This window comes from Amblyomma maculatum, chromosome 10 (assembly GCF_055883805.1).
Source record: "Amblyomma maculatum isolate TAMU_Amacu chromosome 10, ASM5588380v1, whole genome shotgun sequence".
Lineage (NCBI taxonomy): Eukaryota > Metazoa > Arthropoda > Arachnida > Ixodida > Ixodidae > Amblyomma > Amblyomma maculatum.
Window position 1 is genome coordinate 14,300,138 of NC_139353.1, and position 72,089 is coordinate 14,372,226.

Genomic DNA, 72,089 nt, shown 5'->3' on the forward strand with positions numbered 1-72,089 from the left:
AGTCCGAATCTCACCGGAGACTTAAAAAAAAAAAAAAAAGAAATGAGAGAGAGAACAAAATGCAGCTTAAATATCCGTAAGTCCAAACAGAATTTCAGGGACTATTTTCGTGAACAGTCCATGACAAGGATCTTTGGAACATTCATTTGTTCTCCTTCAAAACTAAACTAATGAGCCGCAAGCCAGTTTCCTCTAAGTGGTTTAGCCGCATGCACTGCGAGTGCATTCTATGAAGATATTTACGCCATACAGTGCCGTATGATTGCAGCCCATAAATAAGAAAAAGACAGGGGCGGCAGAAAGGAGGCGAACATGCAACCTATAGAGCGATAATTCCCAGCTTCTCAATCCGTCTCTAAGCACCTGCTTTAGCTCATAGGGTGCGCTACCGAGCTCACGCGCGAGATTGAGGCCCGATTTTCTAACCTCACCCAAAGTTTCGAGATATCGCCAACCTAATTTTTGCCTTACCTCTCTGTGAGGTTGAGGCCGACTCATGAGGTGAAACCTCGTGAGGTAGCCCACCTCTGAAATTAAGGTCGAGCAGCATGCACTCAAGGGGGACGCAGACCTTCTTCGATCACGTTGTTGCAATCCGTGTCGCACAACCTTTTTCCATGTTCTCTCTGTGGCAGCCACGCATCTTCTGGTGGCGCCTTACTACGCTCTCGATATAATCCACTAGTCCCCCGATTGCCTCGCACGTTTTCATTTTCCCTTCTCTCCCAAAAAGGCGGATGATATTTTTTCTTTCCACTTTCCCGCCTACCAACTAGGGCAATTGCTCTGCAGATGCCTGCTGCGACGTGAGACAGGAACCAGGTAATACAAAGCGTACTAAAACAACTGCAAAAGATAACAGCTAGCTCACTGGGAAGTATAGTCACATGCGGTGTCATTGGCTCACTGGTGCATTGCAGAACATTTTCGCCTGTGCGAGGTATGTGTAAATCTCCATTTGTCCCAGAGTCATCGATGACGCCGCTGTCCAAGCAAAAAAAAAAAAAAAAAAAAAAAACTAAAAAAAGCGACGTTGATAAAACTACTGAGCACTTAAAAAAAAAAAAAAAAGAACTTTAGACGCTTTTTCTCCCGCTCAAGCGTTTCTTTCTGACGTTAGCGCCACTGAGCAGACAGCGGACGGTGTTTGCCACAGTCCGCAGTATACGCAACAGGTGAGCCACCCATGGCTGGGAACAATTAATTATACCGGGTGTCCCAGCTGACTTGAACCAAGGTTTTAAAGAAATACGGTTAGCCCTAGCACAGTGAAACAAATTCACAGCTGTTCAGAGTTGTCTGTACTAGCTCTAGTAACTGTTTCGTTCGCCAAAGTTAATTAATTAGTAAGAACTGCCTAGCTATTTTTAATTATTGGCTTGAGAGAAAAAAGCGTCAAGCAAAAGTTGTAGATCTTCTCGAAAAACGGCTAGCTACGTTGTTTCCATCAAACTAGCGCTTATTTAAAGTGATGTTTCAACCAGCCGAGAACGGTGCCTAGTACAAAAAAAAAAAAAAAAAGAGAAAGAAAACCTTCCTCGTGACTGCGGCGCACTTCAAAGCCCCGAGACGCGTACGCGATAACAAAATCCGCTTTTCTGGGACGTGCTCTCTACAGTGAAGCTGTCTGTACGCGCTTGGCGAATGATTTAAAGTAGCAGCTGGTCACGTGACGGAAATTTTGAAGGCTCATATAGGGCGGCGTAAGTCGTAGCATGCTGGAAACAACGTAGCTAGCCGTCTTTGAGGATATCTACAGCTTTTGTATTGACAATCTGACACTCAACTGCACAACTCTCAATATGCTGTTATTCATTGTCACAGTTAAAGTTTATTTTATTATGCCCCCGGTGTAGAAAACAGTACATATGTATAAAAGAAGAAAAATTCTACATTAAAAAGCGAGCTATATATAGCACAAAGCGGGTGCACCTTAAAGAAAAAGATCCCTGAATAGGGTGCATGGAGCTAGCCTTAAAATTACAAACCTACTTTTGCCGTTCATTTCGCATTGTAGGAAAAGCTTTTAAAACCTCTGTTAAGCTGGTTATAGTAGTATAGCTCAGTTTTGATTTGATAAGCTCATAGGGACGTGCTATACGAGCAGTCGCTCTCAAGAAATCAGGCATCCTTGTACGTGACAGCCGTTTCGTTGCGCAATCTATCATACTTACAAGAGACGGCGTGACACGAAACGCTTGCAGTTGGAGAATCAGTTACACAATGGCAGGCGCGGTGCTTGAAGCGATAAAATTTTATATTGGGAGCTTCATGGTGAATAAAGATTGAAGCTTGTGGCTGGGATACGTGCCATGTCATTCATCTTTTCATCTTTCATCTTTCATCTTTATTTTCACTGTGAGGTACATGTGCATGGATTATCAGTATTACAGAAGGAGGTCCCGAAGTATAAACTGTCCGGGGGACCTCCTATGACAGAATGGATAAGATTAGCAGGTAACATACTAGGCAGTGAAGAAAAGAATATACAGGCGTACAAAGAAAAACTATAATACAATACTAACGAGAAACAGTGCAAATAAATTCTAAATAAACAGGAACTTCAAACAAAAAATGCACGAATTGCAGAAATTAGCGCATTATTAGTACAAGAATAAATAAAATGTAAACACGGAAACTATGATCCACAATTAAGATGGCAGTGGATCTCGTGTCCATTGAGTATTGAGCAGTTGGAAGTACTCTATAATGAGTATCTGTACATACGTTAACTCAGTGCAGTAGCGAGGGTCTCCAGCCTTTCACTGCAAATATCTTAGTCGTATCCATAATCGACCACAGAAAGGCTTCGTTCGCTCTCTCTCGTCGTCTCTCCGCTGCGATCTTTTCAAGAAACGTGTGCCGATCTTCCCAATATTTTGATAAACGTGACCATTGCATTCGGCTCAGCTTCTTTATGAATTTCTGAATGGCAGAAAACTGGGCGAGCTGGTTTGTGACTAAATTAGACATTGTTGAACAGCGCGAACAACACGGACAGCGGTGTTGTCTTACTTCTTTTATGTTCGTGTTCGCTCTGCTCTTATTTCTTCTTTAACTTCATCCCCTTCCTTATCTGGTGCTTTCCTTCTTCAAAACTGACCGGAGCTTTGCGACAGCGGACACAACGCCGTGTTCATGGAATGTGTCGTCTATTAGCTCTGGTGATCGAAGCAGCGGTTTTCTTATGAAAGTTGCAAGCGCCGCAGTCTTTCACATTGAATGTGCTCTAGTTGGCTTTCAATTCAATTCAATTCAGTTTATTTCCGTCAAAGCGGCAGGGGCTCGAACAGAAGTGAAAAACACTTCACTTGAAAGTTGTTCGTCCATACACTATATTTGGCGGAAGGAAAAAGTAGGGTAAACCGGCACCCGAAACTAAGCTAAACAGCTCAGTTAAGCGAACAGCTTCATCCACGCTATAGGCTTGCCTGCGGAGAAAAAAATACGGATCATCTGCATAAGCTAATACTTTGAGCTCACTATCTATATAGATACAAAAACCTCGAATGGCACTGCTCTGCAGAAAAGCGCTTCGAATTGGAGTGCGAACAGAAGCATGCAATAATGGACACCCCGATTTGACAGACGAAGAGATATAAGCGAACCATTCGGAACCAAGCGTGTGGAGCGGTCATTGTATAAAAAAGACCAATTCCTTCGCAGACACCGAAACAACATTAAGGTGCTCTAAAAGTGGGAACAAAAATTGAACCGGTCACGATCAAGGGCTATCGAAAGGTCAATTTGAAGCACTGGCAGTTGATGCACTGGCAGCTGCCTCAATAGTAAAACTTTTCATGGAATGTGTAGTCTAGTGTGAATGAAAAGGCACGATGTCGGATGAGGTCCAATGGAAGTCACATTGCAAACTGTTCGGCAATACGCCAAGATTTCTGCAAAAACCATATGTCCACCTTAGACTGAGTAATGAGTCCATAGACCCCTAGATATTGCCTTTTTATCAGTTCTCTTTAGTGCAAATAAAATGTTACTGTGTCAACGTATACGGCCGGACTTTGATTTAGAAACTAACCGTGAAAATGTTAAGCAGAACTGGACTCAAGAGGCACTTCACGGAACTGTAAAATTCTCCAGAAAAATCTTCAGGCACAGCATCTTTTGATCGACTGCGTCTTCTTGTTCTCATAATGTTAAATAGCCACTTATTGCCGAATAGCCGTCCTCTGAGAGCGGCTTCACAAGGGAGACGAAGCGCGCCACACCCATCAGCATCAGAGGCTTAGGAGGAAGCGGAAAACAGTAATACAAGATAAGATAAGAAGTTTATTCAGAAATGTAAAATTTTTTTAGGAGAATGGCGAAAATAAAGGCAGTGAAATACCAAACGAAGCGGCATTCTTAATCCCCATCTCCAAAATTTGGGACATGCTTAAAATGGTTGACAGTATACAGAACATTAAAATTGTACACAAAGCCCAGTTCATGAAGTGTTGAAGCACATTATTTCAAAATAAAACAAAATGTAAGCACAATGTAAACATTATGCAAATTCAATGCGATAAAAAGATGCAATGAAATCATTGATATGCACAGCATTACGGTAATCTTTACATGACAGTCCCTCACTGCAGCATTTAGCGGGAATATCAAACAGAAAATGTCTGCAGTGTGACACGAGAAGTGTCACAACAACCTCTTCTACCACCATCGTCATCTCCATCTGTGTTTCCCGAAGGATTCTTTAGAAGGCTTCCGATATATTCCGACGCGAATTTTGTAAAGCTAGTCACCTTGTAACAGCTGCTGCGCTGTCAGTCGCTGCACACTTCTTCGTGGTCGTGCCACAATATCCGCATTTTGTTTTCCCTTTCGTGGCAGCTTGAGCTAAGTAGGCTGAACAAGCGTCGCTCGGCCGCAGTTGTACACGCGCTGCGCGAATCTGAAGGGTGACTGGCGACGTCATGAAGGGACACGGTTGGCTCCTCTCGATCGTCGTGGCCCTGACGGCTTCGTCCGGCGTTGTGTACGGGCAGTGGGGTCCAGGCTGGGTTCGCGTGCCACCAGACCAGTTCTTCAACTACACGGAACTCGCCCAACAGGCAGCGTTTGATGCGTCCGCAGACAACACGCATCTCTACCACATCGTCAAAATCTTATCAATAAGGACTAGGGTGAGTGCTTCGCTTTGCATGTGGCTGGGTCCTTCGGTAAATTTAGCGGTCATAGAATATCCCCCTAAATTTCAAAGAGAAGAAGAAGCCTCTAGTACACATAGCCACCAACGTCGCTTAAGGGGCAAAACGTCGTCGTTTTAACGGTTCGTTGTAAATCGATGTAAGGAGTTTCCGTATTGCAGGGCAGATATCCGGGATGGCGGATATGAAACCGTCCACCTGTAGAAGAAATTCCTTTAAAGCTAGTCATACTGGACTGCAGAATCATACAGATATGGATAGTTTATTGACGTTAAGCTGAGAATGTGGTACACTGAAAAAAAATATAACGCAGATCAGGAGCCATTCAGACTCGGACTCTACGCAATTCGCGTGCGTTTTTTCCTGGCGTATACCTCACAGTAATCAGCTGAAATTGACGAGACTGTGCGACTTGACGTGTGTGGAGAAAAAAGAGCGGCCGGGTTGGGTTGCTTGAGTACAGCAGCCCTGTTCTCACCTTTCCCCGCCTTATTCCGATGCGCAGCCGGGAGCGAACCGATCCCACACCCGGCTGAAGGTGAAACTGGTCGAATCCGTGTGCCTAACCAAGGACGGCAACCGTCCGCCTGAGCTGTGCCCACCGAGGTCCCGAGTGGTAAGATGCACCCCCCCCCTCCCCCTCCCTCTATAGCTGTTTTGCTGTTGCCTGTCAGGCTTGTCCAGGAAATCTAGTCAATTGTTTCTAGTTTGCCCAGCTGCCACAATATGCTGAATGGCGTGCACGTGTTCGCTACATGCGGCTGAACTTCTACGACCGTTGGTGTGAGCGCAGCGGCTATTGCCTTATTAGTCGTACTTTGTAGCCAGCAGGAAGAGATGCAGGTTACGATGATGACCACCTTCGCATAGGATATCTCGTCACCCCCACTTTCCTTTCCCTATGATAACAAGTTTAGGATCTCATCGAGCTATTGGCGCAGTTCGCTACTGACGGACGACAGATGGTGCTAATTGTTAATGTGCACAAATGCACGAGAAAACTAATATGCAGATACTGTCGATGCGCGGACGCAGACATGCAAATAATTCGCAGAGAACAAAATGCCACAGTGACCCCCTTGTCTGCCTGTGCCCGTAAATGCGCATTTGTGGTGTACCCACACATCTGCCGCAGTGGGTCGATGGTTAAGGCGTTCAGCTACCGAACCAGAATGCCGAGGTTCGAACCTGGTTGAGGCGGCTGCGTTTCGATGGAGGTGAAATGCATAAGCCGTCCGTGTGCTGCATGCGATGTGAGCGCACGCTCAAGATCCCCGAGTGGTCGAAATTATTATGGAGCTCTACTACGGCACTTCCTTTTATTCCTCCATTCCCACCTTCCCCCACGGCATGGCTGAGGGCAACTGAGATGTGAGACAATTATTGAGCCTTTCACATCCTCAAAAACTGTTTCCGTTTTCATTTGTACCATCACGAGAACAATTACAGACTAGCCTGGCAATGTAAATAGCGGTGTGTTCCAGCGCTATAAATCAGCAAATACAGCTGATTCAGCTTACTTGGTCATATTCAAAGGACCGTATTTGCTCGATTTTAGGCAACTCCCTTTTTTTTACAATCACGATGGCCAAAATTGCGGGGAGGGGGGGGGGGGGGAGGGGCTGTATAGAATTCAAAAATATAAATTAAAGCCTCATCCGCCCCCTGCTTTTTACCGGAAATTTCTCGACGAGACGGGCACAAGGAATAATTTATTTGGAAAACCAGCTTGCCAAGCATCTTCGGCAGACGTACACGATCACAGCTCAGTTCACTTAAACTTTAATCTGTAGGCAGCCCTCTAAAAACAAGCTCGATAATCTGCTCTCAAACGATACCAGCATAAGCAACGCGAGCCCTTGATACGCGTGAAACTTGCCGAGCGCCACCGACACTGCAGGCCTATCTGACAACACGCTGATAGAGTAATCGGGGTCGCTTTCAGGCGGTTTTTGGCGTTCTGTGCCGTCACCTGTTATGCAGTGCCGGAACACAGTAACGCATGAAGCTGAAGATCACATCTAAAGCCTTTAATCAATATAAATAAACAGTCAAAAACGGAATAATTTTGGGAGACTCTACTCTTGAGCTCACGCCCTGAGACTCAGCTAGGTGTAATCCGGTTGGCCGAACACGCCACCCGGGTCCAAGGACTCAAGGCCATCGTGTAGGCGGATAGGTTGACGCCTATCCTGTATCTGTCGGAGATTATTACCACCACCACCACCACGGCACGGACGCCATGCTAGGTCGGTAATCTGGCAGATCTAGTTCGACGACCGAGTGAGCAAGCGAGCTTGGCGGCCTTGGATACGCGTTATTCTATGCAAAAAAGGGGTGCATAGATCCGCATGCAAATTTTGTTTTCCCAAAAATTTCTTTGCAAAATTAGGGGGGCTTAGACTCGTGAAAGTACGGTATGTCGGCTAGCACTTGTGAAGGCTTGCTCTTTCAAACGCATGGTTTCTTACTCAGGCGTTCCATGTAGATTAGATTGGTTTATAGGAGATAAAAAGCGCGGTATCTGTTAAACTTCTCTATGGACAGCTGAACTGCGTCGGTAGGAGGGAGTAACATGGGGAGGAAAGAAGAGATAAAGAGGTATCGTACTGGAGGTCCCTGGAGCAATTTCGACCACCTGGGGATTTTTGAGGTGCAATGCCATCGCACAGTACACGGACACCCTTGCGTTTCGCCTCTACCCAATCGCGGCCGCCGATGTCGGGTTCGAATCCGGGTATTCCGACTCAGTAGGCGAGCTAGCGCCATAAACTGAGCCACAGCGGTGGGTAACCGCCTTACTTAAATACCTGCATTGTGACCATTGGCTTCATTCAGACAGATAGACAGAGCTTGGCTAAATCCGGGATTTAAAGCCTTAGCGTCAATGCACTAAAATAGACACGAACGAATAGGAAGAGACGAAACAAATCAACCACTTACAGACCGGACCTAAGTAGCCCAACTTTCTTCTTTCAGTATCCTGTCATGCTGTTCTGTTTGATTTGTCGATAAGAAGTGAAACGGCCTCTCGATGAAAGCGCACTAGTGCACCTCCATCGAGCGGCCGTGGCAGAGAGTCTCGAACAATCTGGACGAGAAAGAGCAGCACACTTTTTGTTCCAGGCAGGCTGGCGTTCTGCCCCGCTCAAAGTGTGAAATTTTCAAATTGCCTGATTAAACCGAATCCACTGGTTAATCCAGCCACTTCTTTACTGCATTGTTAAGTCGTGGATGAAGTTGCAGTGAGCATTATCTCGAAAATAGTTCATTGGCCATTGTTTGGTATCATGGGGTTAAAAGTGCCAAAGTGTTGCTGTGCTGGGCTTATTCAGTGGGTTGAGGAAGTTGACGCTTACCGTGTTGGACGTAAAAACAAACAGGGGAAGATTAAAATACAAAAAAATCTTTCTGGGCATGGACCTGAATTACATCTCTGATGATATCGCCTGGTTTCACCCGCAATTCCGGACAAAGTAAAAGACTACACCAAAGGCGCTGTCTACATTTAGTACGAGATTGCTTGGCGCGGTTTTGGCTTGCACGTCTGCAGGCAATTCCCACGTCATGATATACACTTCTATATATGCTCCAATAACCCATATATGATCTGTATACTGTTGAAAGTTTCTATCTTTGCTAAAGCAACACTTTACTTAGCTGCAAGCTTTACTCTCGCTGACAAGAAATAAGCTCCGAAAATGTAACAAAAAATTGGTTGTTTTCGTCCAAGGAAAAGGAAAACCGTTTTCCAGAATGATTATTTTTGTCTTATATTTCCTAAAGCCTATTCGGGAGTGCAAGCTGGACGTCATCCATTCAACGTTTTTCTCAAAGGCCATGTGTGCTTACCTGGAATGCAAGAGACCGTAAGTGCATATGCCCCTTTTATGGCGTTCTTTAAGTCCCCTATCCTGGCTATGTGCTCCATAAAAATGAGAACGTCATAGAAATATGCATCCTCTAGAAAATAAAACGTCCCGGTGACTGCTGACTAGGGGGATATAACATCAAGAGCTCGGGCTATTCTTGCACTGTGCCATGATCATCTGTCATGGCTGTGCATAAAAAAAAAAAAAAATCCCCAGATTTTGTAATTCGATTGGAAAATGTTTACTACCAGTTTTGAGTCCTATGTGGGCGCTATACTAGGCGGCTCTTGGCCACCTTGTGAGTCCTCTCAGTGGCTTGGACTTGTGTGAACAGATCTCAGCTAGCCAGTATATCCTCCCACTGCTCTAGAGAAGGGACTGGTAGTAAGTCCGCCGTTGGTCTCGTCTATCTGCAGCTCCATAGAATGTGATCATAATCGGCTACCTCACCGCCTTCTTTGCAAGTTGCATTGTATTTAGTTAGGTACATGTGCACGCCTTGGGTAGCCCCAGGGCTTCTTTATATGCCTGCCTTAAGATTCCTTCTATTTTGTACTTTTCCTCCAGCCCTAGCTGCAGGTAGAGTGGTTTGGGGATGGCATACACTATTCTGCTTATCACAAAAGCTTGAACCATTCGGCGCAAATCTTTTGTATGGTTTCCATAAAAGGTCCGTCACCTTGTCCACCATTTTCTGAGTGATTTAATTGTGCGTATTCAGAATTTCCATCATCGCATAGTTTTCGTACTTTCGAGTTCGCGTTGAATGACTGACAGGTTTCTATGCGCCAGCGTGGCCGAGAAAAGCTTAGGTTTGTGCCCCCCCCCCCCCCCTTTCCTTTTATTTCTAGAGGGGTATACGCGGCGTAGTCGGTTCATTAGACCTTGTCCCTTGCCTCTTGGAGCATGATTTCGTCCAGTGTGTCCTTGCTTCTTTAAATGTGTGCCTGTAGGTTCCCTCTCTTCGAGTGGAAGACTGTTACACTGCCAGATTCTAATAAGCCAGGCCGAAGCACTGAAATATGCCAGCGTTTTTGTTCATGTGTTCTTGATCACCTCTTTTTCAATATCTGCAATTACACTTTTCTCCGGCAGCCAATAATTAAAGTTTAGCTAATTGATCTTTACAATGAATTAAGTCAGTAGTACTGTAAAAAAGTGCTTCTGGTTAGGTCACGCAGCTCTCAAAAACCATCAGTAGGTTTCACTGTGTTAGCACACGCGACCATTTTAAAACTTGCTTAAATTTAGCTGGGACATCCGGTATACTGTATAGTGACCCGGTCGCACCACGTGAATGCGACATCTAGTCAATGCAAGGCTTTTTAAACTTTCTGTGGTAGAAAAGTATATAATTATGAAGAGTCTACATTCTACAACTGCGTATATATACAGACCTGGCTAACGACCTCCGTTCTGATCGTTCCTTAGCAGAGGTCTGCATAGCAACTTTCCTATAGTTTTGTGGCGTCAAAGTACACTTATTTTGTAGGCGACGATGATGCCTATCCCATGTTTGTCGTTTGCAGGCACCATTAGATGCAAACGGCATATTTCAAGGAAATGCTACCCCACAGAAGGTGAGTGTTATTATTTTTTTTTCCGAGCTCAGCTCTAATGCACCCGTTCGGCGGTTGGGCCGTGTTGCCGTCGATGCAGTTTCCGATGTAATCGAGCTAAAGAGGGTCACGAGCCACGAGAGAGCCACAAGCCAAAGATAATTTCTCAGAAGAAGGGAAAGAAGAGCCATAACCTTTGTAGCGCTAGTTTTAGCTAGGATACCTGAGACGTGGCCCGCTGGGCAAAGTTCGGGTGGTGGTTGGTGATATGCCACGGTCGCGAATTACGTTGGCCAACATATAGTGGCATCACTCTTGGCGAGCAGAGGGCGGGCATCACGGAGGCTGGCATCAACCAGCACTATATATATATATATATATATATATATATATATATTTATTTATTTAGAGGAGGAGGAGGAATCAACATTTATTAAGCCCGAAATAATTCGGTGGTGCATGCTTGCACCAGACGGGGTGGTTCCCTAGTTGCGGGACCCATATGTTTCCAGCAGCTCCTGGCCCCTGTCTGTCAGTGCGAGCTGGATCGATAGGGCGGGGCTGGACAACAAGGTCTCCCATCGCTCAAGGGGTTGGGGATTGGGGGTGTTGGCGGGAAGGGGAGGAGGGGGGGTTTTGAGTTGTTTGCATTCTGCCAAAACGTGCGGCAGGGTGCCCTTTTCTTTTTTACAAAAAGGACAGAGCATGTCGTGTTCCGCAGGGTACATGCGGCTCATCAATACGGGATGCGCAAGCGATCCCGCCTGCGCTCGGCGCAGGATCGTCTGTTGTTGCCTGGTGAGCTTGGGGTGCGGTTCTGGCAGTCTGCACCTTTCCTCTCGGTACATGCTTGTAATTTCCCGAAAGCTGGTAACCGGATGCGGTAGCTCTTCCGGCTCGTTCTCGCCCCGGATTGACATTTCTCGGGCATGGTAGTCTGCGATGATGTTGCCTGCTACCTGCGAGTGAGCCGGGACCCACACGAGCTCTATAGCTCTTCCCGGAGGCTTGCACTTGGATAGAATGGCTCGGGCCGCGGAGGATATTACCCCTCTGCGGAAGCTTCTGTAGGCTGTCTTTGAGTCAGTGACCACGGTGTCCACGCTCGGCTGTGCGAGTGCGAGGGCCATGGCCGCTTCTTCTGCAACTGCGGCGTCTGTTGTCTTTATGGACGCGCTGACGATCAGCCTGTCTTTTGACGTAACCACCACTGCTGCACGGTCACTGTGTTTTCGGAGCGAGGCGTCCGCGTAGAGGACCCTGGGGTTCTCTTCCAGCTTTCGGGCTATGGCTTTGGCCCGCGCGGTGCGCCTCTCGTCGTCCTTGCCCGGCGTCATGTTCCGGGGAAGGGGTTTGGTCTGAATGGCCGTCTTCCAGTCTTCCGGAAGGGCTTCCTTGAGGGGTACTGGCTCAATCTGCCATCCTATCTTGCGTAAGACGGCTCGTCCGTGTTTCGTATGACTGAGCCGGATTCTCTGATTAGAGAGGTGGGCTTCAATGAGCTCCTCCACCGTGTTGAGGAGCTCATTGAAGCCCACCTCTCTAATCGCAGCACTCAAATTTCGCACCAAGTGATGTCTTAATCGTCCTCAGAATTTTTAACATGTGTGAAAGAAAGAATTGTGCAACCTGGCCGACAAGTGGTTACGGTTTTTGAACCAGGTAAATAGAACAATTTTATTGTGGTAAACTTCCGTGTAAAAAAAAAATAGTTATGAAAGAGTTTCCGGTTATTTAATGACAAACAAGTGAATGGTGCAGCTGTATGTCGTCGATACGGCTGCGTGAACTCCACATGACAGCCGGGTGCAGCACAGATGTGGCTATTAGCAATGACCTAGGCGAGAATGGCAGCTAATTATCAGGATGCAGATACTGTGCAACCGACAAAAATAAAACAAAGCACGAAAACGACACTGCCAGTGCAACTAGGCTTGCAAGTTTTTATAATTGGCAAACTGAATGCCAAGCCACGTGTAGAGAAAAAAACACCTAAACATTCAATTTTTTATTATTCCAGCATTATTCTATAATAACACACTGCCCGTGGTACGGTATTCCTGTCTTATTTCACTCTTAGCTGTTTTCAGTGATTTTACTTTTTTGAAAATGACCATTGTAAATTACACTACATGCAAATTTTATGAATGATCAGTGGTTGACAGGGTGGGGTAATAAAATAAAGATTACGGTACATGCCTGTGTCATAGTATATAGTTATGGTACAGATTTCCCCGAGTACCGACTATCCCATAGGGAAACCACCTGCCATCCTTATTTTTCCTAATTGGGAAAAGTATCACGACTTCCTTCGAACGTTGGATCTATAAGACATTAATAGGGTGATCAAGCCTTTCATCAGTGTTTGCGCCAAGCAAACAGCAAGCAATTGCTATTTTTAAGCAGTGAAGCAGTGAAATATACCCTGAAAAGATATTTATGGCCACATTCCAATGCAACAAATCTGTAAAATGGGTATTTGTGAGTATTCTCAAGTCAAATTTAAAACCATCGTATGGAGCGTATAATTAAAAATAATTAAAGAAAACTGCTAATCACGACCGCTTGCTGTCGTTAAGAGCGACTCCTCAACGCGATTTCTTAGCCGCCCATGCCTGCTAACGTAAGGTGGACACTTTGAGAGTGTCCTCTCAATAGTGCTCCCAAGAGACATTGGAAAGACGGGGCGGGATGCCGGGGCGCCGTCGCGAGCTCCCCCCTGTTGACCTTTGTGGATCTGAGGGGGGAGGGGGAAGATAAAGAGCATCATTTTTTGATCACCAACATCTTTGATGATAATGAACACAACTTAGACATTGTTCGTGCGCGTTCGTGCGCGTTTTTTTGTCCCGTTCAACTTGTTGCAGGACATCGTACCATCCGCAGAAATGGAAACACTGATTGGTCGAGTTTAGGTGTCAGCTCGGGCATCTGGAACACGAGAGGTTTAGAGAAGTAAGTCCGCCAGTGGGACAGACAACATTAGTAAGTGGGCGTCACTGAGAGGGGCATTTATGCCGCAGAGGAATCACGTTTAATCTTGACGGTGGTTGTAACGATGAGGAATGCGTAACCAATTTTTTAACTCCTCAGACCGCTTCATCTTTCAGGTCTCAGAAATCTCCTGAAATTTTATATAATAGGCTAAGCGACGCATACAGTTCTCAGTTCGCTCGTCGAATGGGTATCTAGTGCACCACCTGACCAGTAAAATAAAGAGTAAACGAGGATCGCGAAGTATATGTGGCTCGTTATAACATACGTACGAAGGAAGCCAGTGACCATCGAATCCAAAGAAGCATACGGAAGAAGGCTTTTTTTTCTTTTTTTATATGTATATTATGGTACTACTCGTGGTTCAAATCCCATCGCGATGCGTTGTGGTTTTGTTTTCTTGTAGTTCCATATCAGTTATCATATAGTCATAAAATGATTAGAATATAATTTCACGCTGATAAAAAGCAGAAACATAACAAAGACCAAAACTAACGTTTCCCTGTGCTATCCTGGCTTTCGGTGGCTATTGGCTTCCTTTATAGAGTGAGATAGAGAGTTATTTAACCGAAAAAAAAAATTGAAGCACAAATATCATGCCAACAAAACGTCCTTTTTATGAATTCGCCATACTCTCTATTCAAGTGCATTTTTAACAACAAAAACTTTAAAATATATATCGATAGAATCTAAAGCGGCTAGCCATGTATTGTTTGCATATTAGGGTTCAAGTGGAAGTCACCAACTTGATCAAATCACGCTTACGGTGGCGACAAAGGACAGAGGATGGTGGCCTTTGCCACCAGCAGGGAATCTCCCGATGGACCGTCACTAACATCTCTCCTTAAAGAAATAATAAAGCTACTTCAACAACTTGAAAATGAACCTGTATTTTGCATGCATCATATAGGCCACAAAAACTCTTAAAACGCGGGTGGTTTTTGCTTGCATAGCAGCAAGCCTAGGCTATGGGAAATTGAGGAAAGCTTGGTCTAGAATTATCCATGTTGGAAAAATTAGGGCTGGGGTGGCCCTTACCCCATCGGTGACGTGCCGATGGGGCTCTCAAGAAGACGCAGTGTCAAGAACATGCCCTAAGTGTCCGAGCCCGGCCACCGAGATGGATTTTCGCCACCTTTTATGGACATGCCTTGAATGCAGTCATCAATAAAGCTGCAATCAGCAAAAAATGCCTCAAATACGCGTGCATTATTGTACTATTTCTCAAACAATTATTTCAGCAGCTTGGAAAACAATACTTTTTTTTTTCTTTGGAATATATACAGAGAGCATTTATTTATTCTTTTTTCGCGCGCATCGTTCTGGTTGGCTCAGATCGCCGACGGAGGCGCGATTATACAAACTACACACGGGCATTGTATAGGCATGGAGCCTTATCAGCCAAACTGTACTCATCTATAACAATCGGTCGGAATGCGGTCTGCTGGTGCTTGTGGCTGCCCGAGCGGTTAACGCCAGCACCTTTTAGACGCGCAGTAGAACGATTCCAGCGCCATTGTGGGGGAATTGGCGAATTGGACGCTGCCTAGCAGCTTGTCCACAGTGACACGCGTTTCCTTTAACAAGTTTTGCTCGCATTCAACTTGCAATACATCGTTCTTGCAGACATATATCGATTACCTGACCCTTTCTTTAGATAAATTTGCAAAAGATTATTACCACATGAGCCGGAAACCAACGCTTCGTTTGTTAGCGTTAGCAGTATAGTATACTATACTGCTAACGCTCATATGGTAATAATCTGTTGCAAATTTATCTAAAGAAAGGGTCAGGTGATCGATCGATGTCTTCGAGAACGATGTATGGTAAGACGGCAAGAAGACATAATGCAGATAACTTTACAGTTGACAGCGGCTGTAACGAGCAAGCAACATCAAGCAAGTAATGTAGTTTCCCGTGCACAGAACACTTCCACTGTTTACTCCAAACAAACACTCCCGTTGCGAGCAACCTTACCTCATTGCTCGAGTCACAAGGTCTCCTGAGCCAAATATAGTTGAATGTGAAAATATCAAATTGATTTACTAAACGACCATTATATGTAGAGACTATACAGGAATTAATGTGGGAACTTCTAAAATATTTGCAGCAGGTACTCAACAAGCAAAACTTGAGAGAATGCGACAGAACCGAATTCGTTTGCTAGAAGAACATTAAAAGTACAGACTGCAGTACTTAATGAATCTTCGAAATATTTGCAATATGAACTCACATATATTACTGTGAATCATTGCTGCATTGTCACTACCACGCGACTATATCTTAATAAATTCTGTCATTGAGTTGGTTAGGTCTAATTAAAATTCCGAATGTTTTTATTTTTCTTTTTGAGTAGTTATAGGATAATTTTTGACTTCTGGGCAAGAAATAGTTTCATTGTTCTAAGATGTACTTCTACTGTGCAATTATGCACAAGCTGAAGCTGAGAAAAACGTCGTCGTATCAGAAAACCGGCTGTCGCCGCGAGGACTGTGCATAGAAGAAGCAGAAGAGGAAGGACCGGAATAAGGCGCGGTGTGCCACGTAAGTCAAGCTGTCATTTCAGACATTTTAATTGCGCTCCTAGTTATGTATATATATCCCGCCATGATCACACAATGACTCCTGTCCCGGATTCCGACACCCTAACATGCAAACGAGGACGGCTGGATTTTGGAATTGATAGAAACGGCGCGGAAACGGGACACGAAAGGGCACTTAAAGGCATAACGCTGGCTTCCAACTGCTTATTTCGTGATATTACCGCATATATAGTGACATATAGTGACACCTATTGCAACAGGACGTGTGCTTTTGTGCGCCTCTTGTCCTGTCTTCGCGCTATTTTTGTCGAGGCCAGCTTAGGCCTATATGGGGCTGACTGTGGGGAGCGACACGACGTCTCGCTTCGTAGAGTGACGGACTTCACACTAGGATGGGCACATACGTGATACGCATATAGGGCTTGCCCTACAGATCCGAGGTGGGAGGTCCTTTAGGGACTGCTACATTATCTCTCCACAAGGAACATTTTGAACTACACTAGACAGTATACATTACAAATTCAAGCACCGTGGCGCTATTTCTAGGCCAGTATGTATAAGTGTGCGCTATCCACTATCCATGAACTAGCTACATCGCGTAGTTGAGAGCAGTCCTCCTTGGCTTGTTGCGTGAGTGGGAATGCCGTAAGAGAGGAAAACTCCGATCGGACGCTCGGGCTGCTTACGCGCAGACTTTCTGGCTGTCAGTCACATTCCACGCTCTCTTCTGACCGACTGTCTTTATTCTGTGGTTATTGTGGCAAGGTCCTCTTTCATAGAAGGACGGTGCAACAGTTATCTGACCGAAAATAACGGGGTTATAAAGAGGCTCTTGTTCCCCGAGTTCTCATCTTATCGCACAATGAGGTCCACGAATGCTCCAATAACCTTGTTGCCACGAGGATAGAGATTAGAGGGCTACTGTTGGCTTCTGAAGGCAGTCCCTTTTTGCTTAGGATATGGGACCCAAAATGACGCTTCATGTCCATGCTACGTTTTAGCTCTAGCACATGCGTTTAGCTCGGCGAGAGGGCTTTTAACGATAGCTCGATATAAATAACGCGGCAATTAAGCTTGGGAATGCCCTGGATTCGGTCCTCAGTTCGCGTTTGCTAGCATATAGAGTTTTCACCTGTCTATTTTCTTAAAACGTGACACGTCACTCATGCTTTCCAGGGTTGCTACAGTATAGATGTCCACTTTATTTACAGGTCGGGGTAGAGTACTTAAAGGTAAGAAAGATTGCACCAAGGAGGTCATGTTCAGCCGAATGAGGCCGCTCCAGCGGGGGCAGGTCAGCGATGATGACTTCACCGGTGGCGACGATGAGGACGATTTCCCCAGCACTCCCAACCGTCGCCTCATCGAGCGACATGAGTTTTCAACTTCGGAAAATTACCGCCTCTTCATGGCGGACATGAGCCGCTTCAAGTACGGCAGCGTTGGGAAGTAAGGAAATTACTGTCAAATCTTTAGTTCCTGCACAGTACTTTAAAGCCATGCATTTGAAATTCCCCTGGGGCGTGTCAAACACACATACTTATACGCACGCATGCACGTATGTACTATCGGCGTAATATGAAATGAAAATAGCACAGTGCGTGAAAAACGGTCCACTCAAGGTCAACTCACGGCTATACAGCCGCTTACGGCAATTAAACTGCGCTGCGCAAGGTATACAATCTCTAGAAAGAATGAATGTGGCGCTACAGTGGCGCAACAATTAAGGAAATGAAAGCAACAGAAAACAAGCAGAACAGTCGTAAACTAAAACAGCACAGTCAGACTGCTGATTCATATGACTCCGATAGTACACACACACACACACACACACACACACACACACACACACACACACACACACACACACACACACACACACACACACACACACACACACACACACACACACACACACACACACACACACACACACACACACACACACACACACACACACACACACACACACACACACACACACACACACACACACACACACACACACACACACACACACACACACACACACACACACACACACACACACACACACACACACACACACACACACACACACACACACACACACACACACACACACACACACACACACACACACACACACACACACACACACACACACACACACACACACACACACACACACACACACACACACACACACACACACACACACACACACACACACACACACACACAACCCCGCCGGGGTGGCGCAGTGGTTACGGCGCTCGACTACTGTTCCCAAGGACGCGGGATCGAATCCCGGCCTCGGCGGCAGCTTTTCGGTGGAGGCGAAAAGCAAGGCGTCCGTGTGCTGTGCGATGTCAGTGCACGTTAAAGAACCCCAGGTGGTCGAAATTTCCGGAGTCCTCCACTACGGCGTCTCTCATAGCCTGAGTTGCTTTGGGACGTTAAACCCCACAAACCAACCAACACACACACACACACACACACACACACACACACACACACACACACACACACACACACACACACACACACACACACACACACACACACACACACACACACACACACACACACACACACACACACACACACACACACACACACACACACACACACAAAACCCCGCCGGGGTGGCGCAGTGGTTACGGCGCTCGACTACTGTTCCCAAGGACGCGGGATCGAATCCCGGCCTCGGCGGCAGCTTTTCGGTGGAGGCGAAAAGCAAGGCGTCCGTGTGCTGTGCGATGTCAGTGCACGTTAAAGAACCCCAGGTGGTCGAAATTTCCGGAGTCCTCCACTACGGCGTCTCTCATAGCCTAAGTTGCTTTGGGACGTTAAACCCCACACACACACACACACACACACACACACACACACACACACACACACACACACACACACACACACACACACACACACACACGCGCGCGCGCGCGAAACAAAAACAGTGGTAAGGCTGCAATTCTTTGACAAGCTTGCTTCTTCAGGTTGAATAGTGTTCTCTGCGTTTGTGTGCTATTCCAGCTTCTTCTGTTGCTGCGTGTTCATTAACCACGTTTGCATGTTGTATATCCCTGAATACTTTCCGTATTCACGTCCAGGTTAAAAGCCCCGCTGTTCGCACTGAAAGACGCCATATCCTATATAAACAGTACGAACTCTTAGAGTATATGCGAGGTACAAAGCTCCGAATTCAGATTTTCTGAGAGAAGATAGTTGCTGCCATGAAATGATATTGTGGTCTAGAGATTATAATTTGCCGCGCGATACAGAGAGGCATTCAGTTCTGCCAGATACCATCAAATTTTGCCGATCTGTACAATGACACTACTGACGCATGGCAGGTCCGAGGTTGACCAAACGGCGATCAGCGAGGGCATCGCGCAGTTCACGATCGAACTGCTGCAGAACCTGCTCGAGTCCCGGAGCGAGACATCGAGCAACGTCGTCTTCTCGCCGCTAGCGGTGGAGACCACGCTAGCGCTGCTCTACGCGATGGCCGCCGGAACCAGTGCCGAGCAGATCGCCAGCGTTATGCACGTTCAATGCAGGCCGATCGACTTGCAGGCAAGCTTCAGAAGTTTCCACGTCACTTAGCATGTCCTGGCGGGTCGCCTGATGGGGACTCCTGCTGCACTATATAGAGTACATGTGCATACGCATGACAGTGTGGATGTCGCATAAATTCTGCGCGTTCTCATTGTCGGCAGAACGACTACAACGCCGCTGTCTCATATTGCATTGATAGCGCTGAAGCGACCATCATTCACCATCCGATGAAAGACATTTACGTGTGCCTAATACCGGATTAGGCCTAACGTTTGGTAGAGCGAAAGCATTTTCTGATGCATTGCGGTTCAGTCAGTAGAACTTATAAAGTGACAGTGACCTTAATATAAAACAACCAAATGATCACAAGTAGAACTAATTTCACAGGACAGTTAGTTTGTGAAAGTAGACAGTGATAAATAGTCTTTCAGCTTACTTCATCGTTAGAGCAATTTTCGCACGATTTCCAAGAGCGAAAGCATTTTTTTTTATTAAGTGCAAACGGGTTTCATTAACGTCACTTCTGTCTATACGCGCAGGAGCACGTGTTCCATCATGCTTACACGCCTCGCTTCTACTCTCGGCCGTACTTCACGCTCAACAACCGTATCCATTTGCGTGTGCGACCGCCAGACGACGCTCGCGAACACGGCCTGCAGGCTCTGGCCAAGGCCTTCGACGTGGACCTTAAGTAGGCATCAATGCTCATGTTTTACGAGCTCTTACCAATGTCTCCGCACAAAGCATTAGTCATGATTCAAAAACTATCTTTGATTCACAGTTTTCCCCATAACAGTTATGGAATAACATTAATAATAATGTAACAAATCTCATTTTTACCAACAGGCTTATTAAAACCACTGAATAAAGGGACGAGCTTCCACCATTATGTGTGATAAACTGACACCGCAGTAATTAAAGCCCCTGTACGTCGTCCTATCGAGGCGATATCTACTTCCTCTCCTGTATCCCTTTCCCTCGATTTGGCCAAGGCGGCGGCGTCGTATATGTATTCACACAGTCTGACGACAACGCTTGCTCAGCTAGCCTAGCGGTTTATTCGACGCCAGAAGGCTATCCAAAGAACTTTAAGGCCTTGTAAAGTTTAGAGTGAACTTCTTCGGAATTGCTTAGAATCACAATTTTTCACCGACGCTGTACTACCACTGACCGACTTAAGGAGATAAAAACGTCGTATTTGTGCGCCAACGTTTCCCGTATTTCTGAATGCGGCATATCCCACGACAAATTCGGCAGGAGGGCAGTACAGTGTTTTCACTATGATACCCCGTTTTGTATTTCTTGATCATTTATGTAATATTCAAGAAAAATGAACGAGCGAATGAAAAAGCAAGGAATCTAGTGCTAAGAAGCGGCAATTTATATATATATATATATATATATATATATATATATATATATATATATATATATATATATATATATATATATATATATATATATATATATATATATATATATATATATATATTTCAGGGGCTCTCGACGGGCATCGAAAGGAATGCTCGGTGATCGTGGCCGCCATAAAGATGTGACACTACGCGGTTTGTGATGAAGGCGCATTTTGTCAGCACGGACAGAATTCCCGGCAGTGGGTGGGGGCGAGCCACAGTTAGGGCTTTCGAAAATTCAAAGAGATATATTGTACACAGCGGTGTTTAACTATCTGAAGAGACTTAGAAGGTGCAATAGACGCCCCAGTGAAAAAGCTTGAAATATTTAGACCACCTGGGATTTTTAATGTACCTTAGCAACATACAGAGTAAACGCAAATTTTGCATTTCGACTCTATCCAAGCGTGATCATCATATTGTGGTCGAGCTCAAATTATCTGGCTCGGTGTGGCACTACCAAAACCACCTAGACTACTACAAGGCCTGTGCAAGCTTATGTGACGTCATCGTAGTGAGATCATCGTAGTGAGTGGCTGAAAGTCGGCTTCACCCGACGCGGTTGCGTTTTATTTTATTCACCGCTGCTATGGAGCTACTTCTCGAAATGTTTAGTGCTAGCGATGAAGATGGTTATACTTGTGTTACCTGTGTTATCTAATATTGCCAATCTTTTGAAGTATATGAGAAGTTTGACACAATCCACCTGGCATTTATTTCAATGGCAGATATCAAGTTGCGAGGAAATTTTCACCTTGATTCAGAGTTACTTGAATAAACATTAAGACAGGCACAAAATTCATCTGAGAGCACATTTATTGCTAGATGGATAGATAAAGCTAAGAATGGTAGAGAGAGAGATATTACTCAGAACGGTGACCTTGACGACACTCGGTGTAGCTTGTCGTGAATACGAGGTCGCTTTCATGGAAGTGCTGGTCACAAAGCTGTAACGCAAATATAAAAAAGGCTGCTTAAGTTGGGAGCAGCGATTTCCATGAGTATATTAATGCAGCGAGCAGCTCACTCGACTTTAAACCATGTCATTTACTACGGCAACTACGATCACGTCCACTAGCGAAATAAAATCGTTTCCATACGAAAATGATTTAGGTTGCAAAACAATTTTGTTCCGCATTCAAAACAGGGCGGATGCTACTCCTGCATTTTGAGCCGAGTCCGACGGAAACTTGTACACTTGCGCTTTGGATCCATTGGCATAGTTAGAGCGACAGTTTAGCGCACAACAACACCCAGACATTGTAGATACCTTGCTCGCAAGCGCCTATGCAGCACGGATTAGGAACACAGCAAGCACAGGCTGAAAATACGCACACTCAGGTCGTTCCAGATCGCCTTGCTTGCGTACGCTTGCGCTCGGCGCTGCCGACCTATCCCCAGATCTCACTGTCGTAACGTAGGACTAGTGGAAAGGGGGACTGTGCTGGCCATCTCTTAGTCTATAGGTGGTGTTGACCCTACCCGAGATGCAACGTGAACGATGAAAAAGCGATAGCTATCGGCATGTTGATTAGCGGATAAATTAAAGAAATGTAGAAATAGCATCCGCTTGAGACGGAAACAGAACTACGCAGCACTAAGCTCGCGCATGCGCTGAAGTTTGCCGCGTGCACGAATGCCGGCTTATCTCCAATAAAGCCATTGTTTGTGGAAAAAAGAAAGTTAATTCCTTTAATATCTACAGGCACGTGGGCAGACGCGTTACACTGCAAAAACAAAGGAAATTACAAATAACGTAACAGACCGTAGCCTAGATATACGAACGCAAAGACTCAATCATCGTGACCAAAACATCGCCCCAGTCCCCTACACAGTCTCGTATTTACGAAGCCTTGGCCACTTCCCGGAAAATGCAGGCGATGATGACAACCGCTTTACAAATGTATATATATAGACGCTCTGGACGCAATGACAAGGAAGCACGCACGTGTAACCTTATCAACTGCAGCAGGAAGTAAGAAGTTCACAGAGGCACGTGATATCCGTCGTGATGAAATTCGTTCGGCCGATATGGTGCAGCGAGATCTAAGCCGATTGGTTTGGGTTGAGGGATTCAGCGTCCCAAAGCGACTAGGGCTATGAGAGACGCCGTAGTGGAGGGCTCCGAAAATTTCGACCACCTGGGGCTCTTTACCGTGCACTGACATCGCACAGCACGCGGGTGCCTTGCTTTTCGCCTCCATCGAAAAGCGGCCGCCGAGGCCGGGATTCGAACCCGCATCCTTGATCCTGGTCCCTTTATTAAAACGGATCATTTTACGGTTCCGACTCAATTGCGCCCTTTTGCTATGGTCCCGGAGACCATACTTTTACTGCTCTAGGCATTGGAAGTCCACGGTGTCGGCATGGTGTCAGCTTCTCTGACAATTCGGGAGCTTCCATGTGACCGGCGTTGTTCTGTACAGAAACTATACTTCAGATAGAGCAATCACAACAATGTCCCGTGATGCTTTAGGTACGTCAGCTTCGCGGAAGACGCAGCCGGCGTGCGCGAGCGAGCCAACGAGTGGCTGCAGTACCTGTCGGCGTTCGAGTGCAGCGACGTGTTTCCCGAGGGCTCGGTGAGCGACACGTCGTCCATCATGCTGGCCAGCCTGACGTACCTGCGCGCCGACTGGAAGTGGCAGTTCCGGCTGCAGGACACCGTCCGGGCAGCCTTCCACACGGACTCCATGGTCTCCCGAAATGTGGTCATGATGCGCCAGTCCGGCCGCTTTCCCATGGCCGACTTCGAGGAGATAGACGCTACGGCGCTGGAGCTCAGGTATACATCATTGTTTATTTATTTATTTATTTATTTATTTATTTATTTATTTATTTATTTATTTATTTATTTATTTATTTATTTATTTATTTATTTATTTATTTATTTATTTATTTATTTATTTATTTATTTATTTCACAACACTGTGAGCCTTTCTCGGGCTCTGACATGAGTGTAAAAAAAGTACGAACAACATAAGCTTCAAACTTTATATGCATATACCACTTAAGGATGGTGTGAGCTAACGGGTAATCCTTGGAAAGTTATAGTGAGGGCTAACTCCAGCCACAACATGTATTCTAGATCGCGCAATTCCCCGTTGCGATGTCAGTGCCTTTTTGTACATAATATGTGTGTGGCGTAGATCGTACAATTCTTTCAAATAAAGCTTTGCCTTACAATGCCCCGCTGGCCGGAACCTATTTACCAGACTGAAAGTACTTGTTCATTTGCGAGATCCGCAGCCAATTCCATTTTTCACTTTTCGACCGCATGAACGTATAGAGTCAGATGAAAATCCAGAAGTGCCAGGTGATAAGGTCCTTTGGCTAGAGGGATTAATTTTGCGCCACCTTTCCCGAAGGTTAGGAAACAACTTAAGCCTCAAATTCTTCGTGCGTTTCATATATTAGGATTTATAAGATCAAAAGCAAGCCGTATGCCAGAAAGCCCCTCTCTACCGGGGTACCTTTGACCAAGGGTGCGTGCCACTAATGTTTCGAAATCAATATCTTTGCGTAAATTACATGTCAAGTCACCATTGCCCGGGCAACAGCATTTAAATTCCTTTGTGCCTGTTGTTTATCACTGTCTCTGTGAAGTTTTTAGCAGTTACACGTGAAGAACAGACCTCCTTTTTGCGACGTGTACGGTGTGGCATGAAGTTTGAAAGCATGTTTCGTTTGCAGAGTGTGTCAGTTACCGCTCTCGAACGGCGTACGAGGCATGTAGCCGACACTAGGGTGCAAGGATCAGTTACGATCTCGAGCTCTATCTTCCTCGCAAATGTACAAAGGTTAGTAGTATGTTGCTTCGTCGTTTCGGCATCTTGAATGAGGAGCCGGGGTGAGATCTAGTGGCTGTGAAAAACAGCCAATGTCCGCCGTCTTGTGAAAGCACCCTCCATCACTATTATATACGCAGTGCTGTGCCAGCATGGTGTGCTTGGCGTTGAAGCAATTGATGCGTTCTTAAGGCAAAAATGCACATACAGATCACAGATATATGTAGACCATTTGGCGTGCCTATGTTTAGAATGTTTAGCACGCACGGGCCCCATCTCGCCGATATGCTGATTCCATATCGATATCTCATTCCGGGTCAAGGTACCGCCGCAAGGACAAGTCCATGGTTATCTTCCTGCCCCGCAAGTCTGACGGGCTTGCTCTGCTGGAGCAAAATCTTACCGCTGACCTGCTGCTTCGCTTCCTAGACGAGCTGACAGATGAGCGTGACGTCATAGTCACCCTGCCACGCTTCTGCGCCAAGCAGGTAAAGGGAAGATTTGCGCCACGCGTGAAAATGTGCGGCCATCGTGCCTTACCATCTGTACCAGAGAAATTAAACTTTTACTTCGTTTGAATTTGGCCCCCACTGGTGCCCAGCCTATATGCAACACAGTGGGGACTTCCAGCCTGGAGTATCTCACACATGCTCATTAGCATATAGTAGTAACCTACCACTGAATGTGAAAGACTAGCCGACATCGATGTATAGCCTCATTTTAACCAAATCGTTCGAATGTGTCTGCGCGGCCTAAAGGTAGCCTGTATGATTCCATCGATATCGAAAAGTCCCATAGGGTTCGATTCCCACCTTACTTTTCCATTACAAATGAACTGCCTGAGCTTCTTCCAATACAGCCACATCATGTGGCCTCGTGACGTGACACGAACCACCGACCAATCAATCCCCACCCATCTAACCTACCAACTACCACCCGCTCACGAAATTTCGCTCGCATATCCAATGCCGACGCCGGATTTTCTGGAGAGCGGGACCTCCAACGCTATCGTTTTAACAAACATCATTGTGGGGTAGGGACTTATTGATTTGCGAAAATATTTGATGATATGCGGGTGAGATGGAGGAAGTAAAGTGCATTCCTCTCACACGTGATAGTAATTTGCTTGCTGTCAATACAGATCTGCGTCGTTGCCCGTGGCATAGCTTGGCCATCAATTTGCAATGATTTTAGTGTTTCGTGGGACTCAAAACCACGGTGCAGGTGATCGATCTTCAGGAGACGCTGTCCTCAATGGGCGTCAGGGACGTCTTCACGGGCTTCGCAGACCTCACAGGCATCTCGGGAATCAAGGATTACCACGTCTCCCAGGTACGCGAAAACACGGGTCGTCCTGAAGCTTGGCGTGGTTCTGCTTGGCACATGATGATCTCCATTTTTAGCTCCGGTAGCGACATTGAGACGACATTTTACTAATAAGAGTTTATTTGTGCTCACCCGAATGAAGGGCGATGAAAGTTTTTCGAAAGTTGTGCGCGCATTCGTGACCATTAGTGTCACGCGACGTCGAGGATTAAAAAAGTTCCCGAGGGGTGAGGCGGTGACTGAAAATAAGCGTGGTAGTATTCGTCTGTCCGCTATACTCCACTGTATCAAAACTATCTTGTTTATTACGATGCCATAACTGCATTCAATGTGCATGCTTGTGACGTCACCTGAATGCAAGCCTTTTGTCATCAGAGCCACGGGGGAGGAGGGAGAGTGTGCTTCTGGGCCGTCATTGCCGTATGGCTATAGCTGTGCATCCCCATCACTGTGAATATTTTGATCGCAGCAGCAAACCGGTACGCCCCCTTCCGAGCTACTCGGCTTAGAAGCAACCATTCGCCATGGGCTGTAAACTTTTGACACATGCTGTTCTTTTTGAAAGACAATAGGTGCCCCTCTCACGAACCTTCCGGTGACCTCCGTTGCAGGCGATGCACTGCGCCGTCGTCTGCGTCAAGGAGAAGGGCCAGAAGCTGATGACGTCCGAAGGTGGCAGCGAACAGTTCTGCATGTTCACGGTCAACCACCCGTTCATGTTCTGCGTGGTCGGAAGGAACCCGGATGCCATCTTCTTGATGGGTTCGGTCCGGGACGTGCGGCTGCCTTACATTTGACCGCGCGGCACGTTCTCAGTGGGGACCATGTGGAGCTCAGTACTATATCGGTGGTATTAATGATCGAGCTTATTGTATGTATTGTGTGAACTACTGAGCAGCCGGGATGACCCGTCTGTTTTTTATAGTAAACAATGTTTGTTCACGGTGGCTACATAGCGCCTGATCACTGACACATGCGATACGAGTCGGCTCCATAGTCGGCTCTATTTAATGGCCTATGGGCGGCCAGCTGTGAGAGAGGATTCTTATCCTTTGGATACAGAACAATAGTTATCTGCAAATGGAGACTCTATGCTAGGTTGGCAAGTGCAGTCCCCCCATAGGTTTTGTAGTGGATGTCATGTTAGACGCATCTGCCAAGTCTACTATGTCTTACCGTTGCAGATAGCAGTAGGTTCATTTAGCTCAAGTTCACTCGAAACATTTAACTTATGTACGAAGTAAGTTATTGGATCAAAACCTGCAGTCACGGGACGCTCCCGTGAATACTATAAAGTTACTTCGGTATGTACGCCGTGCAACTCCGGAAGATGGGCGCGCTCAGATTTAGCCCTTAATTCGAAAGTTAGGCTGTGTTTCCGCTTAAATAACAATGTAACGAGGTGCATTGAAATGGATCAGAAGCTTAAGCACCTGGAAGGAAAAAAAAATGCTGAGAATGGTAGCGGCCTCATGCATAAAGAACAACTTAGCAGTGTTTAAAGTTAACTCATTTATTTTGGCGAGCAGGGTGGACAGGACAAAAAAAAAACGTATTCCTTTAACTGCACAGAAGACGACAGGTTGCCCGCGAATGACAACGCTTGTTACAACGCGTACAGTCATATCAGCTCCCTTCGACATTGTTTGCTTTACTTAGGCGTACCATACTTACTACTTTTCGTCAGTTCTCTCTGTTTTGTTTCTTCACTTTTACTACGGCTTATGCACGTCAGCACATCCTGGGTACTGGTGTGCACGGCCTCTGACACTATTTGGAAAAATGATACAGTTGTGTTATTTTGAGAGTTGTGCCTTTTTTAAATCAGCTTTGATTGTCATTACATGCATAAATAGCCCAAGTTCGATTAAACAGGGAGTGAAGAGAGATTACAACTAGTCCCAGTTTTTTCGCACCTCAGGAACGAACTTGGCCCCGGCAAGTTCATATACCCTCTTACAAAGCAATTAACTGAAGGTTAACATTTTCTACACAAGAAGGTGGTAACTAGAAGAGTGAAGGGTAGCTTAGAGCTGCCATTCAAAGGGAACATGTCAATAGAGACGCCTGCCGTTCTCGTTGGTTCGCTAACGTCGTGTGGTGTCCTTTGAGTCTTTGCACTTGTAGTACTGGGTCGATTTATGGATTCCCAGTTCGCCCACGTAGACAGCTGCCATGCAGACACGTAGCGGCTGCGGGAAAGAAAAAAAATAAAGAAAACAGCAATGCAGACTCGAAATAAACGTCTCTATTATCGATTAAAATCGAGAAGTAACAAAAGCTAGACTGGTGGAATAAATATTTCACCTATCAGCAAAGCAAAAAGGAGCACCCTTCAGAGCTCTGTTTCAGCGTCCGAGAGAATATGTCCATAATGCTTTTTAAGAAGACACGACTTAGAGTTTGCTGTATCGCAAATCTCAGCTTTAGCCAGAGCTCAACAAGTTGCTACAATCATCACCATAGCGAATAAACAATATTTTGACTTACCAGACGTGGTTTCTATTGGTCCTATAGGCTTCTTCGCAGAACTTTCTGCTTGGCTGTTTGTGCCGCAAGGTGTGATATAGAAGTCCTGACATTCGACCGATGGTACTTTGTAGTGTTTAAAAGTTGTTTCAGCGTTTAAAAAGTGGCGTCTGCTAACGTTCACTATCATCAGCGGTCGGATGTGCTCAACACGAGAGGAGAGCGTCTATCACGCAAAGTTGAAAACAATCTTGATTGACGCTTAGTGACCGCCTAAGACTTGACGCAATAGTGTGTGTGTTTTTTTTTTCTTTCTAAGGATCGCTATGAGGACACCTGCACTTGCAACTAACGACATACAACGGAAGGGGGGGGGGGTGCAGTCGTCGGAGACTTCAGCTTGGCTACCAAATGAATGCCAAATGGGAAGCTAAATGGTATGACGTCACTCTCAACTCCGTACAACGAACGGTTGAGTCACAATTGTGATAAGAAATCACGTGCGTATTTTTTTTTTCGACACATTTTTTTTTTCTCAATTCTGGGTTACGACACTGCGATGCTTTTTCGAATGAACCACCAGTATATGCCATCGCGTAAAAACTATACTACTTGAGATCCCAGCTATAGCCGGGAGTGCGTTCATTATGCGAACGCGTTGAATACGCGCGTAATTGTGGCGTACACAGAAAGAGAGCTCCAACAAATTTCTGGTGACCGAAATATGAAACTAGATCGTGTGTGGGCTTGTATGCTTGTTTATTACTCGAACGATTAAGTTTATCCGTCTGCTTGAAACATGCTCGGGCGATGCATATGCTTTCACACTTATCAATAGACATTATCGCGCGCAATGTTTCGCGGGGTATGAGAAAAAAGGTATAAACAATCACCATAGCAAACACGTAAAAGGTTTCCTGCAATTCAGTTGCTGAACTTTTATACCAGGTCACAGTGAAGAACATCCGTATTGGGTGATTTATTTTATTGTCTCTCCATTCTTACTCCATGACAAGAAATTGTAAGTAAATTCACGGCGTGTAATTGGTGTAATTTAATTAATTTTTGTGTATAATTAGTAATGTCATAACTATTTTTGACCTCGTAATGCAGCAATTGAATCACCTTTCAGTAATTTTTTGGGAAGCGAAGGCAATTACTGTCAAAATTACTTTTAGTAACACTGCAAACCTGCTGTTTGTGTCTGGGAAGCTTTAGTACCAGCCTGAATTATGATGCGTCACGTGCCTCAAAATTAGGAGAAATGTGCGAATTGCTTTGGCCAACAAGCCAGTGCAGTTGTACACGCGGGCGAGTGGCGACGTGCGCACTATAGCCGCCATCTTGGTACTGAGAAAAGAGAAAGCAACAGAGCTTATGGCGCTTGACACGAACGCTGACATTACGCGATTTTGCCCTTTTTTAGCAGCATCCAAGGCTCTCAGAGAAAGCTTTTCATCATACCAAGACGAGTTTGCCCTGAAATGCACAAGTAGAACATTTATTCAGTATGGTGGCGGACACCGTATGTTCAAAGCAGGGCATCAACTTTGAAGCCCACTTTGAAGCTCACCCTTTCCTGCATTGCTGTAAATTTCAAAAGTTTGAAATGATTGTAGGAGCTGCGCTCAGTGTATTTTTGCTTGTGCGAATATTAGACGTAATTTAAAGTTATTTGTAACGCACTGACTGCTTTTTGCTAACAGTAACTAATAGTGTAATTTAATTATACTTTTCAAAAATATTTTTGCCGTGTATGTCATAAGCCTAGCAAGAGCGTCCAGTCGATTAAAAAGACACTGTGCTTGCTGAAACCAGAACACCTCCCCTCCGTGCACTGCGTAGCGCTTTCGGGCAAGGAATCCACCCTGTCAGCGACATTCGATCCGGTCGGCAGCAGTGTTTATGCGGAGATCAGGTTCACGTGCGCTTCTTGGCGCGTGTCCGGGGCGAGCAGTCGCCCAGCTATCTTTGGATTCTGAAGCGCCACGTCACTGCTCTTGAATGACGCAGTTCTCTTCATTGGAAAGAAATCGCTACTCAGGAGCGGGATTAACGCTAAACTCTCGCGTAAGTGCTCTTCATGGATGATCAAAGCCTTTCTAATTGGACCGTGTTCTGCGATGTCAATGCGCTCTCAGTGCACGTTAAAGATCCCCACGATGGTAGAAATGTTTCATGCCCCTCCATTACGGCATCTATTTCTTCTTTCTTTAACATTCCCTCCGTTCGCTTACGGCACGATTGAAATTTTACCCAGTAGTGAGACAGTTGCCACTATTCAGCAGTGCTGTGGGCGAGAACATTACCTCTTCAACCTTCAACTTGCATCGGCGGACACTGCGAGCAAACACACGAGTACTGCCTAATCACAAAAGGAATTACGTTAAACAAATTTGAATCCGAAATATACCGAGCTCAGACATTCTTCGCTACAACAAATTGGTTCTTTCAAAAAAAAAAAAAAAAAAACCCGACCAGATATGGACATTTAAGATTAACAAATGCAATGCGTAGATAATAGAGGCAGGGTTGTCTTCGCAATAATGTTTGAGCGTTATCACGCAGCGACAAGCTTTAAAAGTTAAAGTGGAGCTTTCTGTACCCACTCCCCAAATAGTCAGATTACTTGTAAACACAGATTATGAAAAAGGCAGCGTGCTACGTGAAATATCTCATTGCTCAATTGTTCCGATTGGCGGGTGACGAAGCCTTGTGGGTTTCTGTTAGGAATGTGCGAGTAATTTGTGCCACAGTAATTTTGTGTCTCCATCTCAGGACGTGTGGGCAACAGTTCACTGCTTGAGCTCCGTAAGTCAAATGCACCGTGCGCGCACCCATAGACATTCTCACCTTGTCGTCCTTCGCAGCACACGCGTCTCCTTCGAAAATAGTTGTTCTCGTATCACAGACGGACTCTTTCGCAGTGAACACCGTCCAGAGGGTTGTGTCATTGGCCATCTGCACAGGAATGAAAACCTGTACGCCCCGGCGCTCAGCACGTATACCACCTGACGTGCGTCATATGCTCACGCACCTGTACACACATGTACATGACATCGAATTAAATAATACGCGACAGATTGCAAAGGCTAGTGAGGGAGTATTTGCTTGCTTAAAGAAAAAAATATTTCTGCAATGAAGTTAACGTCTTGGGATGAGGTGCGACTGAGACATTTCTGCGGCATGATCTAAGGGGTAAACCAGTTGGCCAAGGTCACGTACCACCAGTCGATTTCTCCATTTCTCTACTCATTAAGTTCTAATTTCTTTCTCTAGCTCGTATCGCTGGCATAAACATTCGCCTTCCGTGTGGTTAGTACAGCCAGTCTAACTGGGCAGAAAAGACCGAACGCTTCAGGTACGCAAATAACACGATAACATCAAATATCCCGTTCTATACAGCAAATCCGGCGTCGGCATTTTGAGCATGAAATGACAGCCATGGCTCTGGCAGGTGACATAGCCGAGCACTGATTGATCGATGAGTTGCCACGTGCTATCCCAGCGTTGAGAAAAGCCTCCACCTGGGGTGCTAGTTTAAGTTTGAAGGGTGGGATAGGAATCAACATTCAAGGGCTCTTGGATTCCGAATCAGGCGCCCTACTCCCATAGAAGTAGCCTAGCTATAGGCCATGCAGACATGGCTTGGTTAAAGCGGGGCGTTGTACCTATGTCGGGTGATGCCCTGAGGCAATAAATATCATTCATAAAAATATATATATACCAGGTGATCACTTACAACCAGAACCTAGGCAGCGTAGTAGCTTATAGGACTACGAGATAATAAAAATGTGTGATAAAGAAGACACAAATTAAGAAACTACATGCACGTGAATGATGAGCTGCAAAGGCAGCCGCGCACGGGAAATATTGAAACTATCGCGTCATACGATTAAAGGCGGAGCTTAAGTGTCTTAGTCAAGGGTTCGACAGAATCTAGCGAAGGGCAAACAATAGTGACTGAAGAAAATGCACACTCGCCAAGTACTAAAAAAAAAAAAATTGGTTTAAGACGACGTTTCAGGACCCCTATAGGGTTCATTTGTTGTGATCAGGGTCCCGAAACGTTATGTTTTAAACCATTTTTTTTTTTCAGTACTTGGCGAGTGTACGTTTCTTCGGCCATCAGCTTAAGTGTCTCTGGTAATGTTTTTACCCCGTCTTACTGCCTGTGAATATTTCCGCTGTTCATCGATGTCCCATTTCTCTCTAAATAAATTTTGTGCAAGCGTTTATTTCTTTCAGTAGTATTACTGCAAAGAATGCGTAGCGTCGTCTAATGAGAAATCACAATACAGCCGAAGGCAAGACGCAAACTCGAAGCACACTCCGAAATTTATCCCTAACCTGAAAAATAGCTAGGAATACTACGTGGGCTCTCATGGAAGTAAACCGGTTGGATAGTGAGTTGTGAGGAGACATGTCATCCAAGGGGTGCCATGCAAGGCAACGAATAATAAACGCACATGAACAAAACATCTCAAACTTGATTTACGATATAAGAGTTATCAGAAATGCCTGAATCACATAAGGTTGTTGACGCTGCCCTAATATGCAACTCTGGTGACAAATATAAGAGCAGCAGATTGATAAAGTGAATGCCCAAAGCATATACCAATGCATTCGAAGCATCGTATAAAGAAAAAATTAGCTTTAAAGGTTGTGTACATAGCGCATAGAGACGTTACAGTTTTATGGTTCACTTTACCACTATTTACATGCTTACATAAAGGTATGCATCCCTTCAAAATATTTTTATTTGCTTCAATCTTATAATTTTTTTGCTCAGATGTGTGTTCTTAGAAGCTTGAATTAAACCACTAGATATTATGCTCTTCCTCCTTTCTGCAGTAGCTTTTTCTCATTTTTTCCCCTTAATCTCCGCGCCTCTGTAATGGCCTGCCCGGGCCTTGCGGTACAAAAAACGGAGATATAAAGGCACACAAAGCATTTTTCTGAAATAGTACCTTGAAGTATATGTCCAGCTTTAATTTGCCTTTTCGATGTTTACTGAATTGCCAAACACTTTCATTATTATAGCATACCAGTTTACGCTATGTGTGATATTTAAGCTTTAAATTCACATTTGTACATTTTATTTAAAGGTGACTGCGAAGTTGATTTCTTCTTATTTAACTATCCCAAAAAAGTTGTCCGATTTTTGCAAGATCTGATCGATCTCCAGCCGCAGAGCGGGAAAATACGAAGAAATGTCCCAAACAGCAGGGCCAGTATGCATGCGCAGAAGCGGGCGGGGACCGGATTTCATCGACATGTGGCAAGGCATATAGGTATATTGTTACGATGGGCGATCGCGAGGTCGAGAGACGACAAGAATGTTTTTGGTGACGTGCTGGATGACAACGAAGCTGAAGTTAAAGCGTTGGAGAGAGTATTGCGCTGGTCTTCTGGAGGTGTTCCTGACTATGGAGTGTGACTCTTGCAGCTCCGGAACGCCCCGTAAAAATATGTTAGGCAAAACCTGAAGACGCCTCAATTCTAGGCTTAAAGGAACACACACACACACACACACACACACACACACACACACACACACACACACACACACACACACACACACACACACACACACACACACACACACACACACACACACACACACACACACACACACACACACACACACACACACACACACACACACACACACACACACACACACACACACACACACACGCACGCACGCACGCACGCACGCACGCACGCACGCACGCACGCACGCACGCACGCACGCACGCACGCACACACACACACACACACACACACACACACACACACACACACACACACACACACACACACACACACACACACACACACACACACACACACACACACACACACACACATTATGAAGAAACACAAGCGTGTATCGTGTACTGTCATGCCCGTTCCAAGAAATTATCAAGCCTTCAAGAAAATCCTCAAGAATTCAGCAGATTTACAGTCGACATCAACACCAGATATTTGGACACGCGTTTGATTTAGAGACACGTTTTGTGCGCCATGTACCGGCGCTGTGCATCAGTGGGCCACCAGTCAACGTTTTATACAAAGAAATGACTGCTTTGTGTGCTTGATTCTCCATTTATGCCTCTTTACTCTCAACAATATTCATTTGAAGGTTAGCACTGGGAGTTGTCCCTAACTCACGCCTTCGTTAGTTTGCACTGTAACAATTCCAGAATACTTTTCCCTCAAATCCCATTTGATATATATCCAAACATGCCCTCGGAACATTTGAATTGAAAATAAAAGAAGAAAAATATTGCAAACCTCCCGCTGTCGAAGTGGTACGTCGCGGAATGTGTAAGTGGCCCCTGATTTTTCCGGCCGCATGCAATCTCGCTCGTGTGCCCAATTGCAACGCGAAAGTGTCCTGTAACAGCAACGCACACGCACCCTGATCTTCATTGCTTGGACGTCCACGAAGACGTCGAAGTATGCGTTCCTGACTGAGCCGTGAGCTGTAGCGAGGTTTACCAAGTCGTAGTACCTGCTGTATTCGGACGAGTTCAGGTTGACGAATCGGGCATCGTCTACTGCGGCAGTGAGCACAGCGAGCGAAGGATGCCACGAAGTACACGCTGCCAGCGCCAGGGCAGTGCCGACGGATGTAAAAGCCACACGCCAGGCGTCCATTTGTACTCCCGGTCCCGATTGGGTTCTCGAACCGACTCCCTTGGGGCCCCATAACCACAACTATGACCTCTCTAACTGTTCCAGAAATTGGGCATTAACAAACTGTCACGCCACCTGGCCATCCTTTTAAAAATGAGCAGTGGAACGAGAAAACAAAAGTTAGAATGTTACTGATAGGTAAGTGGCCAGCTCACAGAGCCTACTGTAAGAGTTTACGCCAGTTTCCCACCTTGTGGAACCAAACTTCCGGAAGCTGCATAAAACGGTTTAATTCGATCGTAGCTGGACACGGTAAGAATACATTAGTGGGTATAAAGAAATGCGAAGTTTTTTTTCTTTTTTTCAGACTAAGTTGCGGAAGGTGATGATCAGTGCTTATACGCTGTGCAGAGCAAATGACCTTACTCTCTCCTTGCTAACAATGCTGAGTGAATTTTCGCTTACAGTCTGCTTGAAGTGCGGTACATTAATTCGCTGTCAAAAGTAAAAACCGCAGCTGGTTTGCCCCCTAAGTTAAGTAGAGTTGAGCTCTTGCGACATTCGTTAAAAAGCTGGTAGTTGAAAGGACAAGGACGATAGCTCTTCTTAACGACAAAGGATGACTCTAGTGGCGCCTATATTGAGAAAGGCAGCCACCTGACTCCTCCTTCGACCGAAAAAAATTATTCAAGAACAACGCAAACAATAGTACATACAGAACTCTACGGTGTCATCAGTTCAATTCTTCATGACGCCCATGTATAAGAATCTTGCACTATGAATAGGACAAAAAAAAAAAAGTGTCTCTGAATGCCATGCCAAATGAGGCTTCCAAATGCACTGCCCCGAACTCCTCACACTTGAAATGGAAAGCAGCGTGCCGCTGATGATTCATTCGGCAACTCATAGGCGGCGACAGTATCTGCTACGCCCTTCCGGAAACTGACGCAGGAAATATCCAGATTTTGAATCGGAGCGCACGTCACCCTCTTACGAGGTTTGCGAGGTTTGCGGCCTCCAACCCTTCCACTTATTCGGCAATAATAAACTGCGAGAAGCAGCTGGCGCTCGTGGCTGTGTACGCACGTGCGGTGCCATAAAATGAGCGGCTGTAAAGACGCTTACACCGTATTAAATCGACTGTTTTATATAGGCCACCTTTCCTATGCTTTTTTTTTTTTTTCGCAGCACTAAAATGCGCACAAAGAACTTTCATTTCTTAGGGCGTTCTTCGATTTCAGCAATCTCTTTCATCAGGTGTTGTACCGCATGATTGGAAAGTGGGTAAAGTCATTCCGGTTCCAAAGCACGGTCCGTCATCTTCTCGTCATAATTACTGGCCCATATCAACCACGAGCATTCCTTCAAAGCTAATGGAGCATGTAATATTTTCTCATATAATGAAATTGCTTGTATCCGCCAATCTTTTTTTTTTTCATCCTAGTCAACCTAGTTGCCTAAAAGGTTTATCTTGCGACACTCAATTAGCACTGTTCATCAAAAGCCTTAAGTTGTAGTACTGATCTTAACATTCCTGTTGACGCGTTGCTTTTAGATTTCGAAAAGGTTTTTGACAAGGTTCCTCAGAAACGGTTTTTCCTAAAACTTTTCGTCTAAACCTTAACGATTATGTATTTGCTTGTATTCAGAACTTTATTACTAACCGGCATCAGTTCGTCCTGGCTAATAAAAGTTCTTCTCGTACGCCGGTTATATCTGGGGTGCCCCAGGGCACTGTCTTTGGTCCCCTTCTTTTCCTTATTTACATAAATGACCTACCAGCTAACCTTCGTTCTAATGTCCGTATGTTTGCCGACGACTGCGTTATTTACCGCCCTTTAACCAGCAGTAATGACCCCAAAGTTCTTCAATTTGACATTAAATGCTTAATAATCTGGTGTAAAAAATGGTTAATGTCCTTAAACACGACAAAAACGTCTCTATTATGTTTTTACCGATGTCACTCTTTGCCATTATCAAAAAACTTTATCTTGAATTCAGAAAATTCACTTCCGTATCAGCATGCCAATATTTAGGCATTCATTTAACTGGCGATCTTAACTGGTCACACCACGTAACGCAGATTACTAGCAATGCAAATCGCGTGCTAGGATATTTCAGGCGAACGCTGCGCTTAGCGCCTCATGCATCATTGAAATTACTGGCTTACCTAACATTTGTCTGTTCAAAACTTGAATATGCGAGAGCTGTTTGGGACCCTCACCAATGTAACCTTACTAACATTCTCGAAGCAATACAAAATCGCACGACAAGATTCATGCACTCGGCTTACTCTTCGGCTTACTCTTTTCATGCAAGTGTCACTGAACTGAAACACAATACTAACCTTACGAACTTAGCAATCTGTCGTAACATCGCAAGACTGTCTTTTTCACAAGATTTGAGGAGGAGATCTCCTCAAGTTTATTATCAGCCCTGCCTATCGTACATCCAATCGCACCAGTCCCAAGAAGACCGTCTATGCTCCACCCGCCCAGACTTTTGCGCATCTGCATCATTTTTTGTTCGCACCGCAAAAGACTGGAATGATTTGCCCAACACCGTCGTACTTCATGCCGACCCATCATGCTTCAAATCATCCATAGAAAGTTTGCATATCTAAACCCACTCCCTCATGTAATATTCCTTGAATGGGGCTTTTGAGGTGTTAATAAATAAATGTCCGCTGCCGCTGTTGCACCCAACCTGTTGGCAGATGTGGACGTCATTTAATTCCCACACAGAAATGGGACCACTTAATTGCTGCAGTAAAGTTGCAGAAATTTAATTATTTTCTAACAATTTCGAATGAATTGAACTTTTGTAGATAGTAATTTCGCGGAAAGTGCAATTGCTTTCGTTAAAATTAACAACTGCTCTTTTTGTTTGCGAAGGTTTGGTTTAAGGGTGGGGTACTCAAAAGTAGGTGTCGGTTCTTTGCTTCTCACAGATGTATACGAACGGCGATTCCATGCGTCATGAGTCACGGGCATATCCCCGGTCGTAGAAGGTTGTGAGGCTTCCCTCGTTCTGCTCATAGGTCAGATGGCGCACTTGAGAGTTCCAGACAATTCAAAGGCATGACGGTGCCCGGTTATGCTCATTGCTACAGGCGAGGAGCGGAAACGCGCATGGCGTGAACATTTCCGGGCGGAAGCTGGTCAGATGATTTTTAGATGGCGACACTTCCTGTTCCCAGACCGATTAGTGCTTAGCCGTATTTCCCCTTTTCTGTTGTCTAATCTTGTTAATTGGAGGGTCACATTCTAAAGTTAAAGCTCAGCTACTTTGGTCATCTGATGAGAAGAGAGGAGTCGCTGGAGAAAGATTTGATGTTGGGAAAGGTTGAGGGTCGCCGGAGAAGAGGTAGGCAGCGAACGCGATGGTTAGATGGCATCCTCGAGGCACTGCAGATGAAGTTATGTGATGTTAGGAAGATAGTGAAAGACCGCAAAGCGTGGCGTGACATGGTCTATAGGGTCACGAAGAGTCGGACACGACTGAACGACTGAACTGAATCTTATTAATGGCGCGAGCTATCAAAGGAGAAAATGAGGAATATATGTCAAGGACTGAAGGCTACAAAACGCGTGTGTCTCTTATTCTGAGGCAGAATTTCCTCCCTGCCGTTCTCTGGCTGTTTCTTTTCGGATGGAATTGAACGACGTAGAGCGCTATTAAACGAGGCAAGTATTGTTGTACTTTGCTCTACTGTAATTATAGTTGCCTGCTGGGCCACAGCATTCATTATCATCAACTACGGAGACGCAATTGGCAATGAGGAATTACGGCAGCACCCAGACGTAACGTGTGCGACCAAGTCTTCATAATCCACAGGACGTGGCTGCACGATGCACCGAACGGTTAAAGGGGCACTGAAATGGGGACCACCGAGAGAAAGAAAGAGAAAGGCCGATTATTCTGGTAGGTATTGAATTGCCTGTCATCATCTCGCAAAGATTTTCGATTTAGTTTATATAACACCAAATATACAAACGATTAAAAACTTCCTCCGCGTTTTTCCTGTCAACTCATTCACCCGCCCGAGAGCCCGAGATACAAAACAAACAAAAATATAGACCCACGTTATTCGCTGTAGCAATGGTAAACTAGTGCTAGCACTCCACTGTCTGACGTTAGGTGCGCTATAGGCGCTTTAATGTACGGAAGCTCGAATGGAACGCCCGACGTGTCGGATCTACCACGTGGCACGAAAGTGGAAATTTTTAATCATATCTTGAAAAGTATCGTCTCGCTTCTGAGGACTTGTATGCGGCAGGCACGCTCAGCTTAATTCACGAATTCGATAGCCACCTTTTGGAAACCCTTTTTAACCCATTTATGAACATATATTATGTTGAGACAGCATAAAATAATAAAAAAAAAATAATATGCATCTGCCCGTGCCACAGTCGAGCCCTCGATATTGCGATTTTCAACTGGTACCTAAAGATGGAAAAGGTTTACGTGCAACACTGCCGGTTCCCCTGGGCATGACAGAACTTTCTTTCTCCAAATAACCTGGCAGCTTACTTTTAAGACACCACATTATTGCGTAAAGACTGGGCCGCCAGCCTTCTGAGGAGACAGACGATAAAATGAAAGCCCGTAATAAGCAAGCACCGTGAAAAGATGTGCGAAATGACCACGATAACCATGTTCGAACACCAGGAAACGAGAAACTTCCATGCCTCGAAAACCGGTGCCAGCAGCCGTTCAGAGGACCCGACCGAGCCACTGTAGATTCAGGAATTGCGTATCGATTACTGCGGCAACCAGCGGATAGTTGGGTCCTTCGAATACTGAACAACACCCCAATGCTGCAGCATATATTCCGCTTGTGGAGGGCTGTCCGTTCGATTTCGTACGTGAATGAATTCGCACATATGAAAGCTCTCCAGCACAGAGATGAAGAATGAGAGACAACCACAAGACAGACTTTGCTCCTCATTGAATTTAATAATTTCTTCATTCTTCATCTCGTACTCTACTGATGTCCTGAGGCAACAAATATCGTTACAAAAAAAAAGAAACGCAGCCATACGCCAACGAAGGAAAGCCATACAGCCCCTAAATATATTCGACCACTGGTGACTACAAAAACTCGCTCGTATACTGTCCACGCAACTGTTCTCCGATGTTTCAAGGTCGGGGTGAGCACGCTGAACACTGCGATGGAAGCCTTCCGCCGTGACGTAGAACTCAAGCGCTTGAAATGCCATGAGGACCCCATATATGTGCATCCTGAACAAGCTCCCTAAGCTGAGCAACCAGAAAATACGAAGGTACAAAACCGGTGTATTCGCCTGGCAATCGTCGGCCCGTAGCAACCGTACAAAATATGGGGACGCTAGCATGCAGCCGGCGTGGAAGGGAAGGCGGACCCACCATTCCCACCTTATTTCCACTATTCCCACCATTCCCTCCTCGTAACACTGGCCAAGTGCTACGAGGCACGAGCATAGCTGCGTACGCCTGCCTCAGACAAAATGTCGAGTGGAGATTGTATAGAGAACGCAAGTCGTGTACAAAAGGATGAGCGATATGTTACATGTACCAAAATCTGCTGCAAAAAAATTTCCGAGAGCACTGTTGAATCCACCCTGCAGAAATCCGAAAGCCTGAGCGTTGCTGCTGCGCAGGGTGTATCACGTTTGTTCTCATTATCATTATCAACTAAACGCACCGTCATTATCATCGCTACTGTCATTGTCATTATCCCCAATTGCAGCGCCATTGTCGTCGCTACTACCATCCTCACGGGTAGACAAGCAGAAGTATATGATATGCTTTCACCATCCCAAGCGTTCTTTTTTAAGTTGCACTCGAACACTCTACCCGTCAAAACCTGGCTTCACGAAAAAGGAATCTATGTCCCTTGGACGACAAACTGCCTGCTTTGCAAGAAGCCAGAGACAATTGAACACATATTCTTAGACTGCTGGGATGCAGTATTTCATTGGGACGTGCTACAAAGAACAATTAAAAAAGAGCTACCACTAAACCCTTATGGCATCCGGTTTTTACCGGTGGAGAACGAAGACATACCCTATGATTTAATAATGCCTCTGTGCCTCCACAGCTTGTGGAAAACACGGATGCAAGTAAGGCATGAAGATATTAACATTCGCAGTGTACGTGAAAATTTTGTTGAAAGTGCTGTTTATCTACGGGAATGTATCTGCGCGCTCCCCGACCCACCACAGCGGGCAGAAGTTCTGGATGACCTGGTAAAATTGAAGAAATTTTAACCTCACACGCGTCAGCTCAAGGGCAGCTGAAGTGTTTTATTAAGTGTGACAATTTGTTGTTCATGTATAGCTCGGAAATAAAGAAAAAAAAAGCATGGCGTAGTCGGTTAAAGCGCTCGGCTGGCAATCGGAGGTATTGAGGTGCGATTCCCAATGAAGACATGATTTTTATTTTTCTGAAGACGTCATCATGACGATATTTGGTTGACAGCTATAGTGTGACCGGACGGGCGCCGACAGTACGAGCCATTAAAGGATTTCGCCTTAATAGAAATGAAAACGTGTACCCTCCGCGGCGGCTTGTAGTGACTCCGATACTGAGCCGGAGTATAGCCAGCTTCGAACACGGCCACGGCGGGCTACGTTTTTGACGGAGGCGAATAACAATATGAACCCGTGCACTGTGTGATGTCAGTGCACGCTAAAAGTCTCCCAGTAGTCTGAAACCGGAGCGTTCCACTGCAAAGTCTCTGATAGCCTGAGTCGCTTCGCGACTTTATAAGCCGTAAATATTTCCCCCATTGTACTAAAATACCGTGTGCCCTGCCGGGATGCCCCCCGATGGAATGGCGCAGTGGTTAGGGCGCTCGACTACTGTTTCCAAGGATGCGGGATCGAATCCCGGCCGCGGCGGCCGCTTTTCGATGGAGGCGAAAAGGAAGGCGCCCGTGTACTGTGTGATGTCAGTGCACGTTAAAGAACTCCAGGTGGCCGAAACCTCCGAAGATCTTCACTACGGCGTCTCTCGTACCTGAGATGCTTTGGGACGTTAAACCCCGCAAACCAAACCAAAGTCGGTTGGCCTATGTTTATTAAGCATACATGGGAGACTATGATCCAATTGTTCTATAGTTGATATCGTGGTCTGGCTCACATATCGATTCTCAGTGTTTTAACAGTTGCTCAAATATGCAACGGCACAACAGTAACCGATGGGACATTCCCCGATGGATGGGACAACAGTCGCTTTGGGACATTCAACCTCCTAAACCAAACCTAAAATAACGTGTATACAAGGTATCGCCGCTCGAAGAAGACAGGGTCAAATGTGCCGGCACTTTCAGCACTGAAGGGCGCATCACATTGAGTGCAGGGTTACAAGGGCTTGCCACTCTTACGGTGCATACTCTATCGCCAAAATGTGGATGTAATTGCAGCTTGCAATGATCAGTCGCTCTGTGCAAGGCAGATTTCGCCTCTCGGTTACAAGCACTTCTGTTCTGCATAAACTAGAACTGCATGTATCAGACGTTCTCGAAAACTTTTCTAATGCAAACATTCAGCTAGGCTATCCTCTTTACGTTATAGGCCTTATATGGTAACGACTTCCCCGCCTTGAATTCCTTATACCAGCCCTTAAGTATGACTCTAGGCTAAGATAAAATGAAAGGGGCAGCTTTAACTAACACCACAAGTCACAAAGAAACCCGCCCCTTCTTTTCCATGGGCAGTGCCTATTCATATATTTTTGGAAAGTGAAGTGAAGCCCCTTGAAAGGAAAGGTGCACACCTGGTGGCACTCCCTCAGTGATGTCATCACACCCTGCAAATGGCGAACCACAATAGATGCGCAAGTCTTCCAGCTCACGTTGAGAAGCGTGGTCTGCGCCCGGTCTTCGGGGCGAGTCGAACCATAGTCATGTTGCGATTCTACGACTGTTTCTAAACTCACAAAGCAGTGGCCAAGAATGTTAGTCAGTTACTGACAAAACATGTCAAAAAAAGTAAAAAAAAATCGACTGGAAAACCACTTTGATCAAGCACTTATTCCACGTATTCCATAGCATATAGGACATCTTTAACCTCTTCTAAATGTGAGAGTACAAAGCGCATCTTATACATTTGCCGAAAAAGTACCAGAAGCCGTAAAACTATTTGAAGTCGCCGTGACCTTAAAATGTGCAAAACAATTTAATATCCCAAATCTTCGAAGCCACGGAGGTGGATCATTTTAGTTGTTTTAGGTTCCTGCATGGCAGTTACAGAGACAAATGCTCATATTTAATCAAATTGCCTTATCGTGTTCAGGAGGGAAAATTTATCTCGTCTGGCATATTTCTTCTGTACCACAGATGTGAACAAGCCTTTAGCGCGGTCTGTTATGACATTAAGTCTGAGGCAAAAAAGAAAAAGAAGTGCAATTTTGCACTCTTTCAAGTGTCAACGGCGTCTTTCTTTTATTGCCAAGACCCGAAAACTGCTGCTTACGCCCATTATAACACTTACAAGATATTCTCTTTCTGCAGCGCTATCAAATCTTTCAAAATCCACAGGAACTTCTACTAACACGTAACCGGTTTGATGGTACGTGCTGTACTCGCGAAAGGATTTTCGTCCAACAGGAGCCTTGAAGCAGTTAGCAGACAATACTACCAGCCATTGCTCCTGCTTTGCCCAAACGTTGCGCTGAACGAAGATGCCAAAATCTTCATTGTTTCATGACGTCGGATTTCATCACAAAAAACCCATTCACGGATATAATTTGTGCTGTAGACGTAGACGCCTAGTAGGTGAAAATTCCCAAACAAGTTAATCTGAGCACTTTTGCGGCGGTCACCTTTTCCGGAAAGGCGATTTAGAGCACGCAGTTTTTGATGCAGACGAAGAAATTTGCTGCCTTAAAATCCGCCATCGACCCAAATGACTTGCCAGGCGGAGATGTCGACCATTCACATTATCACGCAATGCTTCTTTTTCGCCGGTGATTGTTCATGTTGATCGTGCTTCTGCTCCGCTTCATGTTTCTGGTCGTTCTGCTCGGACGGCTTGGCATGTTTCTCTTCTGTGGGCTTAGGCTCCTTCTCGACATGCGATTTGGAGTGGCGCTTTCGTTCTACCTTTGGCATGTTTTCATCTGCGGGCTTGGGCTGCTTTTCGTCGGCCAGTTTCGGTTCCTGGTCGGCTAGTTTCGGTTCCTGGTCGGCCAGTTTCGGTTCCTGGCCGGCTGGCTTCGGTTCTTGTTCAGCAGCCGGCTTCGGATGCTCTTCGGGTTCCTGATTTCGCTTCTCGGCTGGCTGCTGAAGTTTATCTGCTTCCTCAGCCGGCTTCTCCTCGACGACGGGCTGCGACAGTTTGTTTTCGCTCGGGTCGGCTGGCTTCCCTTCAGCCGCTTTTCTGGACCCTGTTGACGCGGTGGAATGGGTCGACGCGTTTGTAGCGCTGATCTTCTTTGCCACGGGAGGAGCGGTGATATGAACGACATCCTGGACGTCGCTGGCAGCCATGTTGACTCAGGGCTCTCCACGAGCGTCCAGGGTATTTCGGTGTATTTGTCGTCCGACTGGAGCCGCTTCGCGCGTTCCTCCTCCACCTGGTGCACCTGAAGTTACGAAAACAAAATTTTATCACGCGAGTATATCAAGAGAGTTAACAGTGTGTACTTCAGCAATAGCGCAGGCAAAAAAAAAAAAAGGGGGATGGGATAGAATAAATAATAATAAAGCGCTGACTGCCAACTATTTGTTTCACTAAACGTGTCACGTATATATATATATATATATATATATATATATATATATATATATATATATATATATATATATATATATATATATATGCATATATATACCTATATATACCAGCAAGAGTGAAATAAGAGAAAAGGGAGGAAAAAGAGCGAACGGAAAACAACACTGGATCGTCATGATGCCATAGCACAGCACCAAGAGAGTTGGAAGCCAGCGCCCTATTCGTATTTTCTGTTCTGTCCCATCCCTTCTTTCTACCTGTGCTGTTACTGATGTCATGTTTAACCAACTAGCCCAACAAGCATCAGTCAATTAACGGTGCTGTTAAGTTCATACGTTGTCTCGCTTGCATGATGCTTGGGCTTCCTATAGGAGCGCACACACTGTGCGTCAGCTTAAGATGGCATTCTCCAGACGGCCATCTTGGACAAGGCAGTTTCGCGTTCCGCTGCCAGAGCGGCTGCACTTATCGGTCATCTGCAAATAATACACTCTTCGAACATGCCAAAGTCGGCCCTTGTTGAGACCCGAGTCCGTATTCCGAGTTTGCGTCGTTATCGAAAGCGTCGCTATCTCCTTGACCTCGAGTCACCTGATTGGTGGAAACGCCAGAACCGGAAGTGGTGGCAACCAAACTGACACCCGGTGCTGGTATTTTCACCAATCAGGTGACTCGAGGTAAGGGAGGTAGCGACACTTTCGGTAACGGGAACAACGCAAACTAGGAGTACGGACCCCGGTCCTTGCCAATGAAACTTGAGGGGAGCTTAAGTGCACCTTAAGTGCCCTATGAGTAAGACACTCGACGTTAAATAACCTATACGGCCGCTTGAAGCACCGTTAGTGCGCCCTTTCGCGGACATCGATAAGTCTGTTGCCATCACATTCTGCGTTTCACCCAGTTGAACGAATGGGCCACATTGTGAGGGACAGTGCGCCTGACTCTCGACACAAAGGTCGGAAGTCCGTTTCTGCCAACTGACCACCTATTTTTTTTAAGTAACGTCACTACATTAAATATTATGACTACGCACCATGGCGACACCCGTTTCGACCAGTCAGGATTTTGCCAGCCATGGCGAGGTCGGGTTTTGAGCAGTACACACATGCACTGTCATGCAGGGGTTTCCTTTTATTTTCACAACGAAGATTTAGAACCACTACGTAGCGCTATGTCCTGTGTTTCATTGCTCTCTGTGATGTGCAAAAAAGCCGTTATGTCCGAATGGAGCCTCTGGCAGAAGGAGGTGCATGGTTGCTGTTCCTCTATTTGTACATAAATTTGAACTGGATGAGGGATGGGATTAGGCGAACGGGAGCTCTGGAGTTCCGGCGGCCTCCGCAGCTCATTTACATGCTGCTATTCTTGGACAGCTGAATATGAGCTGCGCGATGACATACCGGGCAATGACTGGAAGACGGGCTGTGTGACATTCTGAGAAGACATGAAATGGCCGAGCTGCCAACTCGGGCAACTCCTCTGATATAGATCTCGCCACGGTGGCTCAGAGGTCGGAGTGCTCTTTTGTTGAACCCGAGGTCGAGGATCAAATTTCGGTTTCGGCGGCCGCTCTTCGACGGAGGCTGCACGTTAAATAATCCCCAGGTCGTCGAAATTTCCGAAGCCCTCTACTGCGGCGTCTCTCATAGCCTGGGTCACTTTGGGACGTTAAAAGGTTAAACCTAACCCATGTAAACTAAACTCTCTCCCTTACTTCACTCTCTCTTTTATCAATTTATATCTTTACGGCGTGGTTCTGGCCAGTTTAGGCGGCCATATAATAGTGAAACAGTTGCGTTGGCATCGCATTGCGAAACAGAACAGTTGCAGTATGCATTCAGCAGGACAACTTGATAGCACAGAGGGAATTTTACACGCCCTCTATCCATACGACATCACTACATGGATGACTGCGAGCCGTCTATAGATGGAAGGCATGCTTAAAGAGGCTGATTCGATTGCCCAGAAATATGCGGAAGAGTGCGGGCTGCGCTGCTCTCCAGAAAAATCAGAGCATCATGCGCACGAGAGGAGATGAGGCTGTAGAAATTACGGTGCACGATACTTCCAATCCTGAGGTAAATACAATGCGTATCCCGACAAAGGTACCAACAAAGGTACGTGCCAGTGATTACTAAGCTGCGTACAGTATGCGAGAAAGTAATGCGCATGATCAGCCGTCTTACTACTAAAAACAATGGGATGACGGAGAAAGAGACTCTTCGGTTGGTTCAAGTTTTTATACTCAGCCGAGTATTGTACGTGGCCCGTACCTTTAAATGAGGACATGCGACCTAAATAATTTCGATGTCACAATTAGAACAGCATATAAGAAGACGTTGGGATTGCCGCCAAAAACATCTGAAGAGCGCTTGCTATAGATGGGAGTGCACAATACGACGGGCAAGCTGATTGAGGCCAACCTCTTAATTCAATATGACAGATTGTGTGGAAAAAAAAGCTGGGCGCAAAGTGCTGGAAGACTTGAAAATCAGCTGCCCTTGCTGAGCTGAAGGCAGACAAGACATTCCGAAGGAGTAGTGTAGCAAGTTTAGGACACGCCCCCCCCCCCCCCCCCCCCACTCTCCCCCGCTAAAAAACATGCACCCGGAATGTCATCGAGCAAGGAGGAGTGTGATGGCCAAGATGATGGACACGAGCTACTCTAAATGAGAAGGAGCCTTCTTCGCGGATACTGCTGGTCCTGTATGAAGGCTGTCGACAATATTGGCGGGGCATTATAGGGCAGACGGTAAGTACGGAAAAATTGTAAGGTCTAAAGAGGGGGCGATTGCCATGACAGCTTCGCATTCTTATTCAGAATATATCATTACGGATTCGCAGATTAGCTAAAAAAAATTATACGCGGAGCAGAATTGCGCCGTTAGCCTGCAAGATCCTGAAACAGTCTGGAGTTTGTGCATCGCGCAAAGACCTTGTTTGGATACCATTTCATCAAGGTGCAGAAAGAAATGAGCGTGCACACGCCGCTGTCCCAGCTTTTCTCTCCCGGGGTCCCTCTTCCTGCCTCCCTGAAGTCTCTAACTCCCGCAAAGAGCTTGTTTGGGTACCATATGTCATCAAGGTGTAGAAAGAAATGAACGCCGTTGCCCGAGTTTTTCTCTCTCGGGGTTGCTCTTCCTGCCTCCCTGAAGTCTCGAACTCCCCACAGCTATTGTTAACTTATGCTGACAAATTAGCGTATGTGCGCTTATCAAGACAAGGGTTTCCGTGTGCGGCAAAGGGGTTAGAAAAAGCAGAACAGTGTAGTTTACTTAGATTACAAACCATGTCATTTAACAATCCAGTACAGCTTCTCACTATCGGGCCAGAATCCTCAGCGGAATGTAAATTTTGCGGCCAGACTCGCAGATTTGTACTATATGGTATGGGCCTGCCAGGCTATATAATGCCTTCACTAACAAAGCCAATGTGGGAAGAATCCCGAGAGGCAGTCCTGTCCAGCGAGTACTCGTGGAAAGAGCGAGGGCGGCGGCCTTAGCCAACGGAATCCCGGTCTAAGGATCCCACCAACCTTCCCATAGATCCCCCTCCCTTTTTTACTTTCAATAAAAAGTTTTTGTCGTCATCTCGCCTCCGCATTTTATTCAGTTTACGTTCTCAAACAACCAAGCCACGGAGGCATATAGGCTAACAGTTATGCCCCCCCCCCCCCCCTTCTTCCGCATTCTCCGCACCACCTAGCTACGAATATCCTAGCGCCGTCCTTGGTCAAAAGTTCGTAGCCCACCCATGGAGACCGTGGCCAGAACGACAGCGCTGCTAGGAGTCCTCCCTTCCCTTACAGCGCGGGCCAGGCGTTTACGGAGATGTGTGATACATAGTCTCTCCTTTCCTATAAACCAATTTATATATTTATTTAGGTCACGCAGCTGTTGTCGGCGCTCGTCTGTATGTTGATACTGTCGGGTTAGGTCGTATAAAAATACCAAAAAGAAAGCTTTGAAGAAAGAAAAGATATAACAACATGTCTCGTCGGTGGACATGGGTACCAGGCTGAGAGGGACTGGGGGAATGAACTGAGACGTGAAAGAAGGAAGAAGAGACGAGTAATTACAGCGCCTGCTCTATCCAGGAAACGTTGTGGAAGCCCTAGTGATCCCCAAACCCAGAAAGGCGGTACACTTTGATAATCTGTGCCCAATTTCCCTTACTTCATGTGCCGGAAAGCTTATGGTGACGATGGTACGCGACCGTCCCTCCCCATGCTTTGAAGATAATGGGTTTTTTGCCGACACAATGTACAGCTTTAGACCGCATATGTCAGCGCAAGACATCTTGCTTCAACTTCGAGAAGATGTCATCCTCGCCAAGCGTAGGGACAGGGCCTTCATTGCACTGGACTTGAGGGGACTGTTCGACGACGTGAAACACAGTTCTATTCTCTCTAATCTCAGCCGCACCAACTTCGGACCAGTTTGCATACGTCCGGGACTTCCTCTCCCAGCGGCGGGTCCTCCTCCGGATCGACGATCAGGAGTATGGTCCTTACCGTATGGGAACCAGAGGTACACCCCGAGGTGCTGTGCATTCACCCTTGTTCGACATATCCACAATGGACTTCCCCAAACTACGGCAGCAGGTAGCGGGGGTGCACTATGCACTTTACGCCGACGACCTCACCGTCTGAACCAACACTGGATCCATTGCCACCATAGAGGAGAGCCTCCAGCAGGCAGTCACTATAGTCGAGACATATGCTAATGCCTGCGGGCTCATCTGCGCCCCCACCAAATCGGAATTCTACACATTCGCGCTGCCAAGACCGATTCCATCTCAATAATCTGCTCCCTGAGCGAGGGACCTCTGCACGAGGTGGATGGGGTACGGGTATTGGGCTTCCATATTCATCGTCGGCTCAACGCAGACACTAGTTGCCAAACTCAAGCGCACTGGGGACATGGTAGGTCACGTGCTGCGGCGAGTATCAAACCGGCGCGTGGGTCTCCGGGAACGCGACGCCCTTCGTTTTGTGCAAGCCCACGTTACCAGCCGCATCTACAGGGTCTTGAATATTTGGGGGCTGTAATTTTAAAAATTCCTATGCAAAATATACTACCCCATTCGAGCTGAAATAACGTTCACAAAGTAGCAAAATATCGTCTACGTTATCTGATAAGTGATTCAACATCGGTACTTGCCTAGATTTTCCGAAATCGAGAAAAAACTGCTCTCGGCGGCGTGCACAATTTTCGCAGAAGAGAGTCGAAAAGCTGTTTTGACATGGTGCGTCATCTGTCGGGCAGCGAGGCAAGCGCGCCAACGGCCGGGATGGAGCTTGTCTCAATGCTCGACAGATGACGCATCATGTCAAAATAGCTTTTCGACTTTCTTCTGCGAAAATTGTGCACGCCACCGACAGCAGTTTTTTCTCGATTTCGGAAAATCTAGGCAAGTACCGATGCTGAATCACTTATCAGATAACGGAGACTATATTTTGCTACTCTGTGAACGTTATTTCAGCTCGAATGGGGCAGTAGATTTTGCATAGGAATTTTTTAAATCCCAGCCCCCAAATATTCAAGCCCCTGTATATTCTACCCCGTACCTACACCTCGACGCAGCCAATGTGCGACAACTCGAAGTCATTAAGAAAGAGGTGAAGCAGGCATTCAACCTCACAATCACAACTTCCACGGACCGACTCCTCGGTCTGGGGGGAGAAGGGGGAAGGGGGGGGGGGTTGTACCTTCCAGGAGTTGCGGGACTCCTATACCGTTAGCCAGTACACATGCTGTGCACAAACGGGGTCAGGACAACGCCTGCTCAAGCGCCTCAAAATCTCACCCCCTTGTGTTCCAGAGGACGAAACTCTCCGTATCTTCGAGGGTTGCCGACATAAGCTCTAGGTGGATTCTGTCCCATGAAATATGAATTCTGACCTCCACGAAGGCCGTCGCATAGCTCGAGCGCGAGCGCTGCACTCTAAACGCGGCTCCAAACCAGGATCTACTACTTCGATGTGGCTGGTCCGACCCGTTCGGGCCACTACACAGCGGCAGTGGTGCACCGCAAGCAACGCAGAGGTCAGTGGGCTCTCATTTCGAGCCGAGAAGGCTAATCGGGTCGAGGAAGTCGCAACTGACCTCGCTGTTTCTTACCCCCAATGCGGAACCGTCATCACCGACTCGAGTTTCGCATGTGAAAGCTATATGCGAGGTGAGGTGGGAACACTGGCTCACCGCTTGCTTTATAGTGCGGTCCGCAATGTGAAACCCCAGCCTATGAGCATCGTGCAGGCGCCGGCCCGTCAGGAACTACCAGGGAACAAAGCGGAAGCGCCGCCCGCGCGCTTATCCTCCGAGCTCCTATCCCCCCGATGACGAGCTAGGCCGACCGCAGCTGCTGTTCCGAGAAATTATTGACGACTGCAAAGCTCGGCACCAACAGTACCAACCTCCGGCGAAGGGGCTGTCGAAGGCCGACGAACGCGTTCTGCGACCGCTGCAGACCATCATTTTCTGGTGTCTGACCCAGGCTGCTCGCTACGACCCAAATGTGAAACCCGAATGCCCGCCCTGTGAAGGGAGTCGATCGTTGCTAATTATCTAACATGGTGTGGGCATGCCAGTCTAGTCCTCACTTTCCACCCGATTCCACCCACCCCTGAATAGGCTTGGGAGGTCTTCCTTCTCTGGTGCTCGTCGGTCCGGGCCCAAAAGGCCCTGGCACACCGTGCTTGCGAGGCGTGGCACTTGGGGTGGCCTGGACTGGGGCTGCTGACCAACTGAGGCCGGCGTTCACTATCTTCACCGGCTCGCTTTCCTCTTTGATGCAGGAAATAAAACGTTTTACAAGCAAGAGGGCGGCACTGGCATCGCACAACACGCGGCACCTTTTGCGCTTCGCCTACATCGAACCGCGGCCATCGTAGTTGTATAATCCCCGTCCTAACCTGTGAGCAAAAGCGGACGAGCAAGAGGGGGTTATGCCTCTTCGGTAAAGACGCCAAAAAATATTCGCGGTGATGGGGCCAATGTATTTCTTTCCGAAAAATCGAAAATTCGAATTAAACGAGTTTGGGCGACTGAACTTCCACATTGAGTGCACGCTTACGTCACATGGAGTCTAAATGCACTGAAAATGCCTGAAGCTCTACAGGGTGTTGCACAATTAGACCCGCGCTGTAGAATGCTTCTCCCAGCTAAACCGCGGAATCCTTGCAGTTCAGATTTCGCACAGAAATCGCATTTTGTCGCTAGTATTTTTTAATACTAAATTTGTTTGTGGTACTTGCCTGATTCGATCAGAAGAAGTAAAATATTCCCATCGCCTGCGGCGGCGACGACGCCAGACGAACCGCTGCCCCAGCGATGGGACTGGTGGCGCCACCTCATGCTGCTTACAACTACTCAAACCTTCTGCCAGAAACGCTCGCCCCCTCTTGTCCTGCTACAGAGTTGTTGCAGCATGAGGTGGCGCCACCAGTCCCATCGCTGGGGCAGCGGTTCGTCTGGCGTCGCCGCCGCCGCAGGCGATGGGAATATTTTACTTCTTCTGATCGAATCAGGCAAGTACCACAAACAAATTTAGTATTAAAAAATACTAGCGACAAAATGCGATTTCTGTGCGAAATCTGAACTGCAAGGATTCCGCGGTTTAGCTGGGAGAAGCATTCTACAGCGCGGGTCTAATTGTGCAACACCCTGTATATCGTCGCGATGCGCTTTACCTGTGACAGTTGTTAAAGCTGCTATTGGAAGACAATTTACTGTGATAGCCATGCGACGGGAACTTTTTTTCGTATTCAAATGAATTAGGCAAGGTACATCGTAAACGAAACTCGCTCTCTCCCACTAACACATAAGAATATGCTAACACATAAGAGTGGACCCGAGCCATTAAGGCTTATAAATATATGGTGGTCAGGTGTGGTTTCTAAATTATAGAAGAGCCGCTGATTCACATCGAACAGACGGAATATTGAGACCAACAATTAAGGCACTGAAAAAGCGGTGCAGCAGTCTAAAACGAAGAAATAACTAAGCGCATCATAACGTTTACTGATAAATGACCAGCAACAGTAATTAAACAAACTCCTACACTAAGTAACCAAGCAGCTCAAGAGTTGCTCTCTAGAGATTTACGAAAAAAAATCTCCATGGACATGTCATGGCAGTGCATGGAGAATCGGTCGCCGTCCTCTCCGCCGAGTTGGCTATGCTCTCTCAGCGGCTGGGGTCCCGAGCGGGTTAGAGGGCGCTGCACGCAGCGCAGTTCGCGAAGAAAAAAAAATTAATAAACGAAACGCGGAAGGATAGGAGGATAGCTAGCGAACGACAGCGGCAGAGTTGCGGGAGCGGTCGCGTTGTGTTGCACTTCCGCAGACACTGCGCGCCGTCTTGTCACTGTCAGCTGCTGGTGGTGGTTTCGCGCTTCATCCGCGGAGTTGTAATCTTCGGATATCCTATCCTCCTGTAGCCGCACGAGTAGATGCTATGAGGGTCTCTGCACTGCTCATCGCGGTTCTGTGCGCCCTAGTGGCGCGCAGTTCTGCTGCTATGGTCGGAGCTCCGATGAAGCATGACCCGAAAGAGTTTGAGAATTATCTCGACGAGGCTCACTTCGTGGCGTCGTCGCAGGTGGAGGGACGTGAGTTCTACGACACCGTCGTCGAGATACTCGAAGCTGAAACCCAGGTGAGCCACCGAGAAGCGGAGGGCCCAGCGCCGCTTGCTGCGTGATCCATTCGCCCGAGCAACCGCGCTCACGCTCTGGCACGTGATTTTGTCAGCGCATCGCGCAATCCTTGGCACGAGCACAGTGACGACGCCGAAAAAGAAGCACAGTCATGCCATGGAAAAAAAACCTTTATTGTCGATGGAACAAAAGGGGGGCTCAAGAGGAAGAAATGTTTTGATCACTCTGGAGTAGTTTAAACGTTTTCCGCCGACGTAATTTAATTTGCATGGACCTACAGACCTTGTTAACCAACTAAAGGGATGCAAGGCTATACCACACATTTCCATTATCATATCCTATATGTGGTTTCTTCAAAGCTTAAATTATCACCGCTTGAAGGTGAGGTTCGGGAGTAGTACGTATCAGTTTGCCGAATTCGTAAACTTTGCTTTGTCACAGCATAAATATGCGTAAGGCTGCATTTTTAGTGTGTGTATATGTAAAGGCTCGCGTGCTAATATTCAGTTCTCGTGCATTTTAACCGTTCTGTATACGTCCGCAAAATTTGTGAGTTTAGTTTCCTAACCGCGCAGCATACAAGTATACAGTCCGCGCATGCGCGCTTATAATTAGCTCTCCATTTTTTTTTTTCTCGTAATAATTGCTGTAATATTTTTAGAAAAAGAATGAAAAAGATTGGCACTTTCTACCACTCTCATATATGCACATCTCAGCAATACATGGATTCAGTTATCTTCGCTGCCAGCAAAGATAATGGACGGTATTGTGATAGCTCGCTTGAGGGATGACGGAATACCGATAGTAGTATGCCTCTGTGGCGCCAAAAATAAGCTACGGCAGCTTCCTGATTGCAGTTGCTGTGCGAGTTACCGCTAGCTATAATGGGACTTGTATGTCTTTATTTTATTTTCCTACTCGAAAGTGAAATATCTTTACTGAAATAACAGAGCAATGATTCCTTTTCACTTCTAAATTGAATTTCATATCGGCTCGCTCAAGTATGCACGTGTTGCCCCATGGCCGTTTTTTGCCTTTTGCACAGTTTGTGTGGCACTTAAAAATAGTGGTCATTATTATTCATGTGCAGGGCTTTACTTGCTCTTGCTAGCTCATGCATCCTTGTTGGTGCCTGGCAGTGGAAATTAAATTTTTTGAATATGTATTGAACAATAGGACTGCAGGTGTGGCAGCCATGGAATGAGTGACACTTGGTGCCATAAGCCCCGCTGTGGTGGCATAGTGGTTAGGGCATTTGGCTACTGTGCACAAGGATGTGGGATCAGATCCCGGCCTCTGTAACTGCTTTTCAATGGAAGCGAAAAGCAAGGCGGCCATGTGCTGTGCGATGTCAGTGCACGTTAAAGAACCCCAGCTGGTCGAAATTTCCGGAGTCCTCCACTACGGCGTCTCTCATAGCGTGAGCTGCTTTGGGACGTTAAACCCCACAAACCAAACCAACCAAACTTGTTGCCATAAGAAGACCTTCCTTCACTGCTTTTAACACGTGCACTGCTGTCCAGGGAGTATGGTCAAACTTTTTCTGATTCGGATTCCTTCCTTTTCAAGAGTTCTCAAAAAGGTACGATCGACCGTACAGTGGAAAAAAAAAAGACAGGCATATTCATATAGATTTAAACAGTCACTAAGAACCTTTACATAAAAGCACATAGTTATTAACAATGTAACTGCGCAGTGAACACACACAGTCAAATATTTGACAGGAGCTCTAACTTTCCCCTTTGCTTCGATGGTTATATGATTGCCAGTGTATTGGACTCTTCCCACCAGCTCACTGTCTAAACTGCTAAATGTGGTGTGTATGTGTGTGTGCATATATAAAAATAAACGTGGAAAAAGTCATAGATGCTGAAGGAACAATATATTTGATGTTTCAGCTGGGGTCCTCTATCGAAATGTCAGGTACAGTCAAGCTGACAAATAGTGACCACAATTATAATGAACGCTTGCTTATTACGAACAAAGATATGGAACTACCATAAAAAAATTATTAAGGCTACGGCACTGTGTCCCCCTCGAGGCACTGCAGATGAAGTTATTTGATGTTAGGAAGATAGTGAATGACCGGAAAGCGTGGCGTGACATGGTCCATAGGGTCACGAAGAGTCGGACACGACTGAACGCCTGAACTGAACTGTGTCCCAGATAACGTAAACAACAATGGTCGCACCACTCGGTTATAATGAACGAGGAGGTACCGTAAACTTTCCCCCCCGAGGTCTAAAAATGCGTTTCCAGTCAGCGTAGGGATCAAAGACTTTCTTCCAGTCCCAGTGATACACTCCCACCCCTTTCCTTTTGTAATAAAAACAAATACAATAAAATAAGTGGGGAATTGACATTTAACCACTGGCGAAGCTCTGCCCAACAGGCTAGTAGGGCAATTCAGAATTCATACCAGCTGACGTATTTCCTAGTAAAATGCAAGTTCTCGTGTGTTTTTAGATCTAAGTGGCTTTACTTCTATGCAGACCTTGCGTCAAGATCCTAGTAGCCAATGTACTGCTGGAGCAGTTAACACAAAGGTGACTCGCACTGAGTTTTTCTCGGTGGACATGCATTGTGGTATCTGCGGCTCTTTATCCTTGTAACTTAATTGAGGTTCGAAAACGAAATCCTAGATCCCCCACCAATGGCCGTGAATTCTTCAAATAGCAGCTCATCTGCAGGAAGGGCTGGGCCGGAGGCATATGACCAAGCTTGAGAGCTTAGAAGGCTCATCACATCTTTAGCAGCTCATCTGCAGGAAGGGCTGGGCCGGAGGCATATGACCAAGCTTGAGAGCTTAGAAGGCAGCTTGATAGGGTCTGCTTTGTAGGAAGAAACGTGTACAACGCATTTTTAAAAGGAATAAGTGCTATTTTCTGACTTTTTGGTTGTAATAGCGCAAGTCCACTTACTACAAACTTCGGATACAGCAAACATAATTTGCATGACCGTCAGGTTTATTATGAGTGAGCTTGACTATATATTGTTCCTTCGCGACGTCTGACGTTTTGAAAGTGCCATTTTTGCCTTGACCTCATTGTTGTTTGAAACGCCGAAACCGGATAGGACTGATTACAGTTGCAACTGAATTGAAATCCGTTTCCTTTTACACTTGTCAAAAACACAAACCCGGAATGCCCAAGACGCTTTCTGTTCTGCGTATTGTGCTTATTCGGGGAGGCAATATGTTGTTTGAAACGCCGAAACCGGATAGGACTGATTACAGTTGCAACTGAATTGAAATCCGTTTCCTTTTGCACTTTTCAAAACGACACAAACCCAGAATGCCCAAGACGCTTTCTGAAGTTCAGCGTGTTGTGCTTATTCGGGGAGGCAATATGAATAGTGTGGCTTGCAGACTGACAGGTGTTGATGTGTAGGTTGCGAGATGTTGTTAAGAATGATGTATAAAGCCACGGACTGGAAGAACAATTGCATGTCACACCTGAGTAGAGCGGGAGGGGGTACATATCTTTATATACAGGTATATCTAACCTGAACGGCTTTGTATGTAACACGATCAGGCTACATCATCCTGCAAAAAGCAACACTGATTCAGTAGGGTTGGATGTAATTTTTCTAAGGCAAAAATGTCTATAATAAATTAGCTCTGCAGTTCTAAATTCTCCCATTCTGCATTGAATATTTTGTTTTACTTCTAATCTTTTTATTTTTCTTTTTATTTTCAAGGAACATGTATTACTGTATGAAACGCTGACTATTTGGAATGGGATATCGATGGATGCTTACGACTGAACCACAGCAAAGTCTGAGGCCACTTTCTCCAGAGGGTTTCTTGATGCCATGCTTATCACTATGGCCTAACATTCTTATTGACACTCTGAGATCCTGGATGTACACAAAATAAGTAAAACAGTTTTCTTGTCTTGGGCTGCTCAGTATGTACCATTGAACTTTGTGGGTACGTACCTCCACCTAGCGGACATTATTATGCGTGAAAAGTGAGATGTGTTTTGGGCGTGTAGTACATGGAGGCGACTGCGCATGTTGAAGGGGGAGGGCATGAATTTCCTGCCTGCATATATATCTCTTGGCTAATTTAGTAGGGCTAAACCGCACCCAGTGCCCTCCTGTCGTTTTATAGTTTCATAGCTTTTTTTGTAAGCAGGTTCTCTTCTGACTCCTGTATGCTTTTCCGGCCTGCAGTTTCTTATACATTTCACGCATGCATGCATAACTTTCCCTCCTGCAAATTTTCTCTTGCTTGATAAGTGTAAGTTTACTTTTGTGCACTTGGAGTGCTGGGGTGGCATGCTAACACACGTACTGCACGTGCCACAGGCAGGCATTTTCTGACTGGCACGTCTATCTCTTCAGAGAATATATCTTAAAAGAATATCTTGTTGGGCTAGTTGGTGACAGTTCATCGTAAGTTCAAGGCGCAAAAACACACATGGAGACAATCTTTCTGTCCCGTTACCTTTCTTTTGTCTGTGTGTGTTTTTGCACCTTGAACTTGCGATGGTCTCTTCAGCTGGGTAGTACACTGAAACGGTGGTTGGAGATCTCGCTTGCATTTTATTTTGTCATAGATACAGGCCATGCCAACAGTTTCCTTGTTAATTTTTAATTATTTTTCAATCTGTAGATAGTTGCTTTGCAGTTTGTGAACTGTTTGAGTAGGCATTTTGTTTATTGTTGACACTGCTCCTATTTTGTTAGTTTTTTTCTGTGAGAATAGGTAAAAGTTCTGTGGAATACATATGGTTTTAAGATGATGGCCTTAATTGCCTCTTGCGTGGATAAAACAGAAAGTGTGAGCAAACTGTTACACTAATACTATTACGTGATTTTTTATCAAAATTGTGGTGTAACTGCTGTTTGTATACCGCTCAGGGTGGTGTCTACCATTTTGTTTCCCATTTAGCATCCATCTGCTAGTTAAGTTGGAGGCTAGTTCACGATTATAACTGAAAAAATATGTACTTCTAATGGAGTGTGCCTTACCTTTTCTCAAAATCACCTAATTTTCATTTTGGGGAAGGCACTCTTTGCCAAACACTGCCGGTTACTCGGTGCTAAACCACCAAGCAAAACTGCGCCATACCGTGCCAAACAGCCCTTTCACGTCTTAATCGGTAAGTGGAGCTTAATCCTTGCTAATATTTTATGAAGCCTGAACTCAGAAGAAGAAAGAAGTAGCTGCATACGCTGAGGTGAAAGAAGTTACACGTGCAATTTAGATGATTACTATAATGCCAACTGAACATTTATTTCCACATGAAGTATTTCTGTCTGAACGCTGTATTATTTCGAAGAAGTGCTAAAGTATTGGATTTGTCAATCTGCAGTCTTGTAGATACGCCAAGGATGTAAAGGATGAACCAACCTGTCAAACACACGCCGCCTATGTAACTTTTTTGCCTTGGCAAAGGCCATTTTCTTGTAGTAGTTGTCTTTCCTGTTTCTTAACTTCCTGGAAAATGAGAAATTCCCGCAAGCAGCCTCTTCCCTACGTATACAGGTAGCTCTGAGTTGGCAGAGTTGATGCTGAGGCTGTTGTAATTGTGCCGACATGTTGGTGTTCGCCCTCATGGTCGCATAAGTAAGACGAGCACTGCGGGAGGTACTGTGGCTTTAGAGTGGAGCCCAGCGCTTTCAGTCAAAATAGAAGGAAACAATTTAAGATTGACCTACTTTTTCATTGCGTCACCTTGTGCGCTTCTGAATGCATTACGTGAAAACTACAATGTAGAACAACAGCAATGCCTGTTATGCAAATACACCGATGAAACTGAGAATCTGAAAACCGGGTGAGAGTGTCGTAGCTTATACTGAATTTTTGTGATCTTTGTGCATAGTTAAACAGGTGCCATGCCTTCGACTTTGTATGACTATTGCAAGGATTATGAGGCAGAATAAAATTAAGACGCCAATTGTGGGAACCAAAGTGGTATAAATTTATCTTTTCTTTTTTTTTAGTGCAGAAATACAGCTTTGGCCTCCACCTCACATCTTTAACGTAACGTCATTAAAGGCCCTGGGGGTTTGCCAGAAAATGTGGCATTGTCGATGTTGGTATTGTCAAAGTTGTGAGCAAAAAGTCATGAACACGTTTCTGGCAGTGAGATGTTAGTTGGCCTGTCATAGAGGCAGGCACTGATTGGTGATTGGTTGACAGGAGCTCCCAACTCGGGCAGCTTCTATGAGATGGGAAATGAGCCTCCCCAGAATCCTTAGATCAAAAAGTCATGAACACGTTTCTGGCAGTGAGATGTTAGTTGGCATGTCATAGAGGCAGGCACTGATTGGTGATTGGTTGACAGGAGCTACCAACTTGGGCAGCTTCTATGAGATGGGAAATGAACCTACCTGAAATCATTAGATACAGAATAAAATATGCTATTCCTAGGCCACGCAAACCCGTTTGTGTGGTTTGTTTAAAGTAAGGCTTTATATTTATGTCTGGCGGTCTTTCAATAATGGTTACAATTGTATGCTGGTGAGTATGAGTGATGTAATAGATGCGCAGATCAAAGGATTAGCGATTAAGCGAGTAGTGAAGTGGATGCATGAGAACGAGGATTCACAAAGGTAGCTGCAGACACGTCGCACTATGTCGTTAAAGGTAGAGTTTAACTTTGCCGCAAATTTTCTTTTTTTGCATTCGTGCTTGGATTCTGGGTGTCATCACAAGTTTCTTGCTTCTAAGTTGCCCTAAACTTTAGTGCGTGGCAGCAATATTGGACAGTTTTGTGCCTCAAAGTTAGGAAAATGGTATTTTCTGCAAAGACATTTTGGTGTTGAAAATTGAAACTGTCCCTCAGAATCATTCTGATATCACCACCTTTTTCTGTCAGTTTCTACTAGCTCTGCTTATACTCTGTTTCATACATCAATTGCAACGCAGCGAAAGCTACGCAAGTAGTCCGCAAGACAAAAAAAAAGAGGCGTATCACTACGCGCTCGTTTCATGGCGGAGGGGTTTCTGCGGAAATGGGCTCTATTTCGAGCGCAATAACTTGCTTCGCATGCCTGGACATCTTCGCAATGCGAATCTTACAGAAAAAATTCGTTCAGAAGAGGCAGTCGAGATCGCTGTGTTGCGCTGTGTGGAGGGTACTGCTGGCAGGGTTGTGGGGCAGCGAAAACACGGCACGAGTGAAAACGACAAACAAAACATACAAACTCACCGAACATGATCCTTTCTCTTAAAAAAGGTGCTTTTTGTAGAATTGATGGCAAATGTAAGATTTATTAAGCTTGCAGACAAAGCAACTATTAATTCCTGTCGTCAAAAGCAGGCACTATTTTTCATCACGGATGCGGGGAGTGCAAGCAAGAGCTCTAGCTTTGGCAGTGTTGCATTTGATGCATGAAACGGAGTATAGTAATAGAATTGCTTGACTACAGATCATTCTTATACGTGCCCAATATGTTTTAGACGGTGAAGTCACGGCATTGCTCTCACTCTAAGAAGAAACGTATGTTGTTGATGCAGAAAAGCATTCATGGCCTTTTTCTTATATTGCATATACCCCTTTTTTTGTATTGCATTTAGCAGTATTTGTCATTGGATGGGATGTGTGGTCATAAGATGCCACCAAGTGCTTTGAAACACCTCTTGAATGTATTGTGTATCTCTGTAGCAGTAATAAATAGATAAGAAAGGCTCAGTATCATACATAATACAATGGGCTGCCACCTGATTCATGTCTGTGAAAGAAGCAATTCAGCAAAGGTTGAAACAGAGGGAGATAAAGAAAAAAGTAAAAATCCGTGGATATGCATTCTCTCCGTGAGCGTCACAACTTGCATAGCATACCATAGGCATGCTCAGTTATTATTTATTTGCATTTGTCAGCACTGCTGCATTAAATGTCTACACAATGCATACGTGCATCAGTAGGTTTCAACAGAGTGAAGACAGACTAAAATATCTTGCCGTTTGTATTGCACGCATTGGTACTCGTTTCGTTTCTTTTCTTTTTTTTTTTTTCCTTGTAGGAACGAAAAATTCTGAAAGCATAAATTTTATTTTTTCCATAGTTAGGTGGTCAATTCAGTTTTCTTTTTCAGTCACTTGCTATTCCTTTTTTGATATCTCGTTATTTTTCTGTTATTTCCATCTTTTTTTTTCCTAGGTATATTGGGTACTAGTCGATTCGAACTGATTCGAACATGCTTTTTATTCGAACTGACACTTCAGTCCGGTCAACGTCAGATTTATTTAAAAGGGTCTCTTGTAATTAGAACTCTGCATAATTTAAGAAAATTTCTCCTTTCAGTTCAAATCATTGGTGTATTGCACGAATGTAAAACGACTTTCTGTATTCAGCTCAGCAATGACTATGATCGCTGGTGATGTGTCTTCACACGTTGCGCTCTTCCGTTTTTCCTGCAGGTTGTGTCGGGAGTGATATACAGGCTCAAGATGAAGATGACAGAATCGACGTGCAAGGTCTCCAAAGGCAACTATTCCAGGGAGCTGTGTGTACCAAAGAAAGGGAAGGTGAGTGTGGCATGGCTTTGCCAGTATTATGTTTTCTCAATTCTAAAGCAGAAAGCCTTTGATTATGACCATATGACCTCTTTTCATTGCTGTGAAATCATTTTGAGAGTAAATACATTCTTTTACGGTCTGTCTGCTTCACTGATATTATTGAATGAAGTTTTTTTGTCATACAGCTGGTTCTACAATTCGGAGGGATGATTGAAACTTGCTAAAGTGTCCATTTAATGAGGTAGGCTCTTAACTTGATCAATTGTCTTTGTTTATTCAATAACAGCCGGTGAAGATTTGCGAAGCAGAGGTGTACAGCAGGGCTTGGGAGAACTACCACAACGTCAACTCGTTCACGTGCGAAGCGGTATGTCTACCTTTCTTAACGGTACATTTTGTTTTTTGGGTGCTCTGAAACATGCACATTTATATTCTTCCTGGGCTAGCCCCGCCGGGGTGGCACAATGATTACAGCACTCGACTACTGTTCCTAAGGATGCGGGATCAAATCCCGGCCTCAGCGGCCACTTTTCGATGGAGGCAAAAAGCAAGGCGCTCGTGTGCTGTGTTGTGTGATGTTAGTGCACATTAAAGAACCCCAGGTGTTTGAAATTTCCAGAGCCCTCCACTAGCTACGCCGTTTCTCATAGCCTTGAGTTGCTTTGGGACGTTAAACCTCACAAACCAAGCCAAACCAAATCTTCCTGAGCTAGTGTTGGTTGAAATGTAAAGGGCATGTATATGGGCACGACGTTTGTTTAGTTTAGTAAACAGCTCATCATGAAGTTGCTTCTCTAACTTTCAATGCAGGGCTTGCGGGAGTAGTTGTCGTCGCTCATACTTATGTTTAAAACCTTTGCGCAGAGTTGTTTGCCTGTCTTGAAAATGATAGAAGCTTGTCTGCATATTTCTGAGAACTGTTAATGTGAAAGTTCGTGTTTACTCGTGTTTATAAATCCACAGCTTGTGCCCTCTTTTTTTTTTAATGAATCAATTGTTGAAAAATTCAAATTTCGTGTTTGAGAAGGTTTCTCCAAGATATAGTAGTCTGTTTTCTAGTCCTTTGTGGGGATACAGGTATTTGAAAGTTCCGAATAGCAAATTTGAATATTGTATTTTATTTTTTGAACAATTGAAATATTGCACGTTCACAGTGTATTTGAAATTAATTGAACCTGTTCCCATATCTTTGAATACTTTTCAAATAAATGGCATGAGGTTCAGACAGGACAAGTGAGAAGGACGTAACACAGTGCTGTGTAGCATCCTTCCTTCTTGTCTGTCTGTCTGTTGTGCTGTAACTATGCAAGACCATTACCAACTCTCTCAGCAACTTGCTTTTTCATATTTTTATTTGATGACTCTTTCAAAACTGACACCGTATACCATCCTGCTGTGATCAGTATGTGCGAGATGAAAGGTCTGAGCCACGATATGATCCATTCATGATCCATGGCTCATACTTATCTGTTTTCTGTATTAAGTGTCATGGACATAGAGTTGCTTTACTGACTTTGTGTGGTACTTCTTTGTGAAGATGTATACTTTTGTAAGAGCTGTAGCTTTTTAACTCGGGCAACTTGGCGAGTTACAGCCTCAGGCATTTCAGTATTTTTCATGATTGCTTCTTCTGTACAAATATTTGCACATATAGTAAATTTACTAGTAAAAATATTTGATTCATCCATCACTGCTCAATTCATAATTAATTCGATTTTTAGCTACGCTGTTTGTATTTCAATTGCTATAGCGAAGCTACATTACTATTCATATTGAATTTGGTTTGGATGCCCGATATCTTTTATTCTACTTCTGAAGCAGCTTTTTGAGCTTTACGTGCAGCCTTAAAGGGAAGCTGAAATGCTTTTTTCACAATTTCTCAGAATGCGCACATTAGAATATGAAAGTTGTAGATTAAGCTCACGAAATGGTTTCCTGCTACCATGTAAAGTTATGACATAATCTACTTTTCAGGCTTCTCTTCACAGCATTGCAGCAGTGTGGTGAAACTAGACAATGATGTCATTATGGGTTACATTTGGAGTTTCAACATCTTTCGGCCAATTCTTTCTGCGAGTGACTCGATGCCACCAAACGACGCCTTGTGACCTTCACCTTCGTTTGGCATTGGTCTCCTTCCTCAGAGCAAACGTTTCCGCATTGGAAATGGATCACCTCTGAGATGACGTCATCACTGGTGTTCCCGCTTGTCACCGTGTACTGCGGAGAAGCCTGAATGCCGGAATAGTTTTATTGAGCGATTACATCGTGAATTTAAATGCTAGCGCAAAACGGCTTGGCATGAATCAACCTTAGCCTTCACACATTCGACTCCTTTAATTTAATTGAATTCTAAAATCTCTTCAGTTTCCCTTTAAGGACACGCTCTCAGGCAATTCGGGTTTTGTGGATTATTTGAAATTCCTATTGGGTTTTCATGTTTTCTAATTGGAACCCGTTGGCCCATTTGGAAACCCCAGTGAATCCCAATTGTTTTTTTCGACTGGGAATACCTTGTCCTTATTACCAGAATTACCAGAGTAAAAATGCTGTCTCTTCTCGTCTCTTTAGGAAGAAAAATCTTTTGTAAACATTTTCTTTTCTTGCTCCAGGCCATGTCAATTGTCACACGGATATCGGGAGTTCTAGATCCAAAGGTATGGATATTTCCTACACTTGGAGCGCTTGTTACTTTTCACATTTTCATTTTGCTTCATGGTTAAAGTTTTGATGTTCTTTTATCATTTAAAAGTATTCACATGGCAATTTTGCTAGTGCTGGATTCCTGTTTTAGTGAGTTTTTTTGAGGATTACGTTTTGTTTTAGTGACCTCTATTTTTGGCGAGCTTGGGTTTCACGGACCCCGAAAACTGCTCCACGGTCCCTCATTTCAGAAACACTGTTATATAGTGATGGAGGATGTGTGTGACAAAGCACAGTAGAGCAGTAAGTTCGAATTTGATGCCGAAGTCACTGCAATGCACCATCAGTCGGCGGGACTTCTTTACCAAACTTGTGCGTCTAATGGATTAGTTTTGGTTTCGTGTGGAAAAAGCGTCAGACTTCCTCGCACTGCAAGGCTTTAGAAAATAAGTTTTTTTCTTTGTTCAAAAAATTGATAAGGCATTGTCTTGTCCATGGATTTGGACTCCCCATTGGTACCAAGCACACAACTAGGTTAATGTGGTAATTAATCCATTTTAGTTAATCAATATGTAGTCGAGGGTTTGTCCCTGAAAATGTTTTTTGTCTCGAACTTCCTGTATTTAGGAACATTTAAAAATGGTTGCTGAAACATCTGGTATATAAACGGTAGTGTAATACTCTATATATCACATGTTTTTATTGCGCTTAAATCCATAAATGGACACGGGCATTCGTCGTTGTGAATGTGACTGGAAGAAAGCAGTGACACTTTTGGAAATTTGTACCTTCCTCTTTCTGCTGTGGGGTCTCATTGGGACACCCAGCGCCTCATCATAAAAAGAGGGGGGTTTAAAGCCACTCCTCAGCGACCACTGTTGTTCGTGCGATAAGACTGTGCCACCAGCAAACCTTTTAAACATTGTATTGTATTGGGGTTTTATGGCGCATAAGCAACTGAGGCTATCATGCACCAAGAGCAAGGTTAAAATCTGTTATTTGAAAAGGGGAAGAAGGTTCGTTAAAGGTTACAGTTTATTCAGAACGTCTGCTTCTTTTAAAAGACTAAGAACACATGTTAAGTTTATTATTGCTCTTTCTCCTAAAAGTAATTTGGGATGGAAAGGGATGACACGATCATAAAAAATAGTGAAATGCTTTCTCCGTAGTGTCTCTAGTTTTGGGCATGTAATCAAGATGTGGTTGACTGTGAGTACTTCTCCGCGTTCTCCACACGTAGGCTTATCTTGTTTCATTAGTAAAAAATTATGTGTGAGATGTGTGTGCCCGATACGCAGACGGCATACTGTAACCTCCATGAAGCGTTTCTGATGAGTGCTTGTTTCCCATTCTTCTATTATAGGCTTTACGAGGTGCAATTTATTTCTTTCTTGGTTATTCCATATAGACTGCCATATATCCTTTTGTTTTCGTTTAATTAACTTTATGCAATCCTTATAAGGTATGTTTACTTTCTCTATTTCTTTCCTGCCTGCTTGAGCAGCACACACGTCCGCTCTCTCATTTCCTTCAATGCCCATGTGGCTTGGAACCCAACAGAATATTATGTTATGTCCTTGGGTTGATATCTTTATTACATCGTGTATTATGTTACCGAGTAATGGCATGACTGCATTTCTGGAGTTTAGAGCTGTGAGTACACTCAGTGAATCTGTATAGATAACGCTGTTCTCAGTGCCCTCGTACACAATGTTTGCTACAGCTACCCGGACAGCATAACACTCGGCTGCAAATACTGATGCACATTGAGGAAGTCTAATACTTTTTTCAGAGTTCCGATCCACTACAGCGCTGCCAACATAGGAGGCAGTTTTTGATCCATCCGTGTAAAACTCTGTGCATTTTCTGTATTTCTCTTTTAGTGCGCGATATTCTTGTAATATATGTTCTGTAGGAGTTTCGCTCTTTTTGAACTGTGTAAGAGTGAGGTCACAGACTGTTGGAAAGTTGTACCATGGGGCCAGGGGCCTATTTTCTTGAGCGACATCAGGCAAGGTGTCCAGAATATGGAGCTCACGGCAAATATCTTCAAATCGCATTATCAATGGTCTTGTTGTCTGAGGCTTATTTGAGACTATTGTTCGGGAGGGGCAAGTTGTGACAATCGGGTAACAGATGTGTTTTTTCCGTGTCCTTATTCTGAGCACATATGCGCATGTAAGTAAAGCTCGTCTATCTTTGAGTGAAGGCTCGTTAGTTTCAACATAGAGGCTATGCACAGGAGACGTTCTGTATGCACCACAAGCAAGGCGGAGGCCTAAGTTATGCACTGGATCTAATTTCTTTAAATATGATTGCTTAGCTGATCCATAAACTATGCTTCCATAGTCCAAGGAGGAGCGCACAACAGAGCGATATATATGCAAAAGGCATGCCCTATCAGATCCCCAATGTTTGCGTGAAAGGACCTTTAGGATGTTTAGGGATTTGGAAAGCCTTTTAAACAGTTTCAAATGTTGTGGGCATCTATTTCCCAGGACCTGACATTTGCCTATCTGTCAAAGCACCTCAAGTTGTCCCAGGAGAGGTCACTCTTCAGCGTTTTTGTCCGCACTTACAACAAGACCTACAAGGACAAACAAGGTTTGTGAAAATTTGGATCGACACTTAATGGGACTCCAATATTGCCCTGGTGAAAGTTACTGTTTTGTATTGATTTTGACAGCATAGAAAAGTGAAACACATGAAGTGAGTTTGAATTAACGAGATTTCACTGTGACTCCTGCAAAAAATTGTTATAGCTGAGGAATATATGTGGCAGTTAATCTGGTACTTCTTTCATTACTTTTCTTCCCTAATAGCACTGAGTCTGACCTGTACTTGGCGATTTCCACGAAACTGATGACATGCTTTGTTGGCGCTGCAAGCTAATCCAAACCAATTGCCATACATGGAACTAGATTGTTTGCTCCATAGCCTAAGTTCTCTTTCAAATTCAGATGTTGTCGTTAAAGTTTTTCTCCAAATGTGTATTTTGGGAGAGTTACCAAATGGATGTTTTCAGACTGATGAGATAAGATAGAAGAGACTTTGCACAATTTCCTTATGTAGTTGAATGCTTGTAGGGCTGTAACAGCTCAGTTCTTATAGGGAACTGAGCCTTTACTCTGGGAAGAATGTTTATCCGCACTGCAAGGCCCTTTGTCAATGCGGTACACCATGTTACCGGTGGAGGTGGGGTTGGGGTTATTGGGTGTTGAAATGGTAATTTAGTTCGAATTCCATTCCAGTTTCTTCCTGTGGTTTTCCTGTGCCCTCGCTGTTACTGGAAGGTCAGACAAAACACGTGAATGGCTGGAATGAAATAGAATTAGACAAAGCAGATTGTGTCATAGCAGCCTTAATTTGCTGCATGAATGCCTTCCAATCAGTGCTCATAACACATTAAGAGCATAAGGTGCACTTACCTATAATTGATCCAAGATGAAAGCGCGGTACAAAATCAGGGGCCTCATTCTTCTAGCCTTTTTTTCTGTCCACATCACTTAAAAATTTGTGTCCAAGTTCAAAGAAACCATATGGTTGATGAAAGTTTTCAGCACTATAGTTGCTTGCATCTGTATCGCTTTAGAAACTCTGGAAACTGTGACCGACAAACTCTTCACAAAGCAGCGAGACAAACCGTTTATCACTTGAACTAGCCTTTTATCTGTGCTAGTTTCAAAAAAATGAGGCTTTAGTTATGCCGTTCACTCACTGTGTATGAGTCTTTATTCACGATGCCATTCATTTTATATTTAAGTCCTCTCCAAAGCATGCATCGACTCTCTCCACTTTAGCCGAAGTTGTTATGAAATGATAGCTGTTTTATTTAGTACTTATGTCTTGCTTGTACTTTTACGCCCTCAAGAAAGAAAGACTGGTTGGCTCCTATGAGTTTGGAAGCAATGTTAAATTAGTGAAAGGTTGCTGCAAAATATTTAAATAAATACATTTCTACCTAGGTTGGTCACCGAAGCTGTTCTCCACCGCAACTCAATTAAAATCAATTTGAGATCTCAATTGAGATTAATTCATCATGACTGAAGGCATTAAAGTCAGGGTGGTACAAAAGCATGTTCCATGACCGAAATTTATTGCATATTCATGCCATTAGGTTTTTGGTCTCATGAAACCCTGGAAGCGTTCATGCTTCTTGCTAGTTGACATTGCTGCCTTCCTTCATAACCAACGGTCATATGCACGTTTAAATGGTGGATCTAGAATTGTTTTATTGCTGTTTTTAATTTCTGCTTTTTTTTTCTTTTTCTTTTTTTTTTTTTTTTTTTTTGTAGAACACGAAGCCCGCTTCCTGATCTTCAGGAACAACTTGAAAAGGATTGCCCTTTTCAACCGACTCGAAGAGGGAACAGCTCATTATGGCCTCACAGAGTTCTCAGACTTGTCTCGTGAGTAGAGCTGTGCTTTTTTTTTTTTTTTTTTTTTTCTTTTTGTTTCTGTGCTGTCTCAACACTGCAGATAGCAAGAGCTCATGTTTTAGATCATTACTATTAGATATTCTAAATTTCGAACAATTTTCAAATAGTATTAGCCATTCAATTTGCGCTGCACTTTCACTGTTTGAGCTATTCGAATAGCTCGAATAGTGAATGTGAATTTGCAGACATCATGAACGTTCAGAAATTATGTATCTAGTTGATCTAAACCGGGGGTTACGGACTCCACGATAGGGTTAATGCCCACTACGGATATGTGAGGGCTAAGCAGATTGTGTGTTGACGTGAACACTAAGTTTCGGGTGGAATTCTGCAACCAATACTTTGTCTTCAATCATCACGAGGTAATGTGGAAGTAGTAAGGATGGGTTCACTGATGTTACTGCTCAGGTTGTAGCTCTTCCATCTATTTTACAAGCTCTCTCATTTGCATTTTGCGAGTGCCTTGTCTCACATTTAATTGATCGCTGATGTTCCTGTTCCAGTAACAAGGTATCGATCATTCAGTAACCACCCTTTTCTGTGTGAGCAATAAGTCAGACTTTGAAATTAGACTTTTATTCACTGACAACAATTGTTATCAAACAATTGTAAACAAAGTATTACTGTGTGATTCCTGGTTGCTTATTTATTTAATGCCTGGTAGGACTTACAGGTGTGACAAATTAGGCTATGATGGGTGAAAGCAGATTTTTTTTTTTTTGCAATATTCTTTTGATAGCTGTGGTTGTGAAAAATGTTTCCATTTCTTTTTAGCTATCCGCACTAATTTTAGAAATTGCCATATTTACTTGCGTATAACCCGCCCCTGCATATAATCTGCACCCCTAACTTTAAATTCCACGAAAAAAAAAAGTCCTCATTTGTAACCCGTGCATTTATCTGAAAAAAAAAAAGGAAAAAAAAAAGAGCACTAGAAAGATACAATTGCACACTTAGTAATCATTTTGTTTTCAGAACATTTATTCAAAGGACTGCCAAACCATCACTAGTTATCAGATTCTCAATCGTCACCGCTCTCGCTGCCACCATCCGAGGCTTCGTCGCCACTCTCAAAGACGTAGTCGTCCTCGGAACCATCAAAGCTGTTACAGATGGCACATTTTTTGAAGCTCTTACGCACCAAGTCGGTCGGTATTGCTTTCCACGCGTTCACGATCCACTGGCAGAGCAGTGGAATTTTGGGCCTTGGCATGCGTCCCGTTGGCATGCATCCACTGGACATATAGCCGCTTCACTGCTTGTTCAGGCGCTTGTCGATTAGCTGTCACATGGACGTTATGCCTTCAGGTATCACAATGAGGTCGATGCCGGTCTTAGCGAGGGGAGCCTTCACGGCATCAGTGCAGTGACCTCGGAAGGAATCCAGCATGAGCATCGACCGGTGTGCCAGCAAGGCACCTGATCTTCATTCTCATATTACTTGGATCCAGTCACCAACTAGGACATCGTTCATCCAGAAATTTTCTTCTTCACACACAACAATTCCTGGGGGCAGTGGTGTGCTAGGTAGCGTCTTAAGCTTAAACATTACATATGGGCGCAGTTTCATGCCATCAGCCAAAGCACATAACATCACTGTGCAGCGCAGCTTGGCATTTCTGCCGGTCAGTATGCTGAATGATTTGTAACCCTTTTTTTCCATAGTCATATCCATCGGCATCTCAAAGTACACTGGGGTCTAATTGGCATTTCCCACCTGAGACAGTAAATAGCTCTGCTCCTTTTGAAGTCCGATGACATATCGTTAAATGCTGAACAATTTTTTCTCGTAAGCATCAGGGAGCCGCTGGCACATTGTTGTTCGCCATCGCGTCTGAAATCCACGCCGTGCCGTAGAGCACTGAAGCCAACCACAGCGTGCATGGAACTCTCGTGGAATGTTCATTTCCCGGGCCAGCTTCAGGGCTTCCATCTGAGCCATCTCTGTTGAAACAGCGTGGCCATGACTATTTGCACTCAATTTTTAATATTCGAATTTGCTTCGCAATAGAAGTTTTGCTGCAGTAGGCGACTGATCTTTTAAACTCTCAGGGGCTGCAGTCCAAAAAACACGAATTCACAATAAAAAACATCATTTTATTTTTTGAGCAGCTTTAAAGACTCGTCCGAAAAGTTGGTCACCGACTGTGTTTACAGATCTCTAGTGATTACATGTACAAGGAATAATGAGGCCTTTGTTTGCACAATTCTGACTTTATGGCATCGAGGAGCTGTTTGGCACATACATTTCACTATTGTACTAGGAATTATGGTGTTTCAACTTTCACTCATTCACTTGGAGGGAAAAGCTGGTTTAATCATGAATCTTTAGTGGTCACTGGCCCTGAATATATATCAAATATAAATTTTACAAAATTCTAAGATTATGATTAAAACCAGTGGGTAGATAGATAGATGAATTTATTGAAAGGAAAAGGCAGAGATTGGCCGGAATAATTTAAATCTGGCCTGCTACTCTGCACTAGGGAAGGGGAAGGAGAGAAGAAAGATCATGATGGGTGACGATGTGGGAGAAGGCATATGGAATACATATGCAGGCACAGTAGCTTGCTTTACGAGCATGAATCAAGTCCGCTGGCGCGCAAAAAACGGCAAAGAGCACACACTGCCTGGACACCCTTCCCCTTGTCCTGCCAAGCGCTCAGCATCAGTTCCTCCGACAGAGGCCTCTTGTCCAAACGCTTCAAGGAAGCGGCTAGCACACTTCTTTCGCACGCATATGCTGGGCACACCAATAATATATGGTCCACAGTCTTTGGGATGCCCCGAGTTGAACATTCCGGCGAGTCTATCTGTCCAATTAAATGTAAGTAATTGCAC

The 72,089-nt window shown here is 45.0% G+C and overlaps 3 protein-coding genes across 3 annotated transcripts in view; all 3 read left to right on the forward strand.

The window, feature by feature from the left end:
* Positions 1-4,925: 4,925 nt before the first annotated feature.
* Positions 4,926-9,032, forward strand: LOC146175646 (uncharacterized). Its single transcript, XM_084580853.1, has 3 exons — positions 4,926-5,135; positions 5,665-5,775; positions 8,946-9,032. The coding sequence occupies exons 1-3, from the start codon at positions 4,926-4,928 to the stop codon at positions 9,030-9,032; spliced, it is 408 nt and encodes a 135-aa protein (XP_084436979.1).
* An 8,365-nt stretch (positions 9,033-17,397) lies between these two features.
* LOC146175647 (ipis-1-like) lies at positions 17,398-26,996 on the forward strand. Its single transcript, XM_084580854.1, has 7 exons — positions 17,398-17,576; positions 19,469-19,691; positions 20,213-20,364; positions 23,562-23,870; positions 25,196-25,361; positions 26,098-26,205; positions 26,811-26,996. Exons 1-7 carry the CDS (start codon positions 17,398-17,400, stop codon positions 26,994-26,996), a joined length of 1,323 nt encoding a protein of 440 aa, XP_084436980.1.
* Positions 26,997-53,316: 26,320 nt separating this feature from the next.
* Positions 53,317-72,089, forward strand: part of LOC146175648 (cathepsin L-like) — a 44,980-nt gene continuing 26,207 nt past the window's right edge. The window contains exons 1-6 of the mRNA XM_084582045.1: positions 53,317-53,692; positions 62,068-62,175; positions 62,453-62,533; positions 64,779-64,823; positions 67,308-67,413; positions 69,105-69,218. Coding sequence (XP_084438171.1) covers positions 53,492-53,692; positions 62,068-62,175; positions 62,453-62,533; positions 64,779-64,823; positions 67,308-67,413; positions 69,105-69,218 — 655 coding nt within the window. The 5' untranslated portion in view covers positions 53,317-53,491. The remainder of the gene's footprint in view (positions 53,693-62,067; positions 62,176-62,452; positions 62,534-64,778; positions 64,824-67,307; positions 67,414-69,104; positions 69,219-72,089) is intronic.

Bases quoted from the DNA above. Each gene is read 5' to 3' on its own strand.
- LOC146175647 (XM_084580854.1), top strand. From the start codon at position 17,398: ATGAGGCCGCTCCAGCGGGGGCAGGTCAGCGATGATGACTTCACCGGT. The intron at 17,577-19,468 runs GTAAGGAAATTA...GACGCATGGCAG, and splicing joins AAGTACGGCAGCGTTGGGAA to GTCCGAGGTTGACCAAACGG. The intron at 26,206-26,810 runs GTACGCGAAAAC...CCTCCGTTGCAG, and splicing joins AGGATTACCACGTCTCCCAG to GCGATGCACTGCGCCGTCGT.
- LOC146175646 (XM_084580853.1), top strand. From the start codon at position 4,926: ATGAAGGGACACGGTTGGCTCCTCTCGATCGTCGTGGCCCTGACGGCT. The intron at 5,136-5,664 runs GTGAGTGCTTCG...TCCGATGCGCAG, and splicing joins TCTTATCAATAAGGACTAGG to CCGGGAGCGAACCGATCCCA. The intron at 5,776-8,945 runs GTAAGATGCACC...TATTTCCTAAAG, and splicing joins GCCCACCGAGGTCCCGAGTG to CCTATTCGGGAGTGCAAGCT.